Source organism: Haliotis asinina, chromosome 2, assembly GCF_037392515.1.
Source record: "Haliotis asinina isolate JCU_RB_2024 chromosome 2, JCU_Hal_asi_v2, whole genome shotgun sequence".
Lineage (NCBI taxonomy): Eukaryota > Metazoa > Mollusca > Gastropoda > Lepetellida > Haliotidae > Haliotis > Haliotis asinina.
Genome location: NC_090281.1, coordinates 74,582,744 through 74,653,768, shown reverse-complemented (window position 1 = coordinate 74,653,768; position 71,025 = coordinate 74,582,744). Strand labels below are relative to the sequence as shown.

The 71,025-nt window shown below is 39.8% G+C and overlaps 3 protein-coding genes across 3 annotated transcripts; 1 reads left to right on the top strand and 2 right to left on the bottom strand.

Annotated features, from left to right (window-relative positions):
• Positions 1-22,271: 22,271 nt before the first annotated feature.
• Positions 22,272-29,859, bottom strand: LOC137272865 (serine-rich adhesin for platelets-like). The gene is made up of 3 exons (XM_067805272.1): positions 29,567-29,859; positions 28,572-28,733; positions 22,272-26,682 (listed from the first exon to the last, which is right to left on the bottom strand). Exons 1-3 carry the CDS (start codon positions 29,689-29,691, stop codon positions 22,965-22,967), a joined length of 4,005 nt encoding a protein of 1,334 aa, XP_067661373.1. The 5' UTR covers positions 29,692-29,859; the 3' UTR covers positions 22,272-22,964.
• Positions 29,860-30,064: 205 nt separating this feature from the next.
• Positions 30,065-60,789, top strand: LOC137272864 (ATP-dependent DNA helicase DDX11-like). The gene is made up of 28 exons (XM_067805271.1): positions 30,065-30,455; positions 31,271-31,404; positions 31,911-32,017; positions 32,304-32,341; positions 33,359-33,423; positions 33,620-33,703; positions 34,171-34,374; positions 34,558-34,665; positions 35,020-35,104; positions 35,267-35,370; positions 35,845-35,940; positions 36,707-36,859; positions 40,615-40,741; positions 42,062-42,106; positions 42,959-43,065; positions 43,686-43,731; positions 44,470-44,568; positions 46,758-46,877; positions 47,417-47,529; positions 48,146-48,218; positions 49,088-49,191; positions 49,768-49,917; positions 51,119-51,187; positions 53,168-53,268; positions 55,962-56,046; positions 58,018-58,096; positions 59,414-59,568; positions 60,661-60,789. Exons 1-28 carry the CDS (start codon positions 30,362-30,364, stop codon positions 60,691-60,693), a joined length of 2,778 nt encoding a protein of 925 aa, XP_067661372.1. The 5' UTR covers positions 30,065-30,361; the 3' UTR covers positions 60,694-60,789.
• A 1,237-nt stretch (positions 60,790-62,026) lies between these two features.
• On the bottom strand, positions 62,027-70,152 carry LOC137272863 (uncharacterized). Its single transcript, XM_067805270.1, has 3 exons — positions 70,023-70,152; positions 64,624-64,719; positions 62,027-63,782 (listed from the first exon to the last, which is right to left on the bottom strand). Exons 2-3 carry the CDS (start codon positions 64,659-64,661, stop codon positions 62,069-62,071), a joined length of 1,752 nt encoding a protein of 583 aa, XP_067661371.1. The 5' UTR covers positions 64,662-64,719; positions 70,023-70,152; the 3' UTR covers positions 62,027-62,068.
• Positions 70,153-71,025: the final 873 nt, after the last annotated feature.

The following is a 71,025-nucleotide window of genomic DNA, read 5'->3' as shown; positions in this document are numbered from 1 at the left end:
GATATGATATTAATCTTATATGGTATTTGTCATGTGTTGTAAAGTACAACTGTAAAGTGCTTTACCATAAATATCATATCGTAAAACCGTTAGAACTCCGTGTCTTTCATCCGATGTGTGAGACGGTGGGGTGTTCTAATAAAGTGTTCACGTGTCACGTTGGGGACCACGGATGAATTCTTTGGTAATGTTTGAAGACCATTTTTGGTGGTCCCCGCCATGACATAGAGAGGACAATGATACAAATTGCACACATCATGCTCACTCACTAACTCACTTACTCACTCATTCACTCACTTCATCATTCACGTTATCACCAAAGTACCATACTATTGTTTATGGAAACAATTACAGAAATCATCTCAGCAGCCAACTGATGAAATGACGTCACGATTACTCATATATGACGTCATGACAATAGATAGGATCAACTTCAATGTTAGGGTATGGATATTTAGAATCGTACTATTTATAATCCATGCTTTTAATATCTAGGCAATATACTGCAGTGTTCCTGTTTCACACTTGTTATGTACAAGCCTTCAACGTTTAAGACATGTAATACACGTTCCTCTCCTGATCATTAGTTCATCATCAGTAATGAAAGCACACATGCCCAGGCCGCTTCTCTCAGTTTCTCCAACACTGAACATCGAAGGTTCGAATCTCACATCACCCTTATAGCGTTTCGTGGGTTTTAAGTCAAATACTAATGAAACCCACACAATCACTCAACTGAAATTACCTGTAGATTTTTCGTATTTGTTGATTCCTCACGTTTGTTCAAAACGGAAGCCCACACATTCTCTACAACACACAGGCTTAGAAGCAGCAAGTTGAAGTCAGTACAGCTCAAGGATATATGCCACTATCTAACAGTCTATCTGAAACAAGGTCAGTACAGCTCAAGGATATATGCCACTATCTAACAGTCTATCTGAAACAAGGGCATAGTGCATACTGCAGTTTGTAAATTCGTCTGTTCGAATCCCATTTCTAGGTTTGTCTGCGCCATACTCTTGGGTTTTGATTTAAAATAGCGCAAACGTCTCAGTCACCCACTGCGTCACTTACGTCCTTGCGGGGCGGTGGGGTAGCCAAGTGGTTAATGCGGTCGCTGGTTACACTGAGGACCCGGGTTCGATTTCCCACATGTACAGTATGTGAAGGCCATTTCTTGTGTCCCTCGCCGTGGTATTGCTGGAATATTGCTAATGGTGGCGTAAAACTAAACTCACACACTTCCTTCCATATCAAGCCGACATGCCATGGATTACTGAAATATAGTTGAAAGCAGCTATCACACACTGTGAGGTATTGAAAGACAGAGTCTGACTCAGAAGTCCCATCACCGATGTTAGTTTCACATGTACAGTGTAACTCCGTTTATCTGGACGTTTTGGTTTCACTCAAAAAACGAATAGCGAGACGTCTGGTTAAATGGATTAAAACAAACAAACAAACAAAAACAACACGTGCAATGAAAAGCAGAAAGGAAAAAAATTCATGTACGTATATCAATAAATCAACAGTCAATAGTCATAACAGTGAAACGTCATAACATATATAAGTGTACCGATAATACATGGAAGAAGGAACGCAGGTTACAAGATGTTAGGTTGTCTCGGACGATTACAGTCATGTAGCGTGTGAAGCTTCAGTTTGTAAGTTAGATGAAAAACGTAAATCGATGACAAAAAGTTTCTATTTTGTCAATTTCATATTCTTTATAATTACAAGTATACTAAAGAACTAAAATAAGGGAACACACAGTAGTATACCAGAACATATACTGCAATGTTATACCATACGGTTTCCATACTCTCAAACATGCTGATGGCGATGTGTTGCAACCACGGTTGTCGGTGTTAAGTCAAATTGCATTCTCAAATCCCTGGGGAGTACACATGCCTTGTGTCCACATAATGAGACAATGGGTGTAACGGTACTGTCGGGTAATTGCCAGATATCAAAGAACCTCCGGTTCAACCCACGACATATCATTGAAGGTGTCGTTTTGTGATCACTGCGCAACTGGAACGTTCTGAATTGGTGCATCAAACGGCAATTTTATTCCAAACTGCGTCTATTGTTCAGGGCACACTGACATAAATTAGGACCGCAACGTTCATTAATTTAATATTCTATTACGTCATAACGTGACGTCAAAGCTTTGTATAACGTCCTCGACATACTACCGCTGCTTAGAAGTTGAGTGAAATGCAAACGTATTTATCAAACTGCCAAAGGATTCAGTATTGTTACCTATGGGAAGTCTTCATATAGAGAAATAATTATATGTTGTTAAAAGTCAAAAGCTTAAAAGTTGAAGTAAAATTTGCAAATTGTATTAATTATTCTTATTGTACTTCTATGATGGGTCGTTATTTCCCTACTTGCCACTTACACAAACCTATGACTTTGAGCGGTAATAACTGTGTCTAGTACAATTAACCGAACATTAACTACTTAATTATCTATGTGAAAAGTGAAATTAAATAATCTAAATGAGAAAACCTTAAACTCTCAATACAGATTTAGACACGACCTGATGCATATAGTAAAGATGACTGGACGTTAATTTGATGCTACTTTGATGCCATGCGTTTCAGCTTCCTAACTACTCAACTCCTTGTACGGATACTAAAGAACTTCACTAGTGACAAATAAACAGCAATGTTTCACATGTATCTGAAAGGGTGACCTCATAAGTAAGAGATTGTGAAATAAGTGAAGAGAGAAAAGAAACAAATGCGAGCTTAGCAAGTTGCTCACAACAATTATCTTGCGGTACATTCGAGTTATTGTTTCAAAGGAATCAAGGTCCCAAATGCAATTCAGGTGAACGCTGGCTTGTGTTAGGAACAAGTTAGGTTACCTATCGCAAAAACCCGCTTTAATCACTACTTTATTTTTATCAATCAATGTAAGTGACAAAAAACATTACATGATAATACATAAGTAATCCACTAAAAGCAGAGTAAATTGTACAGTTACCACTGTTTAATCAACTGCTTGCGAATAACTATTACAGGTTTGTGAGAACTTACATTCAACCTGTCGTAAATGCTTTCTGGTAATATAAGCATTCTTTCCAATGAATATAAAAAGTATACTACAAGCAGAGTCGATTGTACGATTCCGAATGCATCACGAGCAGGTGTTTATGGTTCATCAGGAAATTGTAATTATGCTATAAGCAACAGCGATAAAAAGAACATTACATGTATACTGATTCATATATAAAATTATAGTAAATTTAGGTGTTTATCAATGATTGTGTAAATTATAACTAAACCAGAAACATTTTTTATTATAGAGCTTATTATATTGATTCAAATAAAATTATTGTTGATTCTGATGACAGGCATTTGGCAATACATTAGCTGGCCACACGTGTATGATATGATCGCACCGTATACAAGGGCCCTTCTTTAGCAGATAAACATGTATTACACATATTTATAGAAAGGATTTTGTTATGTTCATTATACCATGATTGTGTCGGAGGAAAATATATTTCGAAAGAAGACAAGAGTAGAAATGTACATTTGAAACGATGGAAGTCTTTGGGAAAGTAATGAGTTTGCCTCAAGTTTGCATTGAGATCCAAGTAGAAATAATAAAAAAAACTGACCTAACCATAGGAACGGTTTACAAAGAAATTTATATACATATGTACGTGTTTCAGTTTAAATTCAGCATATGAAGAACTAAGGTACCAATTGCATAAGTAGATTAGACAGAATCAACTTGTATATAATGTCTCTTCTTAAATATTTTTTTTATTTAATGTCAAATCAAGCGCGTTCGATGTAACAGTTGTGGTTTATTATGAATAAATGAGGTTAGGACTAAAACGATTACGTTTTCTTTCAGTCTGATTTAAAGGGGCAACCTTCATAACAAAGGACCTGTGTATTACAGCACTTTAAAGTCGTCCACCTTCGTGGTTTCAAAATGATCTGATTGAGAGGAGGAACAAGGGAATATTTATACAGCCAAGGAATCGTGTCAGCAAATGACATGGGACAGCATCAAAGGAGACACAGCATTATATTTTTTTACACTGAAACAAAATCAGAAATTATTTTTTAATTATCAGTACCAAAGGAAGTTAAATTTTACTGTCGACGCCGTTGAAAATCCTTGTGGTGAGAATTTTAACCTTTCTTTTGTGTAACTATTGGTAAAATCAAACATTGCTGACATAAGTATTACAAATGACTTGACGTTAATTCGATGATATTTCAACACAAATTAGATGTTTTGTATCCTTGTCCTAGATATTCAATACGTTTGCATGTGTCACAATGGTAAAGAGCACTCTTCACCAACGACTAGGAAAGTGATATCAGAAGTGGACAGTAGAGCGTTCTGTATCATATATGTCAAACAGGGGTGATCTCATAAATGATAGATTGCGAAATCTGTGAATAGGACCATATCTCTTGCGGAAAGGTTTACAATATTCGATGCCTTGGTAAAGCTCTCGCTTAAGTGTATGGTACAAAAGTGGAGAACATTGCCAGGTCAAAGCCAAAATATGTTAACTGCATGCTGGATAACATTAATGATGGATGACAGTGATGATGACAACAGCAATGGAGAAGAAATTTGGACTGTCATTTTTATCAGATCCCTTGAATCAGACCTCTGGTTGTTATAGTCAGATCCCTAGAATCAGACCTTTGGTTGTCACTGTCAGATTCCTAGAATCAGACCAATGGTTGTTGCTGTCAGGTCCCGAGAATCAGTCCTCTGGTTGTTACCTTCAGATCCCTAGAATCAGACCTCTGGTTGTTACCGTCAGATACTCCGGTTATTGCTGTCAGATCACAAGAATCTGACGGTTGGTGATGAGTCACTACTGGTCTCACCAGACGATGATTTCGTTACAACTGTTGCTTTTCTCCAATACCATCTAGCTTGTCTCAGAGCTGTTGTGACACAGTTTGTCTAGTAGGGCCGACTTGTCCGCTGTTACTAATTCATGATTTTACTCTTGTTAGAGTACAGCAGCTCTGAACGCTGGACGTTATAGGTGAAAGGTCATCAACTGACACTTACTGTAGCTACTCAATTAAGACCACAACTGATGGCAATTGCCTGTCCCATCTCACGCAGACAAATCATCACTTAAACACTTTGTTAGCCATATTTGCAAATAAAAAAGAAAGACCATGGTGTCATATTCAAATATACTTAATGACGCAAGTTTACTAAGCTTTGAACGGGGTTCATTTTGCCCATGCCAGTTTTCATAGTGAATGAGTTACGAGCTGTGTGTGACACGTCCAGTCAACCGGTATATGGTAACTTATGGTGACTATCCTGTTGTGGAGTGAAAAATAAAAAATCCAAATACTAACATAAAAGACAAAAAAAGTGCAGGCTGAAACTAAAGAACACAGGAAAGATACTTAACCCGAATCTAAATGTAGTATGAACAGGCAAAATATATCAAAATGTACTATGCCCAGGCAAAATATAATCTGAAACCAAAATGGCATTAGGGTAAGAAGTTAAAAGTCAGACAATGTAAAGTGAAACTAAACGTACGTAAGGCAAAGCAACCTACAGTTTATAAGTAAAAGCAAGGAAAGGAAGTTGAAAGTAGCACAAATCAAAGTAAACTTAAAAGTAAGACAAAGAAAATGAAGCTAAACGTAAGACAAGGCGTAGTAAAGTTAAAGGTAAAGCCAAGCAAAGTAAACTTAAAAGTAAGACAAAGAAAATGAAGCTAAACGTAAGACAAGGCGTAGTAAAGTTAAAGGTAAAGCCAAGCAAAGTAAAGTTAAAAGTAAGACAAAGAAAATGAAGCTAAACGTAAGACAAGGCGTAGTAAAGTTAAAGGTAAAGCCAAGCAAAGTAAAGTTAAAAGTAAGACAAAGAAAATGAAGCTAAACGTAAGACAAGGAGTAGTAAAGGTACAGGTGAAGCCAAGCAAAGTAAAGTTAAAGGTTAGATCGAGCAAAGTAGAGTTAAAAGTACGACAAAGTAAAGTGAGGCTGAAAGAAAGGCCAAGTAAAGCAATGTTAAAAGTAAGATAAAGCAAAGAAAACTTGAAAGTAACACAAATCAAGGTAAAGTTAAATATAAGACAATTCCAAGGAAAGTTACAAGCAAGATAAAGCAAAGGAAATTTAAAAATAAAACAAAACAAAGTTAAAAATAAGACAAAGTAAAGTTAAAAGTAAGACAAAGCAAGGTGAAGTTAAAATTAAGACAAAGTTAAGTTAATTGAAAGGTAAGACAAAGTAAAGTGAACGTAAAAATTGGACAAAGCAAAAATGCCAGGGCGAGAAGTCCAGCTAAAATTAACTCTATCTTGAACAAGTGACTGAAGTCCAATAAAACAAAGGTTTCCGTTAAAACTGGAGTTCAAACAAGGAACTGAAACCTGAAATGTTCGAATCCTAAACTAGAATTATAGTCTGAAATGTTTATAAATTCAAGATGAAAACATGTTCAGTAACATTAGATTGCTATAACAAAACATACATGTTTTTCAATATATTTCCGACTGCGCATCCACAACCCTTAATCAAATACCACTCAAAATAACTCTCCTCCGATACAATCAAAGTTAGATTTCCCAGTGCCCGGAACTTGAATGAGAAACATGCCCCTCTGCAGGGCTTCGGAAGCTATTGAAGTGACTGTGGTGGACGGGTTGGATGCATTTTTCTTCTTCACCGAAGCTCACATTCTGGCAACTTTGCCTCTAGGGGCAGTGTCCTGGAAAGTCGGCGCCTTGTACCGAATACCGTACACATCGGATTTTTTCTGATTATTTTCAAACTGTGATTTTTATGCATTAAAGATCGGCCCAATGATGTGAATAGAAATTCCTTTCACAGCAAATGATTGATTCGCCAAGCCGATACATCGCATGCAAGACGCTAGCACATACAGCATGAAAGTGCGCACATTATAATCTCCTAACATCTAATTTGGCTAATCTGTAGGAAAGTTGGGATGACATCGCCAAATCTTGAAATAAGAGTTTTTCTTACATCCTTAATTGAATTGGAGTTTCTCTGACATGAAGACGTGGTGTTTACATGAATCACTTTTGAAGCATTTTGATGGGGGTAGGGGTGCAGGAGTTCAAAACACATGAGGATTACTTAGATGCTGATATCTTGCAGCAGCAAACAGTACTAGAGACACACTAAATGAAACTCCGTTAACCTGGACCCTCCTTACTCCGGCCCTCTCTTTACCTCACAATCCGGACAAGTACAGTTATTCCAGCACTTTTATATCATTTCAGCAAATAATGAATGCGACATAACTTCATGCATTGTCACTACTTCTTTAATCCGGAAATGTCTTAATCCGGGTTATATATTTTAAATCGATATGAGTAGCGGGGTTGCACTAAAGTGTAAGAGAGTGTCGTGTTTGGAATACTGGCGATATTGCCCTAAAGTGGTATCGGAGTGGAGGCTTATTTTTATGGAATTGTTTGCATTCTTTATCATGATGTTTACACTTCACCTTGAACAATGATGATCGTTTTGAGGTCACAAAATTCTGAACTCAATCCTGCCTTGCTGTTTTATAATGATTTTTACAAAAAGAAACATTCTCCTCGTAAATAACACAACATAATGTCGCACGTTTACACAAAATTGGTGTTCCAGTTTATAAAATGATAAAGAGAATCTATTTGCATTTAAAGTAGTAGAAAAGCCTTGGCATTAGAAACGACAAGTTCTAGTGTAATTGATGAATATTCATAACCACAAAAAAATAGATAGCTGACAGCATATCCCGCCCAGTCCCTATCCTATCAGAAAAACAGCTGTAGTTTTTAGAAGCTTTTAAATGTCTATGGCGCTCTGTGACCACGAAATACATCCAACCTATAGGGAATCCGAGAAGAGACATTGTCGCCTTGTAGCATTACCGTCGTACGGTAAAAACAAAACAAAATCTACTTAAAACGCCACAATTTTGATCAAATTGTTGCGTTGCCGCTTTGCGTGATGTGGCGTTTTGGTCGATTTTGTCCGTTTGCGCTTGGTTGTGGGGGCGTCAACGCGTGTTTATGCCCTCTATGGCTCCATATGTCGTACTTCCTATTTATGATTAATAACTTGTCATAACCAGTACCTTAGGTGTCTTCGTGTCTCCCCTGGTTATGCAGGGTTTTAGGTTTTATGTGTTTATATCATGATTTCAAAAAACATGTTCAATGGTAGTTCGAGGATACTTGGATCATCTTGTCAAACACCATGTTATATTAACTCGTGGCCTGACAAAATTGGCATTTTCAATTATCAACTAAGTCAACCTTATTCGATCACCAGATGAGATAAACATGATATTTGACAAGAATAACCTAATTTCTTTTTATTTTGTGTGTTGTAGCTAATTATAGAAATTTACATCAGGAAAGCTGAAAATAGATCAGGCTTGATTAATAAAGTCTGCGTGTACTTTGTGACTGTTGTCGCTTAATACATATATAACGTATGTTGTCTAGTCGAGACGTTTACGTTTTTGACGAAATTCAATATTATGTCAGTAATACTCCTTCTCGTATGGGTCAAGCATCTAGCACGACAATTGACGTGGGTAATGATTCAATGATTTAATTGAGGATATAGGGATACTGGGGTCGACCTCTTCAGGTCTTTTTTTTCTTTCTCGCACTTATGACCTGCTTTATTAAATATGTGAGTGAATGAGTGAGTGAATGAGTGAGTGAGTGAGTGAGTGAGTGAGGTTTCACGCCTCTTTTTACTCGTTCGAGTATTCCGAGGTTTTGGGGAACCGAAAATGATGTCCCACCCCCAATCACATGTTTAGATGAACTTCCTCATGTTCTTATACGATTTTTACACGACTCCCTGGTTCGCCAAATGCAAAGGACCTTACATTTGTTTCACTAAATCATCAGTATCATCCCGTATTACATATTACTCAGAGTACCTCTAAGTTAAGCTGGAACACATTTTTATGGAGAGTAAAGGGGTTAAGATCTCAGTCATTTTAGTCCTTTCTTCCTGATATTTACATCTGATACTATACATGAACTAAACAATACAAAAGAAAAGGATAGAAAAGTTAAATGAAAAATGGGAACATTATAGTTCAGAAAAGTCTGAAATCGGCATATAATTGTTTCTAATGATATCCTGTTCGGATAAATCTCCAAATGAGATGTTCGCCCGCACTACTTATGTTTCTAAGTATCTTGTTTCTGTCTATTCTTAACAAGTTCAAGGAAGGTTTATATACATTTTCCCTGATTCCGCTATTTGATGTACCTGTACTGCCACTGTACGTTTACTGCAACTGAACATTCCACCGTCAAAGTATTGTGGTGACCGCTTTCGCTCGTCACGCTGAAGACCTGGGTTTGATTCCCTGCCTGGGTACAATGTTTAAGCCTACTTACCGCCGTGATATTACTGTGGAATATCATCAACAGCGGTGTAAAACTAAACTCACTCACAGTTTACCTGAACCACAATTTAATGAACAAACCTACGTTTCTTATGCCTTCCCATCCTATGTGTGGCGTCAAGTTTTATATGTTTAAGAGAGTGAGTGAATGAGTGTTTACGACACTATTAACAACATTCTAGCATCATCATGAACAGCAAAAATGGTCTTCGCACGTTTTAGTCATGTGGCCAAGAGAGGTACGCTGGATCTGGGAATAACTTTGATTGCGTTTTCGATGAGCTGAGTTACAAGTTCTTACACTTAGGTACATCATAAGACATCGTGATGCCGGACGGGGAGAACATGTCAAGCGCTGAGTCCCGTTCGGAGATATTTGTCGGATGCTCAGGATGTATATCCTTTTTGGAAAAAATACGGTAAAATATGTTTTAAATAATACCCACTGACACACTAACTGTTATAATGAATTACCGGGCTCCCACAAGAACAAGACTATGAAAGCGTTTAAAGAGCAGAGAGAAAATGTGACACGCAGAAAGTACGAGTTGTTGTATGTCAGCTAGGTATAATAACACACTAACACATCCAGAAAGCTAGACGTTTCCACACAATACAACCACGTATTTGTATACCGTGTTGTTATAAATCCAGCTTCACACTTAACAAAGTCTACTTGTGTTCATATCAACACATCTAACACCTTTCATAAGGATTGTTATGCATTCAGGTCATATCTGTAACTCCCCCTCCCTCGAATCTGTTCTCTCTCTCATCCTCACCCCTTCTCGCTCGTCCCCATCTCTGCCCATTCCTATCGTCTCCTACCCTTTCCATCTTCCCATCCCCTCCACCAAAGCTCTCGCCCCCCACCCCCTCTCTGACAGTTCACAGAACTCTCTCTTTCTCTCCCTTTCTCTCTCTCTCATCCATCTCCCATGGACCTCTTTCTCTCCCTCTGTGGGTCTGTCTCTCTTCTCTCCTTCCTCTTTTTCCCTTATTTACTTTCTTTTTTTAAAATTTTTACGATGCATTATAGTCTCTAATAACCCATAAAGGGTGGTTCAATTATATGTTATATTTTTTAAGTATATTTCTATATGTATCCGGTGTGAGGTGAGATTTAAATAAAATATCTGTCTCTGTCTGCCTGTCTTCTTTCTCTCTCTTTCTGTCTCTCCCTCTACTGTTCTTTTGTATCGAGTGTTAAACATAAAAATTGTCAAGACGCGCACGTTCACAATACCTATATATTCACATGAGTTCGCACGACCATGAACACATCAATATGTGAGTGTTATCAAATTCCCAAAGGGAAAGGGTAATATTTCCTTTAGTATCCCTTGACTGAAAATAGCAATTTATTTCTAACCAACACCAGAATTTGCATGATATATTACTGTTAATATCGATTGTGTCGGAGACGTAGTTAGAATTTCTTTTTAAATGTCACACAACACTCTTGTATATTATGTGTATGAAGTCTGTCATGTATCATTCTTATCCAGCTTGTACATATGACTATATATACATACGTACTTCCTGGATACGTTTTCAATAGTAGATGCTTATTGTTATACAGAGGTCGTCAACGGAAGGATCAATATTGCCCCATTGAGTATGCTTGCGTCTCATTTAGTTGTATTACTCCAGCTAATGACGGCGGGGCTTCCATGACTGTGCCTTGGAGGAGCAGCCTATAAGCTAACATTGTAACCACGGGGCGGTCCAAATATTCCTTTCTGTTGCGACCATTCCGTCAAAACAACATATGTCATAAAAGTATATTTAAGATTTGTAAAATCATATTTGCAAATACAAAGCAAGCCAAACCGCCGGCCACGCTTATAGAACCAAACATACTGCCTCAGGAACGAAAAGCTTAATAACGGTAAAAATGATAAAACATTAAAAGTATGGAAGGTATTTAAGAAACCGTGTTTCGCAACTACTTCCTAAATTACGAGGCGGACGAAAAAGGCATTTCCTAATGCATTATTTATTGATTTCCAAAATTCTTCAAAATGCGATATGAAGTGAGATAAATTTTCTAAATATACAAACACCATGTATTAAACAATGTCATAAAAATACATGTTTTTATAATAATTGCATCTTTCAGTTAGAAATTCCTTCTACTTAGAAATATACCCTTAGATCCCGAAATGCAATGTAAGGAGTTCTTCTATTCTTGTAAACTGAAATATGCTCACTCAGATCTGCCTCCATGAAATGAAAAAAAAACACTTTGAAGTTTAACTAATTTAACGAAAACATGAAATATTTTTACAAAACGTTTCTCAAAAATTGTAAAAACAACCAAATGCATTCTTTCGAAATATTAAGTCACCACGAGTACTGAAGTCAAACGTAAGATTCTGTCAGCGTGTTGGTTAGTTCCGGTAAGTGAACCCTCAGGGCTGAGGTATTAAAGGGCTCACGCAGGCATACATTGGACTTACTTCTGCACGACTCTGATAGAGACTTGGACAGGGCCGCTTTCCCTCGAGCTGCTCTTGTAACACGTGTGAGGACGATGTCACGTTAAATGGTGAGATATAACTTCATCGACTGATGTGTATTAGATTATAAGATTTCTTTTTAAAAGAAGGATTAGTATCAATTTCTGTACAGCTGACACGAGCGTTTAAAACATCTCCAAGGGTTTCAATTACGGAGGTTTTTACCTTGGCACGTTGCTTTGACAAGAAAGTTGCTCCGTAATACGCGAGGGAGTGCTTCTGATACAACTGCAATGCACTTCTCTATCTGTGTATCTATACGTTTGTCTATTCATCCATCAATCAGTCCATCGAAATACTCACCCATCCATCCTTCAGTCAATCGAAATACCCATCCATCCATCCTCACATGCACCAATTGAAATACCCACCCATCCATCCAATAACGTATCAACTCATTCATCCATCCACCAATTAAAATACCTACCCATCAATCCATTCATGGAAATATCAACCCCTCCATCCATCCTTCCATCCACAAATTGAAACGCCTTTTAATTCATTCACCAACTGAAATACCTATCAATCCATCCATCTAAATATCAACCCATCCATCCATCCTTCCACCTATTGAAACACCTACTTATCCATCCACCAACTGAAATACCTACCCATCAGTCCATCCATGGAAATATCAACCCCTCCATCCATCCTTCCATCCATCAATTGAAAGACCTACTTATCCATCCACCAACTGAAATACCTACCCATCTATCCATCGAAATATCAACCCATCCATCATCCATCCTCCCACCAATTGAAACACCTACTTATCCATCCACCAACTGAAATACCAACCTACCAATCCATCCATCGAAATACCAACCATTCCATCCATCCTTCCATCCACCAATTGAAATGCCTACCTGCTCATCATCCATCCATTCGTCGAAATATGAACCCTTCCATAAATCCATCACACAAATCCATCAAAATACCTACCCCTCCATCCATCAACCCATCGAAACACCTTCCCTTCCAGATGCATTAGCCAGGCGAAAGACGAACTCATTCAACATGTAACACAAATAACAGGAAATATTATGATATATTGGGTTATAAAAATTGATGACATTCTTATTTTCTTTTCAAAATCAATACCTCTGTTTTCATTTTATTTGCAACAAAATGCTCAGAACGCGCATATTAATACGTCATTGATGATAGTGGTAGTCTCGCATCGTTGGCATACCTCCACTGGCTGGATCCCTCAATGCTCAACATAATAGTCTTAGTTCTTAAAACCTATTATCAGTCGGCCTCACTTGGAACATGTTCAAGATGTCCCATTCTGTGTGATACACAAACCGATGTTGACAAATGAACAAGCGGATAAAGACTGAATATTCTTCACGCGTTGCTGATCATCACTGTCACATCTCCAGGTGAAAAGATACCGTTTCTTAGAGGAAATCTTGAAGTACCTTTCCAATCTTCTCCAAGGTTAAATAGAAATTTCTCCTTAGACATACAGCTAGTCACTTTGGCATCCTGACACAACCATATTGCCAGAATGATGAGGCTGTCGAGCTCTACCTAATAGGAATTCCATGGTACCGAGTACGAGTGGTAGAGAAGGTGAAGCTTGGGGATGTCGAGATAGACTGATCTAGCTACTGTAGGCGACTTAAGACGCCAGGGTGTTTTATCTCGCTTTGTGTGCTATGTGGGTAGGCCGAATACTCCACAGTGCATTCCTATACCCTCGCACCATCATGCCTCACAGGGCAGATTCGATTTATTCGCAATCAGAGAAGCAAATGTACATTCTGTCCGGTGTATTCATTACATCAAAGAGTTTTTGTCAAAGCTACGAGATTTGAATGCGCAGTTGTAAGTGTCGGTGGAAACAAGGCATTAATCTGCGCGTGGGGCACCCGGGGGGCATCATCCGGGGCTCTGCACGCGGCCAGCGCGAGGGAAGCAGGTGGCTGGACCGACATGCTGCCCGCCGATGTAAGTTTAATCATTTTTGTTGTCGGCCTAATCTAGTTACTATTGATCAACTATCCCCCGTAATGAGTCGGGAGATTTCCCTGGCGAATTTGGCAAACACTAGTGCCGCGGCTCCTGACACAATGTTTTCAAACCATCGTCGATTTTTAATTATCCGAGTTTCCCCGAGCAAACATATATCTTGAGCGCGTGATATACTACACTCAAGTCAGGGCGTGTCTGGGTCTAGTGATTACTGTATGTAGCTAGTGAAGGCGCGGGAACTAGTCCTCCTCAGGATGCTAGACGGGCGGTGTATGTAGTTTATTCCCCCAAGTCATATGGGTTTGTCATGACGTATTCTATTAGTAATGTGGTATGCGGTCATCGCTGTACCGGTACATCAGTGCCACTCATGCAGGGGGTAAGGTAAGGTGCTTGGCTGAGGTTGGGTTTGGGTAGGGGGCTTCTCTTGACATTATGATTGAATTCCTTTCCCATAGCTACTCTAGGGCGAGAGCGTCTAGTACCCTAAGCTGTCTCGTTAGGCAGGGGTAATACAAGGCTATAAAATAACACCCGTCCGTTTAAAAGTGTCTCAGTAACATCTGTCAGGAATCTGATACCATTAGTAATATGTCATTTGCATTTGAATTTCTCGCACTATTTCATTTTAGTCAAATCAATCCAAGGAAAGAACTTGTCTGTTGTGTACTCTTAAACGAACAACATTAGACAAGAAGTGGGTTGTTAACCCTCATCTTACCCGGAGCGCCCCCCCCCCCCCCTCACAGGACTTCGCTTCTCCCAGTTGCCCCCACCATTGTACCCCCTCCTCTCCTCCCCGCCCACCATTGAGTCAGAGAATTCCAGGTCATTTCAAAATGATCGGAGATTATTACCCCGAATCCTGCAATTTAACGCAGATGAATTATTCAAGCGATTTTCCGCTCAGCCAGGCTTGGGTTCCAGCATCAAATGACGGTTGTGTCTCTCAGACGTACGGAGAGCGATAGCACTTCGCTGGTGTGAGAGCGCTGACAAATTTCATATCGTAAACCAATTTGATCGTTTTGCTTTTCATGGGAAGGTGACAATTCCATTTTAGAACGTTAGCACTCCATTTGTCCGGCGAGAGTGACATAAAAACTTAATGCCGGACGGAGAAGAATTCCCTAACGGTTTCAACAAGCACCCACACCTATATCTAACACCGCTGGCGTATGCGCAGTGAAGAATTCCGGCCACTCTCAACAAACAATAATATCTTTCACTTAGACCCAACTCTCTAATGCTCACACGAGAAAGTAATTTTACCCTGCGTCTGAAGTAGGTCACTGTTACTCTTTCATATCACAAGCAGAGACAAATGCAATAGATCGTGTCACTGCCGCGTCTGAGATGTATGGTCAGCGAGAGGGTGCCATTACTCATGGCTATTCTTGGAGTTACCATTGTCTCTGGTGCCATTATATTCCCACAGTACGTGATTGTCATCAGTGCCGTTGTTGCTGACATAACCCACTGTGATGTCATTAACCATCCCATTTCATCTTCTGCCACACCTTGGCATAATGAAGAATGTTCCGATTTCCTTGGAAGAATACGCCCTTTCAGTATGCACAATTGATGACAGAATATGTTTTCATGTGAAAGCCAAACAATAAATTTTCAGTTTAGACTGTCACTGGGGTTAAGAACAACAGAAACTGGGAATAGTTCTAATGGGAATGAGGAAGTAAACATTAAATTGTACCAACACTTAAACTGGTTTAAGATCTTTTTGTCTTTTCCATGGACTGTTTTGGTCACTGGTGGTGTTTGTTAGTCAAGAAAATGTGCATTTTACCTGTTATATAGATAAATGAACTGACAACATTATCTGACTTTGTTTCATAGTGTCTGCAACACCCTATATCTGTTCTTGTGTTTACGTAGTACATGCTCTATCTTACCTTGTGTTATAGTATCTACAACTTTCTAAATCTGACTTGTGTTAAATTGTTCCTCCCTGTGTTTTAGTATTACATGCTCTGTCTTACTTGTGTTATAGTATCTACAACCTTCTAAGTCTGACTTGTGTGATAGCGTCTGCCACGACTCTTTATCTGTCCCAGTGTTTCATGTTCTTTCTTACTTTGTGTTATAGTATCTACAACTTTCTAAATCTGACCTTTTGTTACAGTAACAAATGCTATATTTAACCTTGCATCATACAGACTGTAACATGCATAACTGGACCTTGTACTATAAAATCAACTGTGCAGACAATTTTAGAGAAGTGAAGTTTGTGATTTTGAGTATCTGTTAGTTAAACCCATTAGTGGCATTGACAAAAACAGAAACACAATAATGGCGAACGTAGGATTCGAACCTAGGAACTCCATCTCTGCATTTCGAATTGCCGCGCCCTACACGACTGGACAACCCTGCTCCTATATTCCCCTTGACTTTTAGTCTTCAACCAAGTCAACCTTACTTCCTCGCTGAAATACCACACTCACTCCTAGTTGTGTTTATACTAGCTTATTGTTCATGTATGCTCCTGGAAACTCAAATATAATTAAAAACGACAATCACGATGAAACGGTGATCATTTACGCCGTTCAATCGACGACATGCTTCCTTTTCAACGTTTTGTGGGCGATGTACACTCAAGTAACTTATCTTTGTCCTGAAAAGATAAGAGGTGAACTCAAGGACTCCTTTCCGGTTTCCTGGTTAGAATATGTACCAAAAGTGTTCGAAACAGCTGCTTGCCCGCCAGTAAGATACCAATGACATTTAAATTGGGCTAGTAACATTTCCGAACTGCTGGTCCGACTTTCAACTTTCAATGAATCACCTGTGATCACTTGAATGTCTGATCAAGACTGAATTATTCACAGATCAACTGCATATAGCTGTAATATTGCCGAGTGCAGAGGTAAACAACAAACATAACACACAATAAATAACAAACAAATCATAAACATTGTTATTATAATAGGATGAATGGTTTGCAGCATTTTGTTAGCAAACTGACATAGTATGTGTGTCAAGATGTGAGTGAGTGAGTTGAGTTTTACGTCACATTCAGATATATTCCAGCTAAATGGCGACGACCTGTAAATAATCGAGTCTGGACCAGACAATCCGCTGGTCAACAACATGAGCATCGATCTGCACAACTGGGAACCAATGACATGTGTCAACCAAGTCAGCGAGCCTGACCACCCGATCCCGTTAGTCGCCTCTTACGACAAGCATAGTCGCCTGTTATGACAAGCATGTATTGCTGAAGGCCTATTCTATCCAGGACCTTCACGGGTCTTGTCAAGGATACTGAAGATCTGGTGAAAGACAACGATGAGGATTGGGTGGTCAGACTCTGTGATTTGTTGTCGGCGGGTCATAGTGCCCCCATGCAGCAGTGGAGTGAACGAGTAAGGTTTCACGACGCTACTTTTTAGCAGTATTCCAGCAGGAGAGAAACCGGGTCTCCGGCGTGGCGAGCTAACGCTTTAACCCCTAAACCAACCCACATCCACTAATGCCAGTGGACGTTACTCTGGTCCAGACGTGGCTACGCTCGAAGCTCACTTTCCTGGACACCTTAATTCTGTCCAGATAAACGTATCAGCATACATAAGACTCTTGTCAGTCTCCCCACCTACCCGAACACTACATTGCGCCGTGTAGCTGGGAACCCGGAGTGCGACGGTAAACAACATACAACCAAACAATGAAACACGTGATTTTCTTCCTTGGTGTTCTTGTGGAATGAAGGGCACATTGATTGGAGCGTTATACAATGCCGATATCAGTCTCGGGATTTAGTAACTGGATATACGCTGATATTATAGTCATTATATATTTACAGCGTATGATTGCACCGAAATTAGATTATCCATAATTATGGTCATGTGAGAAATGTATGGCTTGAAATGGACACCATATCTTGCAATGTCAGTGGAATAGCTTTCTAAAGTCATTATGTCCGTGTTAAGGGTTCTTTTGACATCTATGTCGAAGTGAAAGCACAGGTGGGACCACAAAACTATAGCAGCACTACTACTACTACTGCCGCCGCTGCAGCTGCTGCAGCGGTTGCTACAACAACCACTCCTAACGTTGCTATTATTGTTGTTGTTTTCGCGGCTATTGCTACAAATGTTACTACTGTTACTACTACTAATGGTGCTGATGCTATTGCTATAATTTCTATTGCTGCTACTGCTTCTAATGTTGCTGCTGCTATAGCTACAGTTGCTACTACTGTTACTACTAATGTTGCTGCTGCAACTGCTTCTAATGTTACTACTACTAATGTTGCTGCAGCAACTGCTTCTAATGTTACTACTATTTATAATGTTGCAGCTGCAACTGCTACTACTGTTACTACTACTAATGTTGCTGCAGCAACTGCTTCTAATGTTACTACTATGTATGTTGTGCAGCAACTGCTTCTAATGTTACTACTACTAATGTTGCTGCAGCAACTGCTTCTAATGTTACTACTATTAATGTTGCTGCTGCAACTGCTACTACTGTTACTACTACTAATGTTGCTGCTGCTGTTGATACAACTGATATTGCTCCTCCTTTTCCTTCTACTAATGCTGCTGTTGCTACCACAACTGATATTACAGCTATTGTTACCACTACTAATGTTGCTGTTGTTACTACCACAACTGATATTACTGCTACTGTTACCACCACTAATGTTGCTGTTGCTACCACCACAACTGATATTACTGCTACTGTTACCACCACTAATGTTGCTGTTGCTACCACCACAACTGATATTACTGCTACTGTTACCACTACTAATGTTGCTGCTGCCCGTACGATGACTACTCCTATTGTTGCTGCTACTACGACGATTACTACTACTGATACTGCGACAGCTACAACAACTACTACAACGACCCTGTGGTGGACAGAGCTTCTTCCAAGAGAGCGGTAGATCGGAGGTTCGATGCCCTGATAAGTTCCCTGTCTGGTGCCCGGCGTTAAAGAGATAAAACCAGGATCGACTGGCCGACGTCAGTGTAATGTGTCTGAGAGAGAGAGAGACTCATGGTATCTCAGTGTGGTAGCACTATAATAGCACCACAAATCTAGACTGATATAAACACGTATGAACTGCAATGATTCTACTCAACATTTCACCTCACGCACACTGGTTGGACGGACAAACCTAAACATGCTTCAGTCTGGTACGTTGACAGATATTTACAGCCCGAATATTATTTGGCACGACAAACTGGGCTTTATCATAGCATGCTTTGATGTCATACGCTGCCAAATATTTATATATTGTATGTTTCCTGCATGATTTGAATAGTGTCACACATTTTAAAGAATACTTTGATGTGTTATATTGACAGACATTTACAGCAAGGAATCGGTGCGGTAGCATGGTGGGTAAAGCGTCTGTCCGTCACGCCGAAGACCTGGGTTTGATTCCCAACATTGGTACAAAATGTGAAGTCCATTTCTGGTACCCCCCGCTGTGAAATTGCTGGAGTATTGCTTTTAAAAAAAGCAACGTAAAACCATACTTACTCATACATACTTACTTTGTCACAGCATATGTGACATAATATATTCCTGCAGTTGTCATCACTTATGGGTTCATTATGTCTGCATAACCAAATACTTACTACATAATATGGCATGACATGTTGCCAAACATTTATAGTACGACATAGCATACTGTCGGATATTTACAGAATGTTGTGCTGAGATACATTGCCAAGCATTTACAGTTCGAGTTGACATGCAATGTTGTCACACATTTACACGATATGTCAGGTATTTACTTCATAATATGACATGACATGTTGCCAAACATTTACAGTACGACATAACATACTGTCAGATATTCACAGTACGTCGTGACAACTTACATTACCCAAATATTTAGAGTTCGACTTGACATGCTGCATTGTCACACATTTACATGATACTGAGCCAAGTATTTACTTCATGAATATTAGCTGACATGATAAAACAATGTTTGGACAATATATATGGTCATTTGTAACAGTATGGTCTGGCGTGATTGTCACATAACTCTACCCGGGTCGTTTGTTGTACTTCAGTTGATCTACGATGACGTAAGAATCATGGATTCCCGATCGGTTTGGCATAAGCATAGCACGGGATACCTTCCACCATTTTGGTATGGGCGTGGCATTTTCCTTTCCGTTTCATTTGTAGATGCTTATTCTGATTTTTAATGTTTATGAAAAACTTTGTTATTCAGCTCATGACTTCATCAAGTCATACAAGTGCGCGGTGGGTCATTTATCTGTTCATTTCTATCTTTATCCTACATTTGTCAAATACGCGCTCAGTGATATAATTAGGCATTAGATGTTGGACGTATCAAACCAGTGTGACCGACGGGTATATGCTATCCATTAAAATGCAAGGGTACCATAGTTGTTGTTTTTGTGGATATTAAATGAGCTCATCATTGTCCGGCCAATATGGCCGCAAGGTATAGAAGCTTAAATTGTCACAACCTTGTTTGCTGAGCATTAACTAGTTACTTGCTGGTGGGCTGAGATTTGACTCCTAACTGACGAAATACCACACAATGTTATAAAAAAAGAATAACTGCTTCAATATTTTAACGTTCGTGGGTTTTCGTTCCTATTTCTCATACTTTTTAAATTTCAGAAAATTAAAGAAACTAGTTTACATAAACTGACAATGGACAGTAAAAGTATTCAAAGATAAACAGTTTAGATCCAAAAGTTGTTGTGTAAAATAACAAACATTTTCATCTATAAAATAACACTTATGTCGTCGGTAATAATCTCACATGCGTCAAGAGAACGCAGACACAATCCACGGGAGACAACTCCAACCCGACCTGGTGGATCAAACAAAGTAGTTTCAGTATGTGCCGATTTTGGGAGTTTTCCATCAAAACATTTTAAAAATCACATAAGCAAGAACTCCTAAACATCTTGACCTAATGACACGAATATTCGTGATTCAGTCAGTTAGGCTCTCCATTTGAAGATGACACATGAAATGGAATGGATTACGCTTATTATCTTAAAAGAAGTATGGCGTCGATGCATGATTACTGAATGTAACACAAATGTAGTAGGCCATCGCTTCACTTCTATCAAAATGCACTGGTAATATAAGTAAGAAACGGGATAACAATGGCGTATACAGAGATCTGTTTTCAACACCAGCACAGAGGCTGCATAAAAGCCTTGGTCACTGAAGCGCGCTATAAATCACCATGCCTTGGTCACTGAAGCGAACCATAAATCTCCTGAGGATACTCGGACTCTGATGTGGTACACCATCAATACTCGATGACTTGTTTGTCTGTTGTTTATTGACGCACTCAGTATATGGAGACAGTGTGTAAAAACTAAATAATGCGGTGATCAACTGCAGGAGCATCGCTTTACACAAATTGGACATGATGTCATGTGTCTGACCACCTGACCCCGCCAGTAGCCTCTTACAGGCGCGTAGCAAGCCATTTCAGTGTAAGCACGACAGGTTACAAAGCTTTATATTTAGTTAGTATTTAGGGCTTGCTCTAACTTTATTTGCAACAATCATGCGTAAACCCGTGCATTTGATATAATGGTAGCTGCCCTGTCTTACGACAAGTATGGGTTACTAATGACCCTGATTTTCATGTTTGTCAACTTCTTATTCTCGTAGTTCTATTGCGATGTATCGACACGATCTTCCACTGGCATGCCATTTCATCTTATACAGGAAGATGTCTCTTCCTATACCTCACTATGAATAATTACCAAATTCCACACAGTAAAGACTGGGAGCTACAAGTTTATCCAATCACATTAAAAATCGCAGGAAATCGATTTTTAGAGAGTAGATATTGGACGTATTTCCGAGGGTGGGTGAACCCATTAGAAAGTTCAGGTGCATCTCGCCTTGCTGGATTCGTTTCACCAGGGACAATGTACAAGTTAGAGTCTCTCTGGTTACACACATGTGGCCTACAGATGGATCTGCGCCTAGTTACAACCATGGGCAGGACACCCCTCAGATTAATGCCAGACATGCCAGCAATACCACCTTTGAACATATTGTGAAATTGAGGATTCATCCATCAATCTTCAGCTCTACAAAGTAATTGTGTTTTCCCCCTTGGGTTGATTGCCAGACGGGGAAACAACAAGTGCCATGTTATATTGTGTGGCGCAACTTGGTATTTATCTATCATCTTCAGCTGTCTGAGCAGGTGACCTTTCTGGTAGACGTTTCAGAGGGACTGGCAGGGTGCGAAGGTGACAGTAACTCACAATCACATCCTTTAACAGTCCTAGTGTTCAGGCCTTTTTGTACAATGACACCTTGATCTATAGTATTTAGTATTCAGTAGGAAAAACATAAATGTAACATAATAGATCAAGGTGTTTAATATCACTGATGAAAATATAAACACATAACGATATCTCATGGGCATATTTACAACTCCATATATTAGTGAGCAATAAAACATTCATATCACAGATTTGATCTCTCTTCCCAATTTCATTTAAGGGCATCTATTAAAAGTATGCATTGCATAAACTCCATAGTAATCTGTAATAGTCACCATTATCAGATGTACAAAACACACTCAACAGTGGGTATCAATATACTAAAGATGAGTTCGGTTCTCTGTCATACTTGTCCATAGTGAAGAAGCAAACATGGAAATATCACTCAGTTGTAAGAAAGTTTGGATTTGGCAAACAAATGATGATCCTAAACATACATTGTGATGAAAATATCATAGAACACCTTTCTGCACAATGAACATGCGATGCCATTCCATATATGTGCCTGTAGATACACAACAAAGCTTGCTTTTTGTTTGCTGTTCAGGGCAGAATGTGTAAACATGATATTGTCAGCAACATCCAACACTGCTGGGTACGATCCATCCTTTGATGGACCAGCAGCTTAGTGAAGGTTGCTGGGTCCTGATCCATTAAACATTCATAGCGCAATGCTTGTGATAAACTAGAGTTACAACAGGTCAAAACATTAACACTTTGTGGATCACTACCCTGGAGACTAACTTGCAGCTTGGCATTGGTCATTTCAAGGACTGAACAAATCTGGTGTAAGTCCCTGCCCAGAATCGTCATTGCTACAAAACTTGATGGGGGTGCTAGAGATCCGACTAGGTGTGTGTTCAGCCTGGGAGAACAGTAATGGAGACCCATCATAGAGCATCTGGCTGCTGTCCCCATCCTTTACATTATCGCTGCAGAACTCACTGACCCCATGAAACAGGTTGATCTCAATTTCATTATCACAGTTAGACAATTTCTTAGCATTATTTTTCCTGTATTTCCCCCATAAGGAATCCATATTGGTCACTGGCATGACATTTCTACCACTTTCATCACAGACAGACACATCCAGATGAGGTTTTTCTGACTCCCAACCACTGACATCATTATCAGACTGCAATAACTGAGATTGTCTGTCTGGGTTCATGCTTTGGGGTGGATGAACATCAAAGCATCCATCTTCATCTGAAGGTTGACATCTAACACCTGCTGCAGGAGATGTGCCCTGGGAGAAGGAGCTACTCCAGCTAACATGATCTCTTAGCTGACTGTTAGCAAACAGATCTTGTGACTGTTGAAACCCATAATTATCCATGTTTTCATTATCATTTCCCCTGTGTACTGGCCCTAAATCTGTATTTGCATCATTTTCAGTAGGCACTGTTACAGGATGTGACTGTATTTGGTGATTCTTGCAGGACTTCAAAACTGAGATGATCTTGTGACCGTGAGACGACATTTTAATTTTCTGTAAGAAGTCTTTCTCTTCCAAGCGTTTACTGTCATGTTTGGTTACCTCTGGTGTTTGGACACTCCTCAAACAGGATCTCACTGGAGTCAGCTGGCTGTCCATTGGAAGCCCAAAGTTCAGTTTCATACGGATATCAATGAGCTGAATGGAACTGATGTGGCTCAAACGTTTAGCAAATTTAACCTGCTTCTGGAATCCTGGTGAAGCTAGACATGAGTTGTCCTGAAGAAGAGCACCCTGTTTTGTCTCCATCATAGATTCCCACACAGCAGACACCTCCACAGCTGAAACCATTTCTTCAGATGAAGTGTTCTCACAAGGGCCATCCTGTATCTCCACCACTGAATCACAAACTACAGACTTCTCCAATAAATCAGCTTCCGTATCTTCTTCCATCAAACACTTCCCCTCTTCATTACTCAAACAATCAAACAGATCTGCGCCGCTGCTGTCAAACAGTTCAGTGGATCCATTCAAAGAGGAATCATTTTCTGGATGATGATCTTTGGACAAATTTGAACATGTGAAATGTGATGTGTTTCCCATTACCATTGTCACAATGCTTGACTGTTCAATAACACTGTTACAAGAAATATGCTTGTTTATCTCTCCTGTTTGCTTTGTACTGTGTCCCTGATGTTGCAAAGTCACTGAAGCTGAAGGTCCTAACAGATGTTCATCTGAAATGACATGATGGCTTGATCTGAATGAGGCCATACGATTGTTACTCACATCAGTATTGTTAACTGTTCCCTCATTCAAAGGTAATACCAAAGTTCTAGAGTCATTATCAGAAAAGGAGTCTTCTGGGAATGTTTCCAAGGTGACATTTGGCTCTGCAGAATCTGTGTATCCACAAGAAATCCCTACAGTCTGAAACTGACAATGACTGTCTGCTCTTGTCTGTGATCTACAATTATTGTCAGTTACTGTCTTTGACCTACAATTATTATCAGCTACTGTCTGTGACCTACGTTTATGTTCAGCTGCTGTCTCTGACCTACAAATAGAGTCAGCCACTGTCTGTGATCGACAGTGGTCTTCTGCTATGGTCTGTGCCCTACAAAATTTATCTTCAGTTTTCTGTGACCTACACTGTTTAACACCTATTGTATGTGACCTGATATTGTCTGTTACTATCTGTGGTCTACAATGAGCATCTGTTTTAGTCTGTGGCCAATGATGGTTGTCTGGTATGGTATTTGCTGTTGAGTGTTGGTCTGAGACAGGGACAAGTGACCTCCCGGCCTCCAACAGGAACTGATCCAGGTCCTCTGATTCTGGCAGATCTTCCCAGCAGACTGTGTCAACATTACCACACATGGTGACATCTGTAACCAGTCTTTCACTGACTGGCACTGATACATCATTACAAGACTGCATACACTCCACAGATGCCAAATTCCGAACCACACCTTTAGATTCAAGAAACTCATCTTTATGCACAGACATATCTGCTTCAATGGCAGAAATCACATATTTACTTCTATCATTAATTTGACCACTTCCACATTCATATGTAACTTTCACTGTGTCTCTCTGTGACAAACTCCCATGGTTTTTGTCATATCTGCCTCTTTCCCCCTCCAGTACGTGCTTGTCATGAGATGTGGAATTTTCAAAACTACCACATACAACTTCATCACACTTCCTGACACCAGGTTGCAGCTTCTCATGATGTATGACTCTCCCTTGAGTGTTTAAAGTATGGCTGGAATGTACCAAGAGACTCTTGCAATGACCAATAGTAGATTTCTGTAATAGACTATGTCCATTTTCCTCTGTTCCTACCTTCTGAAGAAACTCATCCAGGTCCTCAGAGTATGGCATTTCTTCCCACTCATCAGTAGGTTCTTCTCCATCTACACCCACTGATGACCTGTCATGTCCACAGTTCAACACTGTTCCACCAACACTACTCAAATCAGACTGTTTTGTTCTTGTCATCACAGATCTGACATCAGCAGGAACCTGCTCAGATGAACTACATGAAGATGGTCCGTTGACAGCCAGCAGGAGACTGCTGTCATTCATTGTCTCATCAGGACCTATGTAATATGCACCCAAAGTATTGTCCACAGCAGAATCAATGTCATGCTCACACAATATTTTCTGGGAGACTCTAAGCTGTTCATCCACTGTTTCATTAGAATCTGTGTAATTTTCACCCAAAGTATTGTTCAGAGCAGAATCAGAACCACCATCATTCTTACAGGATATTTTTGCTGACACTCCAGGTTGTGTGCCCATTGTCTCATCATGATCTGTGTAATACTGACCCAAAGTAATGCCCACAGGAGAATCTGATTTCATGTCATCCTGACATGGTATAATCTGTGAGACTCCAGGCAGCTCATCCAGTGTATTATCTGCATCATAGTCTTTCCCTGGCTGGACTAATGTGCTGCTAGTTGTAAGATTAGTAATTGCATTTTCACAGGACGTCTTATCACATCCAATTGTATTTCCCTTGTCCTGCATAGCTCTGTCCTCTGTCATGTCAACACTGTTCAGCAAAGCTGAAACTGTTTTAGATAAGGAGTTTTCGCAGCTGAGCATAACTGAGAGGATGCTGTTGACATTACTGTTATCTGAAACTTCTAAGACAGAACTGAACAGATTTTGCCTGGTTTCATTAGATCGCATTTTTCTGACGACAGATGAGGGACTTCCAGTAATATATTTTGTTATCTCTGATGGTGTTTGACAGAATGAGACCTCAGTGTGTCTGTTTAGAAGCTGATTCATCTGTTGGGAAACAGTGCCCATCTGGCTCAGACTCGTTGCCAGCATCTGGACAGCAATAAGGTCAGAGTTACTTCCCTTTCCACCAGTAACATGGGACAAGCTTGAGACTGATATATCAGACTTAGGTTGATTGGCTGATGCAAACCCGAACAGGAAGTGCTGCCCTACAAACACTTGGTAGACGGCCTGTTTCAGAGTTGCATCAGCCACCCCACATTTGGTCTTCTGGAGGTAAGACAAAAACCTGAAACAAGTTCATGCACATCTTGTTACAAACACCAACAACTTTCAAATCTGAACAATAACTTTGAAGCCCACTTCTAACGAAGGATATCTGTTGAAACAAAAACAGTTCTTTATAATACTGAGAATCAGAAACTTCATCCTAATTATCAATTGTTAAATGATGAGGGCAACATATATACTGAACTGCAAAAAACCGTCACCCAACCAAAATTTTGCCAAATATGTTTGATCATAACTTTAATTATTTTTACACATTTCATATGTTAGCTAGACCTTGTTCATAGTCAATGTTCAAGAAAATTTGGTTTCAGATTCTGTATTTGATATGAAAAAATATGTTGTCACAGTTACTAAAGAAATGATGGAAAGAGGGTTTTGTGCGTATTTCATGAAAATGACAACGCATGTGCATGCCGCAGTGTCATCCCTATAAGAAGAGCCACTGTACAAGCATGAAATCATTTACTGTTTGACAGTAGCAACATCCCATGATTATCAAGGGAGCAAAGGGACCGAGCTTTAGGAACAGTGAATGCTGGCCAGACTACAAGACATGTTGCAAATCATTTTTCTGTTCATGTTCAAACAATATATCACCTGCAGCAATGAATCCAAGCCACAGGAAGCACAGCTGACTGTCCTCGCAGTGGATGACCGTCTGTGACAACGTTGAGGCAAAACTGGCCGAATGTCCATCATCACATGCAAAATCGTTTTGCTAGGGCTATGGACACTGCACAGACAACCACTGGCAATCAGAGAGCAATCAGTGCTGACACAGCATACACATGGTAAAGGCCTTTAAGACAGAAAAACGTCAGATGTTGCGGGTCTAACCGGGATCTGATTCTCAGTGTCCAACATCGTCATGCACGTCTCTAGTGGGCCACATATCATCAGAACCGACCTCACCAGGAGTGGCAAACTGTTGTCGTTTCCAACACAAAAGCCAGTATTGCGTCTCACCAGCTGATGGCAGAGTGAGAGTGTAGTGAAGATCCAGGGAGCATTTTGCAGCTCATTGTGCCCTGGAAAGAGACTTGTGGGGAGATGCTAGCACAATGGTGTGGGGTGCTGTTGCTCTCAATTACATACTAGGCCCTATGGTGTTCCAAAATATTGGTCCTGGTAGAGGAAACAATGTAACAACTGCAAGCTATATTCATCAAGCACTGAGACTCTTTGTTGTACCAAATTTTGCTTGCCATGGAAATCACGTCTCCCAGCAGCACATACTGCCAGAGAACTAGAGACTCTTTCCATCAACACAGCACATAAACTCTTCAATGGCCTGCCCTCAGTTCAGATTTAAACCAGATAGAACACTTGAGGGACAAGATGAAGAGGAGGCTCAATGATGTGCAGCTGAGACTGACAGCTGCAGCTGAACTCTCTCAGGTGCATCACCGAGCCTGGGCGCAGGTTCCCATGGCCTTCATCAACTGTCTCGTCCACACCATGTACAGACGATGCAAAGCTGTCATCAATGATCCAGGAGGCCATTCACGTTATTGACTTTCGGATCGCACTGTCACGCCACCTGTTGTCATTTTCACTTGTAATTGTCTGAAATTTGCCTTTAAGCAATGATGATCAAATATGTCAATTTTCAATCTTTCCGACAATAACGATGTTATTTAAATGTGTTTGAATTAAACTGATAACCAGTTTCAAGAATGGAGTAACGTTTTTTGGGTGGTTCAGTGTACAATACATATAAATACAAATAATAGATTTCCACTGCAATATCGAAACACATCATCAACCTAAGAAGATTAAATGCTGATAATATGGAACTGACCTCATTTATTAAGGAATTCTTAATAAAACAATGCGGAAAATCCAAAACACACCTTCTAAAAATGACAAGCACTGTTACTCCCTTACTTGTGAAATGTGTTTGCACTTGTGCCAAAGAATGGCTGCAGTGTCCGACCAAAGACTGCCACCTGTCTGTATTCGTTTGTGTCAGCTACTGTCATACGGATGCGGTACCTCCATTCCAGTTCATCAAAACAGCAAGATTCACCACACTTCAAACAGTGCCATCTAGTTAGCGAAAATGAGACTGAGTAGATCAGTATGTTTTTATAAACATTGTTAATCATATCTTTGAAACTGATGAACAAAGCAAATCTGTAATGAAGGTTATCAACGTCATTACTAAATAAAATGGTTCACATTTCACATGTGTGAAAAGGTTTCCTTTGACATATTTGACAAATTAACATGTTTGAGAACAGAGTCAATTAAAAATAGTAATGTATACTGAAAGACGACAAAACCACTGTGTTTGGTATAAAAGTCAAAATACTTTTTGTAAAAATTTCAGTCAAGTAACAATATGTTATCAATGATTCTGCTACTAGCTGGGTTATGGTATCATTTGCAATTTAATTGCTGTAACAATGTGATGACCATGATACACGATACAATATCAGTAACTGAATTAAAACAATATTACATCATAATATTTAAGTGCCTGATACACCCATTTTGTAGAACAGGACCCTATGAGTCCCAGGGATCCTGAAAATATAGGACACAAGGTAAAACCCTGATTTGTGTGTGCTGTTTGTGTCATCACAATCAGCAAGCTCAGCAAAACAAAATTGGCAAATAAATTAGCATGATTTCGTACATATTTTCAGAATCACTTCACATTGTTCATGCACTTGGGGCGTAGCAGTGTTATAGTGAGGGCAGCACAATAAGAAAGGGGGCACAAATAAATCTTTAGCCTGACCTGAGCCATATTTGTTAGTGTCTTTCAAACTACAAATAGACGTATCTTTCCGCTTTTGTGAGGGACAGAAACGGGAAACACAAATTTCATACTCTTTTAGTTTTGCTCTACCGATCGTCCGTTGATAGTGAATTACCGGTTGCTCTTGTTGTGAATGTCCTGCAGCATCTTGCTGTAGCACTGGACACAACAGGGATAGAGTATGTGGTCATCACTGATAGATGTGACAGTCGCATGGACCAGGATGCGACCCTCTCCCATGTTGCAGAGCCCACACAGATTCAGGTTTCTTCAACTTCCATGTCCAATATTTCTTCAGCTAACTGAATGATGTAAACTCAGATAACGATTTAGATCCATTATTTATCTCAGCGATCGGAGAGGTTGCCAACACAAATTTGTAAATACCGCGACTCAATCCCGGAAGTACAATGACTTCCTACCGAAAATTGTTACCGTTTTGCATTTACGACAATAATGTAAACAGAAGCGCATATCTCCGGTTTGATAACATGTCTGTGTGATCTCAGGCTTCCTTTAAACCCACCGATTTGACAATATGGACACAAATACTCTTCATCTTCACGCTTCATCTGCTCGTCTTCCGTGGATTTATAAGAAAAACGATAATCGAAAAGTAGTCTGAAATGGCGCGTAGTATGAACAAGAAATGTACGAGTAGGTTCGGATGAATCTCACGTTGAGAGGAGTTGAAAGAACGTTATGGAAAACTACACTTTTAACACACAAAGAACAGAAATTGTGTCTAAAACAGTCTCGGAAAGATCAACTACAATTCCCTTGTTGACAGTGCAAACAAGGTTTTTTGCCTCTGCACTAACACCTGACAGATCGACTTGACTGTGACGTGTAGGACCGCATCGCGGCTCTTGGCTACTGACTACTGTGCTAACTCATCTTATACTGTAACATGGATGAGTTCGATGATGAAGGCGATGAGCTCTTGTCAGGCTACGACCTGGGACTTGATGAGCAGAGCTGCGGTAATAACAGCGTCACAACAGGTATGAAGGTTGTTCACGAACTTCATACACCGGTGTATGCCTTGGCAGGAACACGACGTTTAGCTAGCTGAACTATGAAGTGGTCAACAATAAGAATATCTCAGATGTGTGTCTCTTTCTACACCAAAATGGCATGCTCTGATATTACTAAAGTGCTCTTATTAGTCTAAACAGAAAAAGATTCAAGCAGACAGTTTACATATGATGTATAATGAACAATTATTGTATCTAAATTATTGTTCATAAGCATTTCAATACCTAGATATTGTGATATTTAGAAAAAGATTTATTGCATTTTTGCCAGAGAAACCATCAGAGAGCAACCAAATACAGTATGCATCATAAATATTGAAACAGGTTAAAATGCACAAAAAGCAACAAAGCTAATAAATGCATACACCATTTGTTGAAATGTGGGTGAATTTTCTGTGCTTGGTTATGCAGGATGGACTACTGGTATATAATTTGTGTAGTTCTGTTCAATGCCTCACTCAGCAATATTCCAGGTTTACGGTGGTGGTGTGTAGAACATTGGATCAGGAATATACAGTCAAGTGATCAATAGCATGAGCATTGATCAGTGAGATATGATGACATACTTGAACATGTTAAATGTGAAGACAAAAATTATTGCATTCAATGCAATGTTGAAATACAACATAAAAATACTTCTGAATTTCTGAAAATATGAACACTTTAAATTTAACTTATAAGCTATATTCCATTTTTTCCCAAGTTACTAAAATGCAGTTATTTGTGAATTCTAAATAAATTGTGAATGAAATGTTTTCTACATATTTTCTTGTATGTTACAGAGAAGTATTGTGAAGTCCCTGAATCCTTTCCATTTCCATTTGAGCCCTATGATATACAGAAAGGCTTCATGCAAGAGCTGTATCGGTGTCTTGACCTTGGCAAAGTTGGAATATTTGAGAGTCCTACTGGCACTGTGAGTAAAGTTGGTATGAAATATTTGCTATCATATATCTTCTTGTTGTGTCAAGAACTCTAAACTCAGTCTAAAAGAACTAAAAAATATTACCGAATCAAGGTACCATTTCTGTAAATGTGTCAACCTAAATATGGTCATCGTTGGTAATAATACATGTGTCTAAGATAAGTAATAATAGTGTGTAATATAGGTTTTGCATGCCATACATGTTAAACTGATTGTCAGGTATCTACAGTATGTTAAGGGCTTTTGCCCTAAACACAGTGTAAGTTCACATGTATTTGTTACTTTTAACAAACTGGCTAAGTCGGGGCTACTGAAATTGTATACACGTGATTAGGTGCCAGGATGGGACTGGACCCATCTAAGGTAAGTATGATCATTTTCTTGTGACCGTTTTCTGAATGGCATTGTGTATTCAACATGTTCAACAAGATGAAGATGAATATTGTCAGATGTTCCTTGTCTGTTACCATGGTTACAACAGTATACTACCTGTGCAGGGCAAGTCATTGAGTGTTATATGCGGGGCTCTAAAATGGTTGCGAGATTATCAGCACAAACAGCAGGAAGAGCTAGAAAAACTGATGGCAGAGGACACCTCCTCCAGGTACAGTGTATGAGCAGGATAGCTTCTTTACTTTATCACTGAACAATTTCTTTATTCAGGTGATGCAACATTTCTGCACAGATTCTTGTATCGTTGTCATACTTGTTTGACATCAATACGAGAACCTGCATAGAAACAGCATCGCCTGAAGGAAGAAGTTAAGTCACAAAGTTTGTCATTATATAAATGATGCACATGAATTGATTTACTTACTGACAATTGCATTTAATGTCTCATTTACTTAAACATTAAACATTTCCCTTTGTTTAATATTCTTCCTTTCCAGCACCACACAAGAGAAATCTTCATCCACAGCAGCACCAGGTAAATTCAGTTGAATATTGGGGATTGTTGCTCACTTATCATTTGACTTCACTTATTTTAGACTTTTGACTGTTATTAATCACCTTGAACTTTTTAATGAGGTGTTTTCAGCCTCTCCACTGAATCCAATATTTTACCCCATGACTCTATTCATCATAATACGGTCAAGATGATCTCTTGTACATGCGATTTTTCAAGGAGATAATTTCCTTTAAGCTGTTGAAATTCAAAGAGACCATGAGTGAAAATGGATTACGTCCCTCGGGAAACCTGATTATTTACAAGTGGCATTCGGCAATAATCATTACACTTGAAGGTTTAATTTAATCACACTTGCCAGGTTCATACCTGAGTTGGTTTGTTGCAGTGTTTGAAATAATTAGGGTCAAGAACTTTGCTAACGGTTTTTTTCACAGGAGAGGTAGGCCATCTTGTGCAGGTGTTGCATCTTTGATTGGTAGAGAAACTTTGCTGCCAGTCATTTGCCCTGTATGATAAATGGGCCTGTTCACTAAAAAACAAATTGATCAGTGATTTGTTACGCTGTTTCATTTAGAGAAATTATGACTAAAGCATCAATTGTTGTCAAGGTGGCGTACCATTCTACATGCTCCGTGAGACCCAGGTGATGAGAAGTTGCAGCCTGTTTCACTTTACTGAATATTATGTCACATGTGCAACCTAGTTATTAGGCTAACTTGCACTAGGTGCAAGTCAAGTTTTGAGTGGGTAAACTTTTGAATAAAACATCTAAATAATTGCTTTCGTTGCACATTGTAGTGAAAGGAATGCAACTGGAATTTGGTCGGTACAGTTAGGTTTTCATCTCAAGTTGCACCTGGGGCATGTAGATGAACCTCTCTTAAATGGAGCTCTCTATTTATTTATTACTTTTCTGGTTTTATCAATCATCATAGGATTTAATCAATATTTGGTATATTCCATTCAGAGTTGTTCCTCTCGGAACCTCCCACTCCTTTGAAACACTGATGTAAGTGATGTCTGTATGTTATCCAGAACTTGATTGGGTGGCAGAGTTCGCTGCTAAGAAGGAAAAGGAAGAATCCCTGAAACAGGTCAAGGTAAAGACTGTAGTTTGTTTGTTTATTCATTTTGGGGGAGGAGTGGGGGACACCAGAAATGAACTGCTCTTATTGTACCCATGTGGGAAATTGAACTTGTACCTTCAACTTTACTAGTCAAAGCTTTAGCAACCAGGCTATTCACCTTGCCAATCCTGGGAGAACTGTGAGTCTTGGTTGTAACTTCTAACTTCAGATTGAGCAGGAGCAAGCCCAGAAGAGAGAAGCTCGTCTCAAGAAGCTGCGTACCATCCTGCCTCATCTGTCTGGCAAACGCAAGGTACAGAGTCCATTGAAACTGTGTGTGTCAGCTCTTGCCTGAATAAATGTGAAAGATAATTTGAACTTATTTCTGAAAATGGGACATTTCCATATACACTGAAAGGTTTGATTAGTGGGAGATTGCTACTTTTTTCCCTGTAAATCTTTTAGGAAAGGTTAATTAGCTTCTAGCTTTTGTTTGTTTTGTTGTTGTTTTGTGCTCTGTCAGTGACCTTGACAACCTGAGCGTGTTAGTCATATCTTTTGACACGACTTGCTGATGACCATTTCTAACCTCTACCTAATAACGACTAAAACTGATTTTCTTTTGTTGTTAATGGAAAAACGAAGATTTGTCTTCGAGAATGTACCCATTTCCTCCAAGTAGTAATATCAGCGAGTTATGCTATAAACTAAGACCAGTTGTGTTTGAAACGTTTTGAATGTGCTGCTTTCATCCCATCTTCTAACATTTGACCTTGATAGCGTGACAAGCTGGATGATGAGTTTACAGAGCTGATGCGAGATGCAAGCCAGGAGCTGAAGGAGGCATTTGATGCAGAGATGTCACAGGTAGAGAATGACAGTTCTCATGGTGATGAAGAGCTTGTGTTGGCAGAATACCATAGTGACGAGGAAGACAAGGAGAAAGACACTGATCAAGATGAGGCAGAGGAGCATGTTACCAAGGTAACAGATCACATTACAAGATTCATCACAGGATATGACGGTGAATGTCAACAAACGCAACCTATTCAATATGTATGTAAAATAAGTTTGTAAATTTAAATATAAACATGTGAAAGTGAAATATTTCTGAAATAGTTGCTGCAATTTTTCACTGCTGTTTCAGGTGTTTGGGTTTTGTTTTAGATCTACTTCTGCAGCAGAACTCACTCGCAGCTGTCACAGTTTGTCCGGGAAATCATCAAGAGTCCATATGGAGAAAACACAAGGGTGACATCTCTGGGATCTAGACAGGTCAGTTTGCAGTCTGTTTTGTTTGTTTTCGTTTTTGTGCGTGTGTGGGGTGGCAGGGTGGGGGGTAGCAGAGGGGAGACTCATGATCTTCAGTGCTTACCGTTGGGTACAGTCACTTACATCCTATCATAGATCAAGATGTCCACACATTTAAATAGTGTAGTTAACAATCCATTAAAGAATTCCGTCAATATACTGGCAGTTATTTGTGCCGCAGAATTGCACATGGCATTGCCTACTGGTAGGTTTGGCGATGACTCCATTGTTGAAAGACAGACATGATTTAGCTTGTTCCAGCCTCAGCTTTAATTCCTTGAATTGCTGAAATTTGGAAAGTGTCGAACTGTCTTGCAGACTCTGTGTGTGAACGAGAGTGTCCGGCGGTTGAAGTCCCTCAGTCTCATGAATGATCGTTGCTTGGAGCTTCAGAAGAACAAAGGTGAGTGTGACCTGTGACACTGACAACAGCAACAACTGCCAGAGGTATTTCAAGCACCAACCACCTAGATACGTTTTATCACATGTTACACAGCTTTGCTTCATCAAAATGTTGACGTGCAAGACAGATTTTGGATGAAGCATTTCTTCAATCTGTATTCAGGTAAATCAAAGGAACCTGGTGCCAAGAAGAGCAAGAAGGCAAACAGTGCTGGTTGTCCCTTCTATAAACAGTCCTTGATACAAGACTATGCAGACAGGGCACTGGTGAGTCTGCCTGTGCTGTCCCTTCAACATGCAATCAAATTACTTGATGTTCATGTCTGTCTGGGATTTCTTGCAACACACATTCAGCTAAAAATATTTAGCATTGTTGTCATTTCTACCTAGTCATCAGGATAACATGGCCACTTATATTAAGCTTGTGAAAAACTAGTGCAACAATTAAGTTGCCTTGGCTTCTGGACTTATGTGAACTTCCAACAGACTTACTGCTAGGTCTTTTGTTAGACAGGAGTTAATGCAGTTTGACCAGAATGATGGATTTGGTTTTAGAGTACACTTTGCTGCTGACCTGGTCCGGGACACTCCATGGACTGTTTGAACATACAGTTACAGATTGTTAGAAAACAATACTTACATCCACTTGACATATAAACATAACTTCCACAGATTTAGGATTGATTTTGTGTTGTTCAGCTTCCACAAAATTCTGTGTGATAGTATTTTTTTTTTCCCCAGCTCAATATTGGTGACATTGAGCAACTGGTTAAGCTGGGGCGGGATTTGAAAGCATGTCCCTACTTTGGGACAAGATTTGCTGTCCCTTCAGCAGAGGTATGTACAGCTTCATCAGGTCCTGAACGTTCCCAATACAGTAATGCCTTAGATGTATACCTGAGTAGATCGTCAGCAGCATGTCCTTGTAAGAAAGAATGAAAATTCCAGTTGACAGAAAAATTTATCAGTTCCATCATTACTAAAATACAGTGGAAGTCTGTCAAAACCGGCATCTGTCTAATCCAGCATCTTGTCAACACCGGCATGAAACCCAAGTCCCTTCCGTGGCTTGTACATTGATCATCAGCTCTGCAATCCAGCACATTGTCTAAAATGGATTATTTTCTCTGTCCCAGTGAGTTCCGGATTATACAGCTTCCACTGTAGATCTAAAACTTCTTATGGACTTTGTTTTCGACTTGCCATTGATATTGATTTGCGCACGTCCATCATCTGGTGCGTATGAAGTGTAGTCTTAACAGGCTGTGATCTTCATTTTTAAATAGAAATTTCTGTTGGAGTTGCCACATGGTTAAACCATTCGCCTTGTCACACCAAAGATTCCTCACATAGGTACAAAGTGTGAAGCCCTTTTCTGGTGTCCCCAGCTGTGATGTTGCTGGAATATTGCCAAAAGAGACATAAAAGCATATTCAGTCACTGAACAGAAATTTCAGGGAGACACAGAGACCATTCACTTCACCAATCCCAGTAGCATCTTTCTTGTCAATATTTGCCATATAGCAGAGAATAGAGACACTGGGGATTTGATAAAACCGTTTGAAAACACAAAAGTTTGAGTCCATTGTCCTGTGTTGAGCAGGTGGTTGCTCTCCCTTACAACACATTGTTGCATCACTCAACTCGAGAAGCATGTGGCATCAAGCTTACTGGAAACATCATCGTCATTGACGAGGCACACAACCTACTCGAGACCATCAACAACATCTACAGCACAGAGGTCACTGGGGCCCAGGTAGGTAAATGATGAAAATGCTCTCAAAATTATTTCGTATTAGAAGCTGTGTTTGAATATGAAAGGCTATTGATGTTATTGCAATTATTTTGCATTAGCGCTACTTATTTTGTCATCTGTCATCTGCCATGAGGCCTGTTTCTGAGATGCAACCTTACCTGACTGCTGTGATTCTTGCTGCATGAGAACATCCAAGTGTTCCCTCTATCTACTCCAGCAAGTCTTGCATTGTCAGCAAGTGGTCAGAATTTCCGATTTCTGTGAAAAATGTTGAACAAATAAAAATTAACAAAAATTTAGACAAACGTGTAGAATCGTCCTTGGGGTACTTATATGCATTTTGTGCTTCTGAAAAATGTCACATGACAGTTGTATCAATGTTTAATAAAATATTGTACAATAAACAAAAAGTCCTTTTTGTTCATTATACGGACCTCACCACGTGGAGTCACCCCTCTGCCGCAACCAGGTAAGCATCCAAGCCCGTATCATCATTCCTTCTGCTGAATAAATCAGTGAACAGAATTGCGGGCAGGTGGGTGGCCCTACCTCAAGGACGATTCTTTTCAAAGAATTGGAAACCTGTACAGGTTTGTTTAATTCTTTTTCATAGAGATCGTCCTTGGGGTACATATATGCATAAACTCAGACTCCCAAAGACCGGAGGCTAGGGAGAAAGGAATTCTGGCACAGTACGTAATGGTAGCGATAGTAATTACGAAAATTAAGTTACGCAAAAAAATGCTCACCTGTGAACTCCTGATTAGCTTCCGCGAGAGGCATTATGGGAGAGAACCGACAGGGAGCAACCGCACCGATCAATGACCTCATAGCTAAGCATGATATATATTGCTCTGTAAAAAGTGCCAACATAACTCCACCCACATTGTGATTTCTATAGAGTGCACCGTAAGGGGGGAAACCCAACCGAAGACTGACAACAAATCGTACACGATCTCAGTTGGGGGATATGTCAACAGTGGAGACATGCACTTATACGCAGTAATCAACAGCGTCAACTGACAATCAGCCAAGACTCACCCAGCCAGGGTGGCAGGACACTGTCCACTGGAGAGAATAGTACGGCCAAAGCGCGCTCTCTCACGTGAGTGCGTATCAAGCTAGTAATGCTTGATAAACATGCTAGGCTTGCTCCAAATAGCAGCAGAGCAAATCTCTTCAATGGGCAGTGCCGATGCAAATGCTTTGGAAGCGGCTGCTGCCCTGACCTAGTGAGCCTTCAACCCCTCAGGGGGAGGCTTGCCCTTAGCCTGGTATGCAGCACAGATGACCGAAACTAGCCAGTGAGATAGGGTCTGTTTACTAGCTGGCAACTCAGTCTTCCCACCACTGTAACAGCAGAACAGATGGTACCCGTACGGATCTTGTTTGTTCGTTTGATATAGACCCTACGGACATCCAACAGGTGAGTGCTCATTGCAGAAGTCCCCGATCTAGAAGGCTGGGTGAGAGTAGGAAGTTCCATAGGAGCTGTCACATGGAAAGCGTGATCGATCTTCGGATGGTAGGAATCCATGAGGCGAATACTGACACGGTCTGGGTGAAATACCGTCAGTGCCGGGGCTACAGACATGGCCTGTAAATCACCAACCCTTATCCCTGATGTTACCCCACCAAAAATATGCCCTTCCATGTTAACAGCTGAATGGAAATAGCTGGCAACTGGTAACACACCCAGTCGTAAGAGAACCTGAGGAACTGCTCAAAAGACGAGTGTATTGACACTTGAAGATATGCATCCTTGAGGTCGATCGGCGTAAGCCAGTCACCGGGCTGAACAGCGGACATCACCAAGCCAAGTGACTCCTTCTTGAAGGATGGAACTTCTGTCAAAAGCATCATGCAAAAGTATCAGTTCAACCCCTTGAGGTTGAGAATGGGACGGAACCCATCGTCCTCCTTCGGGACGAGGAAGTACGTGGAGTAAAATCCCGCCTCTTCCTCGCCTGGGGGTCCATACTCTATTGCCGACTTGTCCAGCAAAGCCTGAACCTCATCTTGCAGATCCTGATCGGACAGGACGGCACTGGAGTGCGCCTTATGCCGACAAACTTCCACAGTGGTAGATGGCCGACACAAATGGTGGACAGAACCCAAGGATTTCGTCTTGCCTTCTCCCATCCGGTAGGAAGAGGGAGAGGCGACCACCCACTGGGACATGAGGCAAGAGGGCATGGGTAGTCCCGTGCAACAATGGAAGTGACTGGGACTGCCCCGTGGGAGCAACTGGCATGTCTAGTGGGAGCTGGATGAAGATGTCCGTTCTTTTCCCTTGCCTTTGAGACTCCTCTTCCTACTCCTGCCCAGTGGGCGAAGCCAGCCGGCAGACTCGAACGTCTGCTTCCCCTAAGAAGAGCTCGCTACAGTAGGGCAGGAAACCCGCGGCTACTCCAGCAAGACTTTCGAGTCTTTAAAAGAGACGTCACAGCCGCTGCAGCCTCCCAAATGACCTGCTGTGCCCTCGGAAATGTCGCTCCCAGCCGAAACGGAAAGGCCAGCAAGGTCTCCTGTGTGGCTGCCAAGTAACAAGACGTCGACAGCCACAGTTTGCTCATCCCCATAACTGTTCACATCACCGTAGACACCGCCAACCTACGATTCGCATGTCAGGTGGGCCTGCACTTCAGACAGCTGATGTAAGAGAACTGCATTCGGGGAGACGTCCCCAGGGTTCTCTCCTGTCTCCAGGGCTGACCTCTGTAATGAGGAGAGGTAAGCCGCATGGACCACCACCCTAACCTGCTGCATGGCATTCCGATAGACCTCCTCATAGGTCCGGTATGCCTGCTGCAGTGGAGGCAGCTAAGGTGGAACTAAACGCCCTTGTGTGGCAACTGAAGCTGGACCCGAGGAAGTAGAGCCTCCCCCGAAGTGAACACACACTCATCAACCACTGGTGCTAGGAAAAAAGAATTGTCCCCCAGCTGGTAGTGCCAAACAAGCTCTGGTAAATCAAAGTGCAGGTGGGTACCAGCAATGAGGGGATCCACCACATCCCGCACCAAGGAAGGGAGAATGCGGTGCTGCGTCTGCGAGGGTTACCTAGGAGCAAACGCCTCGCCCGGCAGGCAGAACTCAGCCGAGTCCAGGCAGCTAGGCGGGACTGCAGCCTGGGGAACCCACCTTCCTCAAGGCCGAGGAAAAGCAGAAAGCTCCCTCGGACTCCTCAACTTCACCGACGTCCATAGCCTTGACTCTACGTGGTGAGGGGCCGTATAATGAATAAAAAAGACTTTTTGTTTATTGTACAATATTTTATTAAACATTGATACTACTGTCACATGACATTTTCCAGCAGGAGAAAATGCATATATGTACCCCAAGGACGATCTCTATGAAAAAGAATTACTGACCTGTCAGTTGTATTGTGATGAGTGGATGTGACTGTTTTATGTGAGGTTTTTAGAGAATTGAGCATTTGCTCTTTACTTTTATTTAATTTTTTTTTTTTTTTTGCTTGTTAGAAATCCAAAGTTTGAGAGCTGGAGGGTATAGATGACATGGCTGTAAGAACTTTTTGTTTTCTGTTTGTCGTCCGTTGTAAACATATCTCAATGGTGTGTTAAAATTTAAATGAACATTTGATATCTCACATCGAGGGACATGAATTGTTGTTCACAGCATCAATCACCAGATTGTACGGGCATGGTTCATTATTTCCAGGCCAATCTAACATAACAGCTTTGTGCAGTATTGTAGTACTGAGGTACTAAACTGAAATCTACTACTGACAGGTGCTACGTGCCCACTCTCAACTCAGTCAGTATGAAGCCAAGTTCCGATCACGTCTGAAAGCCAAAAATCTGATGTATGTGAAACAACTCCTGTACATCCTTGCCAGTCTGGTCAAGTTCCTGGGTGGTAGGTTACCAATTACTTCGGTTTTCGTTAATGCATTAGGCCAGGCTTATAGCAAAACATGGTTTACAAATCTGAAAACGCCTAAAGGTTGTAATGGGAAGACATTTTTATAAAACAATTTGCTTTTTAATGCTTCCATAATGAAGTATGTAAAATGTTGAAGTAAACACTTTTATTGTTGCCACCAATGTAAACAGATGTTTTTAAATACTACAGTCTGTTGAAATTTCACTTGTGAACCCCTTGAGGATGTGATGAAGGTATGTGATAAAGGAGGTTTTATATACTTTAGTTTTCAACAACGAACTTGGGAAGGATATAGAAACGTCCATCCATTCGAAATACTTTGTCTGAAGGATATCTCCTAAACTATTCATGAAAACTTAACCAAATATGGTACACATGTCAAGCATGATCCCTAGATGCGCCTTTTTGGCCCAGATACGAATTTCATTTTTAGTGACTTATGCTGTGACAATAAGGATGTCACCTTGTCCAGAGCAGTCTCTTGAAGTATAAATGCTAGCTTCACCAAACTTGGTACATATGTCAAGCAGGATCCCTAGGTGTGCCTATTGAGGGTTAGACCCAGATATTAATATTATTTTTTGCGGTTTCCATGGAAACATGACTTAGGCTGTGGTTTTGAGGATGTCATCTTGTTTAGAGCAGATCTCCCAAACTTTAACTTTTATTAGGCCAAACTTGGTACAGGTTTGCCATGTTCACTATGAACCCTAGATGTCCCTTTGGGGGTAGTAAACCAGTGTTTGAACTTTGGGGTTTTTTTTTGTGGTTTCCATTACAAGTTTGACTTAGACTGAAATATGTGGCTGTGCTCTTTTCCAGAGCAGAATTTTAAGACCATTCACTATTTCTTCACCACACTTGGCACATAAATAGGCCTAGTGGTGTAGTTGTGCATTTTTGGTAGGTTTGGATATCTGAATAAAATATGTTTTGCATTTCCATGGCAACAGCTGCAACCTTGACTGAAGTTGCCATATGCACACCAAAACATTGACATACTGCAATCATAATTAGTAGTCACATACATGAAGGGTTTGGCATTGTAGGGATATTGATGACTTTTTCCTCTTGTTAAGATTTGGTGTAAAATCTGCTTAAACTCCTTTAAAAAAGGCATGAAAGTACTTTTCGTTAGAACCCTTACGTTAAAAGTTATGTCATCAAGACATCAAGATGGTCATCCTATCAACTACTTGTTCGTCTACTCAGATCTGGGAATTACGTGCACTCCATGTTGCACTCACCCATGCTTATATGTAATCTACATGAGAGTTTCACTTGCCTAAACAGGGAAACTTGACACAGCAGCAGACAAGCAGTTACTTGGGGCAAAAGGTAAGACTCAAATATATTATGTGGCCTTATTCTGACTCATAGTAATTGCTTTTCTCTTCATTTCCCCGAAATTTTGAAACAGAACTGTTTTGGTTGCTAAAACTGTAGCACATTAGAAAATGTTGCCAATCATTCTCTGGGCAACAGTGACAGATGAACTCTTTGGTAACATGGTTCTGGTGCGTCTGCTTTGGGCAGTCGGTTGAGATGTTTTTCTGTTCCTGGGGAACAGTACAGTTTCCACTGCATGTTGAGAGAATGAAGGAATGAGCAATGAGGATGAAGAGGTAATAGTATTTTTACTCTAAACAATACGCCATTGTCCTCTTGTATACACACCTACTGGGTATATCATCACCCTTACAGAAGACGTTGTAGTATTGATGGCAGTATGTTAATCTGTCTATGATTTAATAAAGAGCATGTATTGACTGACCTCTTTTTATTATTGTCTTGTATTATCAGCCTTCAAATTCTCAAAACAATAATGTGGAAATTTATAATGCACCAAACCCTACTTCTCTCATAGCTCTACAGTATCGCCCATGTTGAGGATTTTGTACACCCAGTTTTAATTCTATGATAACTGGTGTCTACACAACCCATGTTCCTTACGTAACCACCCATGAAGGTCTGGGGTAAAACAGGTCTTCAGCAACCCATGCTTGCCACAAAAGGTGACTAAGCTTGTAGCAAGAGGCGACGAACAGGATCTGGTGACTTGGTTGACACACATCATCAGTTCCATTTGCGCAGATCGATGCTCATGCTGTTGATCACTGGATTGTCTGGTCCAGACTCGATTCTTTACATCTCCTTCCATCTTTGAAAGTGTTTGCTGTTCACTTTCAGAAACGCGACTGTTGACGATCAATGACTTCCTATTTCAAGCCAGTCTTGACAACATCAATCTGTTCAAAGTGCTACGTTACTGTCGAAGAAGCATGATCAGCAGGAAGGTGAAGTCCGACTCAGTACTTTCTCATACATGTCTGTTGATTTCCCACTCACAACCCATGTAATTTGGATTCAAGTGATCTTATGTCATAGGCTGCTTGTTTGATGTCTTTAAACATCTCAGAAAACACTTCATAAAGCTGAATTTACATGTTTGTTCTCGTGAATGCCATGGCAGCCATTTTGAATATTTTTTGTAACGGTATTACTCACCTCTGTTTGGTGGCAGGAAAGTATGAACAAATTCTTACAACTACATGCCCTTAACGATGTTACACAGCATAATATCTGTTCTTTCAAGTTGAGAAATGTTGAAATATTGATACTTGTTTTCTGTGTACATTAGGATATTGTACTGATGTAAGCAGTTGAATACTTATCCATGGTTGTTGGTCTTACAATATTCCTGCAATACCAAGGTGGGGCACACCAGAAATAGGCTTCACACAGTGTACCCATTTGGGGAATTTAACCCAGGTCTTCAGTGTTACAAGCGCATGTGTGAACTACTAGGCTACCCCACCGCCCTATCCATGATAGCTACTGTTCTGTGAGATTTTATTTCTTATTGGATGAGAGAACCAAGAAATCAAATAATGTTTCACACTTCTTTGTGTTTCAGTTGAATGGGTTTGTGGAGAAGTATGAGATACAGGAGGTTGCCCCTAGTGAGTGAGAGTAATGAGCTCATCTAGACATGGATAAATAATACTGATGACCTAAGTGTCTATTTTATATACAACTGTTTGCTTTAAGGTTGCACTTTTACTTTTATTACAATTCGTATAAACAGCTTTCCTAAATCATCTGCCATGTATCTCAGGCAACAGTTCATATTTAATTGAGACTAATTCTTACTTTCTAAAAAGCAAAAAAAAAATTACACATAAGGTTTATTTAGGGTAAATGTATGCAAATTGTTGTTCTCTTGTAAGTGTGCAATGTACTAACAGTCCGAGTATTTTTAGTTTTTGGCTAGATGTGTCTAAATTGCTAACAGCTGAGGGGATGATGTAAATCCAACTAGGGTCCATGCAGGTAGCAAAGGTACTGTAAGTCCCCATGGTCCCTAGTATGGTGATCTACCTTCGGTTGTTGGCAATCTATAGCCTGATTTTATGTTGTATTGTCCGAATAGTGATATTATTTTTAACTTTCCACACTAGTTTTAATCATACTTGTGATATTCTAGTTGTTTTACTGTCCCTCGTTGACAGGCTTTTATAGTATCGATATATTTCACTTCAATATTAAACGTTCTCGTCACGATATGGCTGAGATATTGCCGATGTGACGTTAAATATTAACTCACTCACTCACTCACTCACTAAAAGTCCACTTTAGTAGGTTTTGGTTCCCACAGTGATGACATGTCACATTTGGGTGTTTTTTTATCATCTCTGCAGCACCAAGCAAGACAGAAAAGAAGACTGAGTCTGGTTTGTCTGTGTTTCTGAAGGAAATTAACAGGAAGGCCGAGCCTGTGGCGGAGATAGTAGTGACAGGTACTCTGAAATTACGTGGTTCTACATTTTGTACATGTTTCTAGACATTTAGCTATTGCTTCATACTTGGATCAGAAACACTTTAATGAAGCTAGATATAAACTAACAGTCCCTCCTGGATTCCGCTGCAAATATTTAAGAATTCTGGGGCAAATTTAAGCAAATTCTGCATCCTATTTTTCAATGTTCTCCAAAAAAGTCTGCAGTTAAAACATTTAGAAAAAACAACAAAAACATTACACAGACCTGCAGTTTAATTCTCAAACACAGATGCAAAGTTACATCGACAGCACACATCACATCTTGAGTAAGTTTGATGACAAAGCACCCACACCTTTTGCTGTGTTTGAGAATTAAACAATCGCTGAAAGTTATTTCTCTCCTCTCATTCGTAACTTTGATGCAGACGAACAACTTCTGGTTTCATGCAAACAACAATAATTGAGAACGTAACTGCAGTGTCAAATTCATCTAATAGTAATTGGAAGATGTCTAAAACATGCTTTGATAATAAAGTATCTTTAATCATGATTATTTTGAAAATGTTGTCACAGTAAATATGTCACTTTGTTTTATGTGTAACCGATCCTACTTTTGACATTAACTCTACTTTTCATTTCAACTGTCAGTCAGTTTTCACACAGTTTTTAAAATAAGCAATTTCCGCAGCAGAAAAGTGGCGAATTCTGCATGGAAAGGTAAATTCCATGATTTTCTCTGCATCTACGGAATCGCAGAATCCAGGAGGGACTGAACTGTAGCAAAAAAACAAAAACTGAGTGCCACACAGTGAAGTCTTAAAATTTTCGACTGGTCACAAATCCATTGTATTGATGTGTCTGTGCAATTTTTGTTTCACTACAACAAGAATGACATTACTCAGGATATGTCACTTCCTGAGGGAGGTAATTTGAGTTTAGTTTTATGTCGCTTTAAGCAATGATCCAGTAATATCTCGGTTCGATGTAACAGAAATAGGCATTACACATTGTACCCATGTGTGGAATCGAACCTGCGTCTTGGCATGATGAGCAGACGATTTAACCACTAGGCTACACCAACGCCCTCAGCCAATAACCTGATTTAGTTCGAACAACACCTTTGTTTCAGTAAAGCAACATAGAATGCTATATATACAGTGAGCAAAATAGTTTCCAGTTTGGCTAGTTACGCCTGAAAGATACAAGGCTACAATATAATTCACAAGTCTGAAATTTGAATGTAGAAACTAGGCAAATGATAACACAACGGTAAGCCACTTATATGATGAACTTTCTTATCATGGCCAGGGTCCTGCATGATGTAAAAGTGTATTATAATTCAACAAGTCGAAAAGAGTGATCTATTTACAAAATTACTCCATGAAAATTCACCAGCCAGTTGGGTCAGTCATTGTGGAGATTTACTGTTCCAACTGGACTTTTACTTTGGGGCTAGCAGGCCAGTGGTTGTTTGCACACTGTGTCTACACCATCCTCGATATCTCCAGGGCATACGTTCCGACAAGTCTCTACAATATCCTGGATGTATCTACAGCTCAGCCCGTTAAATTTAGTATCTCCCTTGGCTGGCTTTTCATTCAGTCAGGTGTCTACGCTGGGAAGTTGAGCGAACCAGTCACAACTTGCTTTCACTTTTCAAATTATGTAACTGATTAAACTTTGCAAAAGAAACCATGAAAAGGTTCTCTGAAAGAGGTAGAAGGACTGCTACCTTTGTTGACACCGGCAAGCTTGGTTACAACAGCGGCCTAGCTAATTGGCTATTGTGAGAATGCGGAGCCAGCAAAGGAGGTTTTGAAATTATCAGGCCGAGCCGTAGATGCGTCCAGGGTATAGTGGAGACTTATCAGAACATATACCCTGGAGATATCGAGGATGTGATTACACATACCCCTGAAGTACTGACAATGAGTCAATGAGACAATGCTACAGGATCAATGATCTGTTTGTCTGATTATAAGTCTGAGTGTTTGTCAGAATATAGCTGCACGACTGAAAATAGCTGCATCTGTTTCACAAAAGCTATGATTGTGTCAGTGTAGCTATGTGTTTGAGTATAATTACCCATGTTTGTGTGAGTATAGCTATGGGTTTGAGTATAGTTACATGTATTATCTGAGTATAGCTTTGTGATTGAGTACAGCTACCTGTGTTTGTGTGTGTGTAGCTATGGACATTGTCTTCTAGATTCATCATCTCGGTGTGTGGACCAGCCAGTGTTGAAGTCTCCCCTCATGCACATCGAGGGGTTCTTAGAGGCTCTCACCAATGCTGATAAAGACGGGAGGATGGTCATCAGTGTGCAAAGTAGGCACATCATGAAGCCATTACAAAATCTCGGATTACTTACATGTCATAAGGAGTAATTAGTGGGTCCTTTTTGTAATGCATCCTGTCATAGCAAAGAGTTACTGTTGCTCATTGTTTTTACCATAAGGAAAATATTGATAATCATGACATATTTAAGGTAAACAGAAGATAAGGTTTTCTTATAATGTAACTTAAATTAAGGAAAATAAACTTGAAACCACTGTTGATATTTTTTGTTTCTTAAACAGAAATTACATTTGGTTAGGACAGGTAGAATCTTGTGAAAATTTATTCCTTAAATAAATTCAGCAATAAGTTGAATTATTATGTTCAGTCCAGTGAAATAGACACATCACAAAGTTGAAGAAAGTTGCGGTGATCAGCGGAAAATTTATTTGAAGGGTATATACAAAGTTTCTGGAGCTTGTAACAGATAAGATTGACTAAATTGTATGAGAGAAACTTCAAACAAAACTGCAGAAACTATCTTCCATCTTTCTAAAGATGTAACCTGCAACTTGCTTGTTCAATTCCAGCTCGGCTCAGTCAGAGTTGCCTCAAGTTCTTGCTGTTAAATCCTGCTGTCCATTTTAAAAGTGTTGTGAAGGAGGCAAGAGCCGTAGTAGTGGCCGGAGGCACCATGCAGCCAGTAAGTGGATCCTGCTTTCATGTTGGTTATATGAGGTAGCCCAGAGGTGAGGGCGTTTGGTCATGTTGAAATTAGTTAGGGTTTGATTCCCAATGTGACATGCAGGTAATGATTTGTTGCTGTTCAAATGATGTCTGTTAGATCAGATCAAACATAATATTTTTCCTTATCCTGACTCATGCTTATTTGCCTATTTCCTCCCTCTATGCGAAGATAGTGGAACGGTTGGAATCCCTTGAAGTGCCCTTCTTTTGAGGCAGATGTACAATCACACTCACCCACCAGAAATGGGCTTCACACATTGTACCCAAATGAGGAATCCAACCAGGTCTTCGGCATGACAAGCAAATGCTTTAACCACTAGGCTACCCACCGCCCCGGTTTAAATTGTGCAAGAAGTTCAAATTCATTCATAACATGGACATTCTGGTCATAACTCAAACTGTACACATTGGCCCAAACTCGTACCTTTTGCACCGGTGTAGAGAATCAAACCCACAATAAGCTAACACTTTAGCCACTATGCTACCCCTCTGCCCATTATTCAATGCAAGGGACGGCCTCAAAGAAAACACAATGAACTACAGGTCATTGCATTGTTCATTTTGTTCTGCAGATTTCTGAGTTTAAACAGCAACTATTCACAGCAGCAGGGGTTGAGGCTGACAGGATAATGGAATACTCCTGTGGTGAGTTGTCTGCAGTCTGGCATGGAGCACATGAAATGTGGGAATCATATTAAATTTAATAACAGTTGTGTGATACTTTGTTTAAACCTGTTTACAAGTGAAAATATGTGTATAATATCACCCAGCACTTAATGGGTACCAGATAGGATTAGTTGTTAATGTGAGAGAAAACCCACTACCACTAATAGTTTATATCCTCGAAAGGGGTGTGAGAATTTGAGTGCACCCTATGCCAGTGTTAGAGGTATTGACACTACAGCACTGTTATTCTGTGTGGATATCTGGAAACAGCCAGGGATATATGTTTACACCAAGGAATTCTGTTCATCCAAACACATTTTTGTTCAACGGATAACTTTATAACTGGATTGTTGGTTTGTTTTCAAATTTGGGAACCATGTTTGTCTGAAGGAGAGGTCCAATTCAAATTTATAAAATGATATTTAGGGATATTAGATAGGGGTCTTAATGAGCCTATCACACATTTTTTTGCCTTGTTCTTGGTGTTTTAGTCTTGTGGCATTTAGGGAGTGAGCTCGTCTGGTTCAAATATCATCCAGTCATAGATCTAGCTTTCTGACCGTGCTAACTTGCCAGTGTGTCATGCCCCATTATAAATATGGAATAGTTTAACATTAGTATCCCTCTGGTCTTATTGCATTAAGAGGAGATAAAGACATATCATTTCCATGTGGCTTGGCTGATACTGGCTTGTGGCCTATTCTTGCAGTCATTTTTTTTGAAGACTCATTATTTATAGCCTGACATTCCATTGATGATGATGCTTGTGACATATCTCACAATTACTTGCTTCATGTGTATTGATTATAAAGGTGATGTACATGAGTGACACTAGATGACTATTGCAGGTCACGTCATCCCAGGCTGCAATATCCTGCCGATGGTGGTGCCAAGCGGACCTTCAGACCACGACCTGGAGTTCACTTATCAGAACAGAGACAAACCTGCGTTGGTAGGTGATTCACTTACTTGGCTTGTCTGATCTTCATATCATCAAGGATTTACCATGCATTTATGTGTGTTGCAGTTAATATGCTTGCATTTTCCCTCACCTATCAGAACAAAGATAAACTTGATGTCGTTGTACAAACCAACTTAGTGCTACGACTGTTGCAAGTTTATTAATAGTATGGGAGTTACAATCACCTTACTATTATCGGTTTGTTCAATAGTACCTTGGTGATTCCAACAGTAGGCCTAACTATAAATAGATAATTTAACACCAAATTCTTTGTTGCCTCTACCCGTGAGGAAGAGTCCGATTCATGACGTGACAGATATGGTTCTGTTCCACAGAGGGAAAACATTGGCACTTTCAATTTGATCTTTGATAACATTTTTCAATTGATTTCAAACTCTTGAATGTTAATGTTGAAAGAATTAATTTCATGAAATAAACTTTTTAGTTGGCCAAGTTTGGAGTATGGTAAAGAATGTTCCAGGGGAATTCTATAGAAAATCTTATGGACATTGTATATTGCTGACTGGGGCGTAAAACTACAGCCACTCTTTGCTGCATTTGTTCCAGCTTGATGAGCTTGGCCGTCTTGTGATGAACGTGTGTCAGGTGGTACCAGGGGGTGTGGTCATGTTCTTCCCGTCTTATGATTATGAGAAGAAAGTGCACAATCACTGGGACAGTTCAGGCATGCTGAAGAAGATAGCTGCTAGAAAGAGGGTAAGTAGGGAAGAAATATGAAGGGTGATAGTTACCACAAACTGATGTTGGTTTTTAAACTGGTGATCTACTTATGAACAAATAAGTAAAAATAATGAATAATCCCTCGCACCACTTGCACTGATTATGTGAATGTCAACCAAACTTTCATTATATTTATAAATGTCTTGAGAATTTTAAAACCATCTGCATAACGCACAGTGATAAGTGTATTCTGGTGCGCAGACCAGTGGGTCAAAAACAAAAACATCTGTTTCCTTCTGTTCGATGTGAAGTGATGTTATGGCCTACTTTGGTACAATTTTTAACACCAATCATGAAACCCAAATTAGTTCAAATGGTTACTATTCCATTTTCAAAATATGAAACCTTTTTTTGTTGGTCATATCAAAACACATTACCTCAATTTCGACTGGACTTTTTGTCCATGCTCTTAAAGTTTCTCAAAATGCAATTATTCACATTGTTGAAAGCAAGATATATTTTGGGCCTAACTTCTGTGATATTTTACATTTACTGAGTGACAGATGAACTACATAACCATGAAGCTGTTTTTACTTTCTTGTCAATAAGGGAAAACCCACTAGGGACTCTTTCCAGCTGAAACCACTTGATGTAAAAAACTCACATGTTCAAGGAGAAACTGAAACTGTCCCAAAAGCAGTGTGAACAATTCTGGTGTATGACAGTCTGAGTTAACTTAGGCTTAGTATTATTCATTATACTGTTATACAAAGATATTTGACCTGCAGTATTGCCTTTTCTGATGACATTGATACCATTAGCTGATATCGTTCATTATTGACAGAAACAATATTTTTGGAGACTATTTACTCACTCTTGTGACATGCTGTGTGTGCATCTCTTAGATGCAGTCATATGGAAAGTAGCGTTTGGAATCGTTCGAGTACAAATTTTTCCAGGTAAAGTTAAAAAATATGTGCGAATGTCAACTCTTGCAATTTGGTTAGCTGTGTTCTGATTGGTCAGTTAAAAAGGTTAGATGATGCAACCATTTACTAGACTTTGTTAGACTCAGTACAGCACTGTACAAATAATACTGAGTGTAATAGACCGGGTGTATGAAAACATCAACTGAAAAAATTATGATGTGGGTTATCAGATGTGGGTCATTTGCAAGAACAGCATCACATGCTTATATGGCAGTATTGAATGTACAGTGACTATTTTTATTACTCAGATATTCCGTGAGCCCAAACTGGCTTCTATGGTTGACTCAACACTTGCTGAGTTCGGCAAATGTATAAAGGTGAGTGTCCTTGGTTACAATGTTGTAGCTTGTGAAGATCTGCGTTATGATTGATCTTCAGTAAGCCATGCATGTTGTTAGATGCAACTATCGGGATTGGGTGGTCAGGCTCATGCTGCTGATCACTGGATTGTCTGGTCCAGACTCAATTATTTACAGACCATACTGCTGGAATACTGCTGAGTGTGGGATAAAATGTCACTCACTCACTCACTCACAATGTTATCATTTGTTTTATTCCAAGCACATACTCCCCTGCATTTATCACTGGGGTGCATTTACTGTTTGTGTTTCTTTGATATTTTATTATTGGTTATTTAAATGTTGTAAGATAAGGGTGTACACTTGATGGATGGATGAATAACTAATTACTCAACAATACAGGAATCAGTATCAAAGCATCGCATCACCCGAAGAAAGAGTTGTTCATCCATAAAGTTGATCCTTACCTCACTCTCCAACTTCTAAAAGTGTCACTCAAAGTAGCTAAGTTTTTTAAAATAAAACATACACACTGATAATTGTGAATGTTTCTGTTATTTCTGATACATTCTCCATTACAGTTCTGCATTACAAATATGCATTCTCCATTACAGTTCTGTATTACACACGTGCATTCTCCATTACAGTTCCATATTACACACATGCATTCTCCATTACAGTTCTGTATTACACACATGCATTCTCCATTACAGTTCTGTATTACACACATGCATTCTCCATTACAGTTCTGTATTACACATGCATTCTCCATTACAGCTCTGTATTAAACACATGCATTCTCCATTACAGCTCTGTATTACACTCATGCATTCTCCATTACAGGTCTGTATTACACTCATGCATTCTCCATTGCAGTTCTGTATTATACACATGCATTTTCCATTACAGTTCTGTATTACACACATGCATTCTCCATTACAGTTCTGTATTACACACGTGCATTCTCCATTACAGTTCCATATTACACTCATGCATTCTCCATTACAGTTCCATATTACACACATGCATTCTCCATTACAGGTCTGTATTACGCACATGCACTCTCCATTACAGTTCTGTATTACACACATGCATTCTCCATTACAGTTCTGTATTACACTCATGCATTCTCCATTACAGTTCTGTATTATACACATGCATTTTCTATTACAGTTCTGTATTACACACATGCATTCTCCATTACAGTTCTGTATTACACACATGCATTCTCCATTACAGTTCCATATTACACTCATGCATTCTCCATTACAGTTCCATATTACACACATGCATTCTCCATTACAGGTCTGTATTACGCACATGCACTCTCCATTACAGTTCTGTATTATACACATGCATTCTCCATTACAGTTCTGTATTACACACATGCATTCTCCATTACAGTTCTGTATTACACACATGCATTCTCCATTACAGTTCCATATTACACTCATGCATTCTCCATTACAGTTCCATATTACACACATGCATTCTCCATTACAGGTCTGTATTACGCACATGCACTCTCCATTACAGTTCTGTATTATACACATGCATTCTCCATTACAGGTCTGTATTACACACATGCATTCTCCATTGCAGTTCTGTATTATACACATGCATTCTCCATTACAGTTCCATATTACACACATGCATTCTCCATTACAGGCCTGTATTACACACATGCATTCTCCATTACAGTTCCATATTACACACATGCATTCTCCATTACAGGCCTGTATTACACACATGCATTCTCCATTACAGGTCTGTATTATACACATGCATTCACCATTACAGTTCCGTATTACACACATGCATTCTCCATTACAGTTCAGTGTTACACAGATGCATTCTCCATTACAGTTCTCTTACACATACATTCTCCATTACAGCTGAGTGTTACAAGGTCAGACGGTGTCACTGGTGGTCTACTCCTCTGTGTTGTGGGATACATTCTCTATTACAGTTCTCATACACATACATTCTCCATTACAGTTGAGTGTTACAAGGTCAGACGGTGTCACTGGTGGTCTACTCCTCTGTGTTGTGGGAGGCAAAATGAGTGAAGGTATTAACTTCTCTGATGACCTTGGCAGGTGAGATTACACAAGACTGATTTTTGTTTTCTTCTTTTTGAATACAGTCGAACCCCGTTTGTCCGGACATTTTGGTTTCGCTTGAAAATCATCTGGATAGCGAGACATCTGGTTAACTGGATCAAACAAGCAAATCCTGAAAATTAACTGAAACCAAACAATTTTCATGTATGTATATCAATCATCAATAGTAATAACAGTGAATATGGGAATGGTTTGAAAATTCGCCGTCCGGGTCCGGAAGCGCTGGGTCCCATTAAGCGAGTACAATTAATGAACGTAAGTTTCGTTTCACATAAAAATCATCCGGAGGGTGGGGTTTCCGGATGTGTGGGGTCCAAGTAAACGGGGTTCAACTGTATCTAAATGTACATTTGTGCATGGTCTGGTTTTAAATCTGCAATAAAACAAAAAAAATTTCCCCTTTCCTAGTTCCATTTTCATGAACAGGAAGGTGAGCAGGCCAACACCAGTTCACACAAAATGTCACCTGTTTTATATCTGTGGTCACATTCACTGCAAGTCGTCATATTAAATGTTGAAAGCCATGGTTAGTTTTAATTACGTGATGGAAAAACACAAAGCTTACACAAGATCAACCAGTGCCAGCTAATGCAGTCAGCACTGAACAAAAACTGCTTATTTGACAATTGACACTGATGTGGACTAGTAAAACCTGTATCTACCATGCTTTTACCAAGTGTAAGTGAATGAGTTGAACATTATGCTGCTTTTAGCAATAATTCAGCAGCATCATGGCAGGGAACACCAGAAAATGGCTTCACACATTATACCGATGTGGGGTTAAAGGTAGCTACTTCTGTCAACTGATCTGAACTAGATTTTGCAAAATATTCCATACTATTTAAGAGTACTGTGTACAGATGTACTGATGTACTGTAAAACAAATTTGTAATGTTGTAAAAGTTATCATCATGCTTTCAATAAAGTTGAAACTCTGTGAACATTTGAGAATTCTTAACAAAACTTTACACTAAAACACAAATGTTCACATGCACAATATTCACACATGCTTTTCAACAGTTTGATGCATGATCCTCATGCAATTCATCTGTATATGATTTGCAGTTGGTTCCCACAAGTTAGTGGATAAAGTCATCTTCGATGTAACCATATATATATATGGCACATAGATAGGTCTGGTAGTGTACTGGTGCCATTTGGTAGTTTTAGATTTCTGAGTAAAATATCTTTTGTGTTTCCATGGCAACAAGTTCAACTTTGAATTTGGTGGGTGTGCTCTCTTTTGGGCCAGAATTTCAAAAACATTCTTTTTTTTCCCCCAACTTCGCACATAGATAGATCTATTTTATTCTGAATAAAATATTTATTTTTTATGTTTCCATGGCAACAATTTTCACTTTGACTGCAATTTGTGGTACTGCTCTTTTCAGGGCCAGAACTACAAAACCAAACACTATTTTTTTACCAAACTTGGCACATAGATAGATGTGATGTGTACTGGTGCCTTTTGGTAGTTTTGGATATCTGAATAAAATATATTTTGTGTTTCCATGGCAACAAGTTTGATTTTGAAGTTAGTGGTCCTGCTGTTTTCTAGATGAACCGTTCACTATTTCTTCACCAAACTTGACACAAAGGTAGGTCTGGTGGTGTAGTGGTGCCTTTTGGTGCTTTTGAAATTCTAAATAAAATATTCTTTATGCTTCCATGCCAACAAGTTTAGCTTCAACTGAAATTGGTGGCAGTGTTCCCCTCTGGAGCAGAACTTGAAAACCTTTCAGTACTCTCCTTCCACTTTGCCATGTATACACCAAAACATTGGACATCATCATAACTAGTAGACATATTCATGTAGAGTGTTTGCCATGCAGGGATATTAATGACTTTGTCTTGTTAGAATTATATGGCTGACACATCACAGCCATTTGACATGTCTCTGATATTTTCTAAATAACCCATGGGTGCTGTGGTAGCCTAGTGGCTAAGGCGTTACCTTGTCCGGTCAAAAACCAGGGTTCAATTCTCCTCATGGGTAGAATGTGTTAAGTCAATTTTTGGTGTCCCCTTTCATGATATTGCAGGAACATTGCTAAATGTGGCACAAAACCATACCCACTCACTTTAAATTACCCACATAACTAAGGGCTGTTGGGGCATTGGCCCACTATTTGGAAGGACTGAAGTGAACATTGTATCATCTTCATCCAAGTGTACAGTTAGATGTTCATGATGTCAGTTGTCATTTGGTCCAGACCCAGTTACGGATTGATGGAAAATTTCAGAAACAAAGAACACAATTGAAATGTACAGCTAGGTAACTGAATTAATTATTACATATCATTCTGTTTTGTTCAGTTTAGCTCACCCGATCACCACAGCAACCATTTTCAAGTAAACGTATGTTCACATGTGTTTGATCTGTATCAACACATTCCTGGATAATTATCTGTTAATGACATGTGTTTGATCTAAAGAGACACATTCCTAGATAATTACCTGATAATCTGCATCTTTGATCTGAAGGGACATACATTTCACTCCTCACCCAGTGGTATAGATAGATTCCCCTCACAGCAATTCTGTGAAGCCCATTTCTGTTGTCCCTGCCATGATATTGCTGGAATATTGCTAAAAGCGATGTAAAACTGAACTCACTCAGTCACTGGTTGCTTTCTACTGATGTTGTGCGCTGTGTTTGATATACACAGGTGTATAATTATGGTGGGAATGCCATACCCCAACATGTACTCCCCTGAACTCCGAGAAAAGATGGACTACCTCAACAAGAATTATGTGAGTTTACTTTTACTTGGTAATAACCATGAATTAGAACTTGACTTACAATGACATTCAGACAGTGTTTAGACCTCACTCTGACAGGTTTCTCTAAATGAAGGTTCGCATAATAGTCATAGTGATGTGGTGATGGTGATTTGGGGTGGATTGGTATCAAATATTTAGTACACATGTACTTTAGGTACATAAAAATATTCAAAAATTACATAGGGGAGATGGGAGACAAAGACTTTTTACGTGACATGCAGGTGAGGTCACTTACATTGCACATCAATTATCTTTTGGGAGTGGGTGAATCATTCACATTGTACATATAAAAATCGTTACCACCATCACTCACCTAAGCCATAAATTATGAACTGTCCCTATTGCTAAAATGTTAAGTTAAAATCAGGTAAAGGTTCAAGTTGATCTGAAACAGTTCTTCTGTATTTTATTCATGCATATTTGCCATGATATGTTTAAATTAAGGAAAAAGCTGTAGATATTGCTGTTTGTATTAAGCCATGAAGGAGCAGGTTTGCTAGATGTATTTTCAGCATCATGTGAAAGCTGTGCCTGTGATTGGCCTTGTATACTTGTATATCAGAACAATAGAAATATGATGCGCTGGATGATCATGGGTGTTTGTCACAGAGCACAAAGTTGTTGTGATGCATTTATAACTACAGCAAAATTAACCCAATTCTTTTGCCTTGTTTTGGATCTCGTATCGAACTGTCCCCATTTTGGAATAAGAAGATGGTATTGACAGCTGAGTGATTCATTTGAGCAAGAGTGTTCCTTGTCGTCAATCAGGGTATCTTAATCTCAATTCTTGTGAGCTCTCCTATCTGTGAAACAGGTGCAGTGGGGTGGCCTAGTGGTTAAAGCTTTGGCTTGTGCCAAAGATCCAGGTTTGATTCACCACATGGTTATAAATATTTGAAGCCTGTAATATTGTAGAAAGTGGCATAAAACCATACTTACAATCTCAGAAACATACTTGATCAGCTGACACTTCAACAAGTGTGCTTTGCAACAACAATGCATTAACCCAAGCTTAGAAAAGTCTCTCACTGTCCAGTTAGGGCTCAGATTTACTCCAATATAGAACCTCTTTGATTTTTATGTACAAAAATCTATATGTTTACTTCCAAAGGAATTATAAACTTTGTCCGCAGACAAGACAAGATCACTGGATTGTCTGGCCTAGATTTGATTATTTACAGTCCTGTCATAAAGCTGGAATATTGCTGAGTGTGACGTCAGACAACAAAGTAACCCAGACTTACACTCATATAGAAGATAATACACAATGTTCACTGTCTTTATTTTGCTATTTCATGTTGACAGTAATGGCAGATACAATCTGTCAAGAAAAGGGAAGAAATATACTAAAACAGAGTCTATATACTTAAAATATAAACTTGAAAGAATGAATTAGCAATGCTTAATTATGTTTATATTCAACCAGTGAATTGCCCCGTTGAAAGACATGTGCTTTTATCCGTTATATTTTCCAGATTTTAAGATACATTCCTTCTACATATGAAAGGGCAAATAATGCTACAATTAATCAGTCCCCGCAACATTTAAATGTACATTCACTAAACAAGGGCAAATACTTTTTACTGACAAAACTTTGGACATCATCTCTGTACAGGATAAGATTTATACCACAGCGCCATGCCAACCTTTCTGACCTCATGTCATTTTCTCGCATTCACTCTAGATGAGAATGTTCGAGAAGCGCTCATAAATGTAAATGCAAAATGACCTCACAGTTCGCTCGAAACAGTTAAAGCCAATCAATTCTTTACAACTCAGAGCACTTCATATACACTACTACAGGTCTTGACAAAATGTTTGTCAACTTTGATAGCTGTACATGTCAGCATTATATGGTCTGACCATACCAACAATTTACCTGACTGTTTCATCCACCAGTTCATTAGCATTCACCAACCATTCACCATCTATTCTCAGCCGAAAACTGAGGACGGTCGACTTCCAGGACAGCTTCACTATGAGAACATCTGTATGAAGGCCGTCAACCAGTCCATCGGTGAGAAGGTCTTGTAGTGCTGCTGTTCTTGTTATCTACACATGTTTACAGGGCTCCATTTAGTGCTTTTGTTCTTGCAGTGGTGCAAGCCAAGTATTAGAAAGCGCCACCTGTTTAGTTTTTGAGAACTAAATCAATAATAAATCTATCTTTACAAGCATAAATATATAATTTTTCTTTTAAACTTTGAATAGCTATGGTACTGAAACATTGTTATTCATACACACGTCACGTCTGTGACATCTCTTGTAAACAGGAACAGCTGCGTCTGTATTGCTGTGTTTCATGGGTACATCACAGGGATATATATATGTATATGTGCAGCAAAACCTTGGACGTTTTAACACACTATTTTGCAAGTGGAATTTGACTGCTGCGACTAGGCATATGTCTTAGGTTGCACCTGGGTGCAAGTAGGTTAACATCTCTTAAATTGAGCTATGCTGTTTTGACGACACTATCATTACTTGTGCAATCCAGCGACCTCACCATATGGAATATATTTAGATTTTGTAGTGAGTTTATATCATGATTAGCTTTGTATCACGATTAGCTTTGTATCACATGCTTGACTAACTTTGTGTGTATTTAATTACTTTGGTGCTGTATGTGTTTCTAGTTGTTTGTTGACTGGACCCATGACAGTCCGGGTTAGAATACTGGCCTTCAGTAACTCATGCCTGTTGTAAGAGGAAACTAAAGAGATCAGGCTCACTGACTGGGTTGACACGTCATTGTATCCCATTTGTGTAGATTGATGTTCATGCTGCTGATCCCTAGATTGTCTGGTCCAGATTATTTCCAGACTGCCACTGGAATAGCTTGAATATTGCTGGGTGTGGCATAAAACTAAACTCACTCACTCCTTGTTGACTGGGCCTGAAAAGTCTTAAATTTAATGGCTAATAATTTGTACAAATCCTGTCCAGTTTAATGGGAATGTGCTGAATCGCCCGTTTCTAAGTCCGATGATAGAACTCGAATTGTCATCCTTCTGATCAGACATCAGAACCCCAGTCCATATGACCAAACAGGTTAATCTCTTCATCAGAGTAAGGATGTAAGCACAAGACTGATTCTGTGTCTGCCACATACATATTTGTTGTGTCTTCTTCAACTCACTTTAGTGTGAGGTCCATTTTCTGGGGTCCCCTGCCGTGATATCGCTGGAATATTGCTAAAAGCGGCATAAAACCAAACTCACTCACTCACTCACTCAACTCACTTTACGATGATGTGGAATGATCCACGCACTCAACAGTCCTCCTTTTATTAATTTCTTGATTTGAAAATCATCTCCAGCATCACTTCTTTCAGGTAGAGCTATCCGTCACCGTGGTGATTATGCCTCCATCCTTCTGTGTGACCGTCGCTATGGCAACCCAAATGTAGTAGGCAAACTGCCGTCTTGGATTAGTCAGCATCTAAACAAAATGGCCAGATTTGGTCCAGTCATGGCCGCGCTGTCCAAGGTGAGTGACATCATGTAGAGCACCAAAAGAATTTCACTCAAGATTATTAGTCGCACAGGGATGTACATAAAGTTTGAAGAAGTTGAAACATTGGCCAAAAGGCCACCAAAAGGCCCTTGGTTTGTTAAACTGTTGAAGGTTCACTTCTTTGCCCTCTGCAAAGGAACATTTTGCAAACCTTTTTAGGTTAAAGAAAACTATTACATGAAAAAACTTAAATTGACAACATGTGTAAATTAATCTTCATCAAAACATTCAGAGCACTGTGATGTACCTAAATGTTTCTTCCCTTTGATGGTCGTCTTCACCATGTGTTTCTTCAACTACTTTACATATTCTGTATGGGTTTCTAGAGGGCATTAAGATTGTTGAATGGGCCTTGAAACTCCCTAAAAGACCTTAAATTTTATTACTGATTCCCTGTGTAACATGAATATGTGCATGAATGCTTGTGCATGGATTCCCCTCTGAGACACATTGCCCTGGACCGGAGATGATCTGGGTTACAACTGTCCTTCACCAAACCACGCTTGTTGTAACAGGCAACTAATGGGATCAGGTGGTCAGGCTTGCTGACTTGGTTGACTAGTCATCATATCACGGTTGTGTCAAATGATGCTCAGCTGTTAATCACTGGATTGTCTGGTCCAGATTCAATTAGTTACAGGCTGTTGCCGCACAGCTGGAATATTGCTTTGACTTCAGAGTTTAACAACAACCAAACGTTCCCCTGACTCTGAGCTGACCAGTTGGTTTATCTCTTAGTGTCGAGCACCAGGCACGGCAACAATAAGAAGCATCTGTGCATGTGCAGCTTTTCATGACATGCAGCCATAGCAGACCACAGTATTTCTGCTCAGGCAGACCCTTTGTTCACTGAACAATGGAGGCAGTGGTTATCAATGAAATTCAATGCCAAGTGTTGTATAACCAAACTCACCATGTGCAGACAATATCGAGTGTTGCTCGTGCTGTCGACCATTGGTTTATCCAAACAATTACAAGAATCCACCAAGTTGATTGTAAACATTACTTACACTACTGATCGTTTTTATTTGTTCATTCAAACATCCATTTTGTTTTATTTTTCAGTTTTTTACCCAAAAGAAAAAACTCAACCTTTGACAGAAGAAGTAGTGATGAGCATTTGAAGCATGTACAGACTGCAGCATGATTTCTTGATGTTTGTTGGATAAATAAACATCTTTTGCATGTTTTGTCTTCTTGTAGTCGTAGTTCTTGTAGTCTTGAGACAGTTCACAATGAGCAGGTGCATTGTGATGTATGATTTAGATGTTGAAGTGAGTGAGTTTAGTTTTACGCTGCTTTTAGCAATATTCCAGCTTTGACATGGTGGGAAACACCAGAAATATATGTCACACATTGTACCCATGTGGGAAATAAAATCCAGAAAATATTACCAAAGGCAACAGACTCCCTAACTAACACACTCACTCACTGACTGTGCTTTTATGTCTGCCCTATGAGTTTCATCAAAGTGATAACAGGGTGGTAGCCAAGTGGTTAAAGCCTACACACATCAAGCGAGTGAGTGTAGTTTTACGCTGCACTCGGCAATATTCCAGCTATATTGCAGCAGTCTGTAAATAATTGAGTCTGAACCAAACAGTCCAGTGATCAACAGCATCAATTTGCACAATTGGGAACCAATGACGTGCAATGACAAGCAAATCGGGGATCTGACCACTGGATCCCATTAGTCACCTTTTACGTCAAGCATGGGTTACAGAAGATCAATATTCTAACCCAGACCATGTGGTTGAAGCGTTCGCTCATCAACCGGAAATCCAAACAAGAATGTTTTTTGTGGAGGCCATCAATCATATGATACTGAAAAAGGTGGTAATAAGGTTTTAATTGACTGCTGGCATTTACTCTTTCCTTCCTTACTCAAACAGTTACTCTTTCCTTGACAATAACCCAAATTATACTTTAACGCTCGTATGGGACCCCCGTGCCTGAAGCGTTCGCCCATAAAGAAGTCTAATCATAGATGTTTTGCGTAAGAGTCACTAATTCTGAAAGAAGTAATCTAGGTTTTGCTAAACAACTGCACAAGGATTCTGTGACAATGGTTCTGTAGAGATATGGTAACAAGAGTATCCTTTCAATGTCAATAATATGTATTGACATAAAATTACCACACATCATCAGATTGTTTAAGACACGTGCTCTTTTGTCTGATCACTGATTTGTGATCTACACTTTATATGCAGATCCGTGGTACTTGTAAGAAACAGTAAAAAATATTGTGGTTTTAGTACTTGAATTGGTTGACAACCAACTGGATGTGATAAGAAGGTGTGTTTGTCAAACTCAATCGCTAGGTTGCCATGCCACGAATTATTTATTTTCAGGAAGCCATGACCTATACCTTGTCCAGTTCTCAGCGTGAGGAAACGACAAAAGTATAAACGTAAATGAAGAGAACACTGTGTGTAAAAAGATTAATCATTTTAAAACAAACATTATTTATATATCATGTGGCATTTGCTTTTCGAAGGTAAAACATTTCGTCTAAGGTGTCAAAGCCTCCTATGCTTTCTCTGTTTCTTTTCCAAAAGTTCGTAACATATTTCAGCCATTGTTTTTCCGTCCCATCCCTCATCAGCCGCTCCCTGGCTCTGTCCATCATTTGCTGAACCATTATCAGCTCGGTCATCTTCATCTGCCGACAGTCAGACGTTGTCAGCCTAAACTCCTCGTTCCACTTCGATGAGGAAATGTACAGAATATTTCGTCGTCGTTTTCTGTCTTTCCTACAAAAGTCAAAAACTTGCTTTTGCACAAGTTTAAAGTTGGCAACTTCGTGAAATATGTCGCGTCCTTCAGCTAGCATTTCATCCCAGAATTTACCGTAGAAGTGCTGGTATATCCTATGATCTAGGTTTTGAGATTCATACAGTTTGTTCCTGTCTTCCTCTGTTAGAGGAGGAGATATGTGTTGATAGGTGTTACGTTTGATATAGAGGATGTCGCGGAGACCCCAGCACAGACGTCGCTTTAGCAACACAAGGGACTCGTCGAAATATTCCATGATCATGACAAAGTCAAACTCCTTATCTATTTTCATAAGGTAGCTCTGAGTGTAGTCTTCGCTGACCTTGTACGTGGGAAACCCAAAGTCATACGCAATACTGTTTATTACATATTCCTTGTATAGCCCACGAACCGTTTGATTGATGAAGAAGTAAGGCATCACGTCCTTCAGCGTAAACCCAGGATTATCTTTCATCTCGTCCATGATAAGAGCTACCTGACCAAAATAATTCATCGCTGACATAAACCGTTCTTCTAGACTCCTCACTATGGCAAAGTAGAACGTGTTAGCGGGCATGAGCTGATCCATCACTCGTCTGTTGTACACAACATGATTGCACAGAATGTTGAACGTATGTCCTTCCGGTACGGGGATCACCATATCCGCAGAGAATAAAGGTCCATAACCAAGAATGTTGAAACCACTTTCTCCGACCAGTTTGTCGGGCAGGACCAAGTTGAGATTGTTCCTGACTGCGTACCTCTGGAGGATGTTTGACACCGTAGTGCTTCCGGCTTTGTGCACCTTTAAGAAAGAGATATTGTGTTTTGGAGAACACGTGGTATTGGAATACCGAGAATGTGTTCTGTTACCTTCTTGATGTTGTTCCCTATGTAACCTGTCGTTACCTTCCGTTTGTTGCCCTTGTGACCGGGCGTTGCCTTCTTCATACTGTTCAGCGTGAGACCATTCGTTACCTTCTTCAGTTTGTTCCCCATGTGACCGGTCGTTACCTTCTACAGGCTTTTCCCCATGTAACCATTTGTTACCTTCTTCATGCTGTTCCCCATATGACTGGTGGTTACCTTCAGTTTGTTCCCCATATGACCGGTCGTTACCTTCAGTTTGTTCCCCATATGACACTTCAACGGAGTTGACATCATTTCTGGAACCCACAATGACCACTTTTTCATGGTCAGTTGTGTTGGATGATCGAGTCTCTTTGAACTGAAAGCCAGAGTTGTGATAGTCTTGTAACATATGCTTACTGTTTGTTGTGAGGTCAAGCGATGCCAAGGATTCCATTCCAGGTATATTAGAACCTTTGTGGAAGAAACGTCTTTTCGAGTGAAGCTTGTTTCTGTTGTTACTCTGACGAGGCACATCCATCAAAATCAGAACGTACAGCACCATAGCTCCGACAATCAGAAGGCTGTAAAAGGAGATTGCAAAATTTCAGAAAGTTGCATGAATCATCTATCTGCTATCAGTTGCGTGCACGCACGCACACACATATAGTTGATGTGAGAATAGAATTGTTTAGACACGTTGGCTGGTTGGTTGGTTGGAGCTTTGTTTAACGCGGCACTCAGCAGTATTCCTGCTATATGGCGGCGGTCTATAAATCAAGTCTGGACCATGCAATCTAGTGATCAACATATTGAGTATCGATGTGCATAACAGGGATACGATAATGTTGCAAGCAAGTCAGCGAGCCTGACCACCCCATTCTGTTAGTCGCCTCTTATGGCAAGCATGAAGACAATTCTAATCCGAATCTTCACTGGAAAGACTTAGGAAAGTCACAATAGGGAAACCGACAGTGTCGGTTGTCGTGTACACATGTCGGGGATATGGCAAGCTCGTCAAACCCTGACATGTTCGTTGTTCACCTGCTTTTAAAATAAAGGCAGGTAAGGGGAAGCCGATGGACAGCTGTAGAGTCGGCAGACAGCAGGAAGAGCGCGGACAGACCAGCAGAAAGGCAAGCCGGGGACAAAGAGGGGCGGACACTGACCAGCCAATCCATACCGTCGTCTTCCACTTGTAACCTCATAGTAGCGACACATTTGTATTTTTCGTGTAAGCCCGACAGGTTGCAAATACTTTTTGTATAGTATTGAAGGCTTGCTCAACCTTTTTAGCAACAATCATGTGTAAGCCCGGGCATTTTGGTAGCTACCTCCCTGTGTCAACTGGTCGCCCTGCTATAAATAGTTGTACTGCTGCTACGAACTGTGTTGTTTGAAGAGTGCCAGAGAGGTTGTACTTACCAGAACAAAGATCTTGCTCTGTATACCAGGAATGCCATGGGAATATTTGGCACACTGGTCCCACGGGCAACAACTGCACGGTGTGGTCAAGGATCACTGAAAACAAAGGATGATCGTTTACATCATGACAATACTGTATTCGAGTTCTGATAGAATTTGTTACAGAATTCACATTTTCTTTACAATTTAGGGGGTCGGGTAGCCTACTAATTAAAGCTCGTCACGCCGGCCCAGGTTCGATTACTCACATGGGTACCACGTTGAAAGTCAGTTCCTGGTGTTCCCCCGCTGTGGTATTGCTCGAATATCGCTAAAAACGGCCTAGTTAAACCGAACTCATTCACCCAGGCTAGTCTTCTTGACTTGCTGGTCTTGTCCTCTTCAGTGCTCAGCGCCATCCTGTGCGTCTCTGCTGCCATCGATGGTGATTTGATTTACTGTGCGCTTTTCGACATAATTCGTATTTTGCACAAGGGTCGTCCAGATGACCATTTATTGTTTGATCAGAAGAGGGATGATTTGACCGAAAAGATATAGAGGCGTCTGTGTGAGTTTAGTTTTACGCTGCATTTAGCAATATTCCAGCAATATCACGACACCAGAAAATGGGCTTCACACATTGTACCCATGTGGGGAATCGAACCCGGGTCTTCGGCGTGACGAGCGAACGCTACTCCACCGCCCCTATACGGGCGTCAGAGTTCCATGACTGACTTTCAAATAGGTTGTGACCCTGCCGACTGCCTGTAACAAGACTCTTCTTCTGTCTCATCTGGCGAAAACACTGCCAATAAGTAACTGTCCAATTCATGAACCTCGCGTTCTCGTTGGGATCACAACTGACCAAACAGCCAGTTTGAACAATGACAGCACTGAAGGTCAAAGCTTATAGTAATGTTCAAGCAACATCACGCCCAGGGAAACCAGAAATGGGCGTCACACAGTGTACCCATATGATTAATCGAACCTGGGTTTCTGCGTGACGAGCGAAGGCTTTAACTGCTAGGCTACCCCACAGCCCGATCCCATCAAGAATTTGGAAAATATAGAGACTCCCCAACACTATAGTTCACTGCATTACCTACAGTGTCAGGTGGGTTGTGCTTTCGATGGAGAACACGTACACGCTCCTAATCGGTGTTAAAGAAGATGCTTTAAAGTACCAGGAGGTACCAAACCAGGGGCACCGAGGATTATGAAGAGTCTGATAACTTGGTACTTAGAATGCATGTGTGACATTTCTTTCGCATGAGTTTCATGTTTCTTGTCAATCACATCGCTGTCAGAAGGGACAGAAAATTAAATGACATCAATAATTTCATTGGTTTTATCAAAAAAGACAAGATGAGATTTGTTGGCGTGGATATTCTTCAGCTACATATAGACCTATTTCAGATAATTTTGGAATTGTAATTTTCAATGGTTGCCCCTGTGTATTCCGGGTCGCACCATGGATGGACCTCAAAACAAGAAGCATGGTGAAGACAGGCGTGAAAAGTTCGAACCAGGCCAGCATGTGGCTCGGGATACTATATCTGCGTCATCCATTTATTATTAATATAACCATTACTTCTTGTTCGCTTCCCGTTGATGTCAACAGGGGTATAAGGATCCATACCGAAACGTCGCATTATATGTAATAAAGAAGTTGTTATCCATAAAGAATCTTACCCTGTTATCACTCACCAGCTTCTAATAACGCCAATCAAACAAATCAGGGGTAATAAGTGTTATGCGGGAATCTATGGCACTGTCGCGTCAGCGGGCATCTCATTGTAAACTACCTGAGAGAAACTCATCTGTATCATAAATTGTAAACTATGTGATGTGAATGACGAACTACATGTTTTTGAATTTGGTGCTGACATTTTCTGTTTGTAAATAATAATGTAATGAATAAACGTGTTTAGAAAACATATTTGAAATTTGTACATAAATTGTGTATGATTGACGTAAAGCCCAACACTACTCAATTCTTGGACATTGCCACGTGCTTGTTACATGCTCTCACAAACGTTGGTTTCATATTAGTTGTCATTTTAACATAACAATACACTGGAATGCCTAATGGGCTTGTGAAGGCAAACAAGAAATACTGTAATTCTCGAAACCGATCGCTAAATTCCTTTCAAACTTGTATTGAAAAACGGCGTTTCTTCACAGATCAAGGTTACAAAAATCTTTTTTTTTTTTGACGTTAGTAAATACCTTTGAAAGTTACAACATTGAAAATGAACATACTACTTAGGATGCTCGATACACTTACTTCACTGACTTACGTGAGGACCTGGTGATGACAACATTTTCGATTATTTGTCACCCACTGATGTTTTGGATTGTTAATAAATGAGGAAGAACCAGTTTCAGCTGTCGATAATCTTACAAATAACAAAGATGGGGAGGTTTATGTTTGTAATAAACACGTACAAGCTTCTATTTATGTCATGATAGCTAGTGTGTTCCTTGACTGTGTTTTAATTCCTTAACCCTAATTTACAGGTGTAATTAACCGAATTTATAAGAACAGGAGGTCAGTCACTGACAATATTATATCTTTAAACACTTGTTGATTTGTATTTTAACTGAGAAGCTATACTGTGCTGTTCATCTTTTGCTTTATAACGACGTTAGAATCCACTGCAAGAAAGAGGTTACATATCCACATCCTCATCATGCCAACTTCTAGAATGGCACTTACAGAAATGTGTTGTTACTGATTTTACCAATGCATTTGATCCTGTTTGGCCTTGCGTATTATGGCAGATTTAATGTAACGTTACGGTTAAATATGTTCATGTTATTAACAATATGTACAGACATATATAGTAATTTAAACAAAGTGTACTTGATCAAGAACTATTGTCAGTAATCCATAAACTAACAGGAACATGTGACCCCCGAACCGAGCATGGATTCAGTGTATTTGATCAAACAATTCAGGAGCAGCATAAGAAGTACTATCGCAAAATACAGTTTCAGCAGCACATAAAATGTGAATGTTTTTGTCTTTTGTGAACAACAAGACCTGCTAATCTCTTAAAACAACGGGTGATGCAATGTTTGGTTACCCCTGAGGTAGTAAACACCTTACCACAAAGCTGAGTTGGTGAACAAAGTTAAACTGAACGATAACACGAGTGAGTAATTAAATTAAATGTTTAAATCATTTCTTTATGGCAAACGCACTAGTTCAGCACATATTCATCACGAATTCTCGAGATGGTCACAGTTTGGAATATGATGGACATAAGTTCCGAGTGAAAACCAGAAGACGAGAGACGGTGCACTGGAAGTGTTGTAAGGCTGGATGTCCTGCATCAATCAACACTGCCAACAATCTCATCACCACCGACAGGAACACCATCTACAACCATGTCCCACATCCTACACGGCTGAAAGCAGATGCCATCCTTGTCAACTTCACAGAAATAGTCAAAGCTGATCACAGACCAGTACCGAGTATCTGCCAAGACGAAGTTGATACAGCAAAACTGTATGGATATTTGAGCAAAATTAATGATCAAATACCTGTCAATATGAAACATCTAGTCAATTGTCTAATATATGCCTCCTATATATGTCCAACCCCAAAATGTTATAGTGTGTATAATGTGATATTTTGTAATAATGTATGTCTGTAACATGGTGATAATGTCAATGTTGCCTAATGGTTGTATTTCATAATACTGTTGATGAGATTAACGATAATACACCATTCAAAAAGTAGGGCATACTGGATTTACAAAACTGATAAATGCAAATGATGAAGCCAAGGAGGAAACATATGATGAAGGAAATTATGGAAAATAGTGGCAGTCGGTTCCATTCCTTTGAATACAGGATATGTGGAATGGACAACGTTTCAAGGATATATGGATGGATATATATTGTTTTTCCTCATAAGCATTGACTAATGGTATGCTTGCAAAATGGAATATCCTCAACATTCTTAATGATACATACATACATACATACATACATACATACATACATACATACATACATACATACATACATACATACATACATACATACATACATACATACATACATACATACATACATACATACATACATACATACATACATACATACATACATACATACATACATACATACATACATACATACATACATACATACATACATACATACATACATACATACATACATATGGGTAGCCTAAAGTAACCCCGGACTATATTACACAGGGGAAAACTTGTCCTGTACGCTCATTCATGTGTGTCCTTTAATCCCAGATAATCCCCTGCCAGCTGCTGGCAAACTGGGGGTACACCCGGCGAAAAAGACTATAAGTTTAATCCCCTATTGTTTACTGGATTATGGTGCATCAGTGAATTTTGACCTAGAACAAAGACGTACGGCAAAACGGGATCCTTCCAGCGGGAATAACCTCCTTTCTCTGTCAAGCATGTGATGTAAGAGGATAAACGTCCTCACGGGTTACCTGATGAATCTGGTTTACCTTGGTTTACGATGCTTTATATCGGGGCAGGATGGGTATCGTCAGGTTTTATCAAATTAAGATTTCGCACAGCAGTGTTTCCTTTTGCTATAACGAGACAGTTTGCGCCGCACAAACATTGTTAGGAAAGCCTTATGTTAAAGTTGTCTTTAATAAGTAGTGGCGTCATTAGATATTCGAATCTAGGTGACTGACCGGTTAAGGCTATGACAAGTCTCGGAAACGTCCCATTCACCCGTTTAACCAGTAGCCTCCCGTACCCCCCTCTTGTGACAAATGTATGAAAGAAAACTCCACCCGACACCGCCAGCGGTCGACTTGCAGTGAACAAGTGGCGTGTTTATCAAGGGTGAAGAAGTATCTTATCTTCCATAAAAGGTGCTGGGTACAAAACTCATATTTTAGCAAACATTACCTTGGCCTCTAATCATTCCGTTTATCAACACACTAGATGACTGATCCAGTTTACAACGCAAATACTCCCATGCATGAGGTGAATAAATATGTCCGAGGCCTAGGGTCAGATCATAATGATATGTGAAAAAATGCTCGCCAATTACATGTATAGTAAGTATGGTACGTGCTGTCAAAATATGCATGGTAACAGATTTGACCACGATGTGTGTCATATTTTGTATATCACACTGACAAGTCTGCTTGAAACAGGTTGACAAAGTTGATCACCTATATATATAATTTCTCTTCATCAACTATATTTCCCCCTTGGCTTCATCATTTGCCTTCTATCAATCTTTCAAATTCAATCTCCCCTACTTTTTCAATGCTATGTAACACTGAACCCACCTCCAAATATAACGTGTGCAAGCTCCGGTCTTGCCTCCAAGGTTCCTGATGCACCCAACTTACTCAAAGTCAAGTCAGTCAAAGATGCAGATATGGGATATGTACTTACCTTACTGAAACATTTTTTTTCAGGACTGTCGTTGTGACTTGGGAAACACACCCTGTTACCCCCAAGTGTTCTCTTCCACACAACAACCCCGTCAAGGACGCGACTTCAATATGTCTGAAAGTATATGTATCCACAGAATTGTTGCCGCACGTTGTCGTGCACTGAACCGAATCCAGTTGTTACAATGAACGTGATTCACTGGACAAAAAATCTGGATTTTACGGTTTTGAAATAGACGCTGTACAATAGGAAATGCTTCTAGTGACCTGATTTGAGTACGATTCACGTTTGCGTACGTTTGGCGGATGATTCCCATATTGCTACGCCTATGCAATATCTGTCATCTCGTGACGAGAAAAGCTGTATGATACATGGGAGGTGCATTGCATATCATCAGACACGTGAAATATTCTATTCATATATACTTCTAATTTTTGTTAAGTTAAACTGAAACATTAATAACCCGGTAAAAGTCGTTTAACGAAATCCAAATTCTCCCAACTGTACTGAATGAGTTTAGTTTAACGCTGCACTCAGCAATATTCTGGCTTTATAGCGGTCGACTGTAAATAATCGAGCCATATACGATAAGATATGTCAACCCAGTCAGCTAGCCAGGGTTACACACTGGGTTACTGAAGATCAGGTCTAACTTGGATCATCACGGGTCTCCCAATTGTAAACTAAAGACGGTTCATTTGGCTACCTGAAGAGAGTCATCCCACCGAAAAACAGATACGGAAATCGTAAACTGTGAATTGTTTCAAACAAAAATAATTTAAATCCTGCTTGGTGGCAGAAAATGTGAATATTCCTTACAACCGGAAGGAAAAGTCTGAAAATATTCCCGAGATAGCCATGTGCTAGCCCGCTGCATGCTAAAACTGCCTACTGTTTGTTTAACACTGCCCTCAGCAATTTGTCCAGCAACGTGAGGACTGTCTGTGAATAAATCGAGTGTGGACCTGACAGTCCACTGATTGAAATTATGATCATCGATTTA

What these genes read in the sequence shown, in the direction of transcription:
- LOC137272864 (XM_067805271.1), top strand. Translation starts at nt 30,362, where the DNA reads ATGGATGAGTTCGATGATGAAGGCGATGAGCTCTTGTCAGGCTACGAC. An exon ending in GCAGAGGACACCTCCTCCAG is followed by an intron (nt 32,018 to 32,303) that starts GTACAGTGTATG and finishes CTTCCTTTCCAG; the next exon opens with CACCACACAAGAGAAATCTT. An exon ending in GATGGTCATCAGTGTGCAAA is followed by an intron (nt 46,878 to 47,416) that starts GTAGGCACATCA and finishes GTTCAATTCCAG; the next exon opens with CTCGGCTCAGTCAGAGTTGC.
- LOC137272863 (XM_067805270.1), bottom strand. Translation starts at nt 64,661, where the DNA reads ATGGCATTCCTGGTATACAGAGCAAGATCTTTGTTCTG. An exon ending in AGAGCAAGATCTTTGTTCTG is followed by an intron (nt 63,783 to 64,623) that starts GTAAGTACAACC and finishes CTCCTTTTACAG; the next exon opens with CCTTCTGATTGTCGGAGCTA.
- LOC137272865 (XM_067805272.1), bottom strand. Translation starts at nt 29,691, where the DNA reads ATGGGAGAGGGTCGCATCCTGGTCCATGCGACTGTCACATCTATCAGT. An exon ending in ATTCACAACAAGAGCAACCG is followed by an intron (nt 28,734 to 29,566) that starts GTAATTCACTAT and finishes TTCGCTAACTAG; the next exon opens with ATGGCACTGTTTGAAGTGTG. An exon ending in AGTGCAAACACATTTCACAA is followed by an intron (nt 26,683 to 28,571) that starts GTAAGGGAGTAA and finishes AACTTGTTTCAG; the next exon opens with GTTTTTGTCTTACCTCCAGA.